The 72089-nt window shown below is 30.3% G+C and overlaps 2 long non-coding RNA genes across 3 annotated transcripts; both read left to right on the forward strand.

Moving 5' to 3' along the window:
- The first annotated feature begins 33941 nt into the window (after nucleotides 1–33941).
- LOC149030430 (uncharacterized) lies at nucleotides 33942–43703 on the forward strand. 2 transcript variants are annotated; one of them, XR_016178749.1, is made up of 3 exons: nucleotides 33942–34018; nucleotides 43299–43388; nucleotides 43485–43703. It is a non-coding gene; the product is annotated as an uncharacterized LOC149030430 (long non-coding RNA). The 2 variants fall into 2 exon arrangements; XR_016178750.1 differs by having other exon boundaries at nucleotides 33965–34018; nucleotides 43309–43388.
- A 329-nt stretch (nucleotides 43704–44032) lies between these two features.
- Nucleotides 44033–44811, forward strand: LOC149030431 (uncharacterized). Its single transcript, XR_016178829.1, has 3 exons — nucleotides 44033–44174; nucleotides 44272–44555; nucleotides 44656–44811. It is a non-coding gene; the product is annotated as an uncharacterized LOC149030431 (long non-coding RNA).
- Nucleotides 44812–72089: the final 27278 nt, after the last annotated feature.

The following is a 72089-nucleotide window of genomic DNA, read 5'->3' on the forward strand; positions in this document are numbered from 1 at the left end:
TGTTTTCTTGTTCATTTTACTAATACAATTAACAATTAATATATATATATATATTATAATAAAATATTTAGTATGATGATAAATGATGAATAAATTTATTGAGAATATCTATTGAAGATTATAAGAATTTTTAATAATTTTTGTATAAATAATAATCAATTGTTAAGAAATTATCTTTCAATATTTATTTACAATAATTCTTACGGAAATAATTAAAAATTAATGATTGTCGATAAAATAAGTATGAGAAATAATTTGACTACGTAATAAAGATTCAAAATTACTAATAAGGTTCTCATAAAAATATATTTACGAATTTCTCGTAAATAAAATCTTTGAAATAAAATTAAATTAAAATAATAATAAAAAAAAACGATAGAAAGTAATTAAAATTAATTATCCTATAAAACTAAAAATATCAAAATATCGATATAGAAAAAAATTAGAAATAAAAAAAAGTCAAAGAAGATGTCTACGATATAAAATATGAAACCCAATGATAATTCTAAAGATAATTCTAAAATTAAATTAATTTAAAAATATTTTTCAATTATCTCTTAAATTCATATAAAATATCAAAAATAATTATATAAAAAAAAACACACCCACGCAAAAATAAAAAAAATATATATATATACAATCGAGTCAATGTTACTTTACTGACAGGGTAGAAAATAATAGTCAAATATAGTCACAGATATCTACGATATAAAATATGAAACACAACAATATATATAAAAAAAAAAAAATACACAAACATCCACCCACCCAAGTAAAAAAAAAAAAAAAAAAAGAAAATATCAATAAAATCAAATCAACATTAATTTTACCCACAAATATTTTGTATAACAATTTCAAATCACCAATTAACAAAATAGAAATAGAAATACCAAGAGAAATAGGAGTAGGAGTTTAATCGTGAATTAAAAGCTAGGTGAAGGTGGTAGGTGGAGTTGTATTAGAAAGAAAACGAAAAATAAAGAAAACCATGGAACCATGGCCTTGTCTTCCAGGGCCAGGTCGAATATGTCAACCATAGGAACGAACTAACGTACGACAAGCAAGCAAGCAAGCAAGCAAGCAGGCAGGCAGGCAGGCAGGCAGGCAGGCAAGGAAACAGGCAAACAGGTAAACAGGTAAACAGGCAGGCAGGATCGTTGCCAACGCCCCGGGACGATGGTTCGAACCACCGGCTTAGAGTATCGTCACACTGGCCCGGAGCCCTGTCGTAAACATTACCCGTGGAAGAGAGTCTGTAAGACTTGTAAATTCAACTCTGGCGTTTTAATGGTCTACAACGCGCGCGTGTATTAGTTTCAGGGGGCATTAATAACGAAGCGGTGAAAGGCTATCGTCGATTAATTAGTCACTTAGCGCGTTCTACGGTCTCTCTTTCTCTCTCTCTCTCTCTCTCTCTCTTTCTCTTTCTCATTTATTTTTTTATTTTTTTATTTATCTCTTTCTTTCTCTTACTTTCTTTAGTACAGGACACGTACACGTATATATATGGGTGCGTGTGTATATATATATACGTGTAGCAAATATTCCTAGGGTTTCTCAGGTACCTTGGATATAGAAACTCCTTTTCTTTCTTCTCGTTAACCCCCCCCCCCAACTCTCCCCCCCTCTTTCTTACCACTTCTTGTTTCTCTTTTTGTTTTTGTTTGTTCTTCTTAGGTCGTATCGTTTGACAGTGTTTTAACCCATTATCCACCTCAATACGAAAATATAAAAAAAATATTAAATTAATTGTATTATATTTATATTATAATTTTTTTTTATTACTACTAAATTATATATATATATATAATTGCAATAATTAATTAATCGTGATAATAAATATAATTTAATAATATAAATAATATATTTATATAATATTTATATATAATTTTATATATATTTTTATTTATTATATATAATATTAAATAAAATACTATTTTTAAATGACATTGTGTATTATTTATAATAAATTTAATTATAATTTAATTGAAATAATTATAATATAATAAATTTCTATTTTATTTATAATATAAAATATCACATTTTTTTTATGTATGATTATTTATATATATATATGATATATAATATTTATTATATATTATAATAAATAAAATATCTTCATCTAATTCCTAAAAATTAAACTACACAATCCCATTTTTTCTACTACTACTATTATTTTTCTTTTTCTATCCTTTTCTTTTCAATTATTTTTTTCTCATTTTTTTTCTTGTTCTTTTTTTGTTTTAGTTTTTGTTTTTATTTTTGTTCTGACAGATAGATGAAACTTGATGTTATAAATGCTTGAAGAACTGACTAGAATTAATAATACTCAGATTATCCAAATTCGTGAGACAGGGGGTTTAACACATACGAACAAAATGCGTATGCACACAGGTGTCTATTGGTTGAAAAGAGAAGGGAAGAGAAGAGTAGGCACAGACGGGTTCCGAACAGAGCCTAATTCGTGTCTTCCTTTTGCAACTTATAATTCAAGCTTCGCAGACTGGAACAGAACCGAAGAGAACTACGCTAACTTGCACAACGGTAATTATACACTTCATCCAGTCACCCTTTCCCACTTCACCCCCTTTCCCCTCTTCTTCAAAACCTCACCCCAAATCCTGCGTGGTGTAAGGCTGCCCTTTGTATATATATATATATATCTCTCTCTTCCTCTTACTATTAACTCTTTCTCTAACGTGCCCCTTAAATTTCACTTTATTTATGTCTTTAACTGCTGCCTTGCTATCTTCCAAAACTAAACGATTTTCTTCCCGTTACGATGTTTACAGAAACTTCTTTTAAGAATCTTAATATATTTATATTTTATTTTTAAACATATCAAAGTATTTAATTTTTGTAATTTTGTTACGATCAGATTTATTATTCATTTATTTTGTAATACGTTTTAATATGTTTAACGTTTGATCATATATTTTAGATTGATTAAGTAAATTATATATGTAATTGTATTTTTTATTTTTTATACACATTTTACATTGACTAAATAAAATATATATTTAATTGTATTTTTTTATTTTTTAAATTTCATTATATTTCATAACACATTCCTTCTATTTTGTATTTTGTTAAACACACTTTACATTGACTAAACAAAACATATATCTTATAACACATTCATTATACTTTTTATTTTTTAAATAATTTATTTAGACACCTTCTAAATAATCCTCCATAGAAAAAAAAACACAACAACACTTAATAATAAATTAACATATTATTTTTTTTTTTTAATTTTTTAATTCAACTTTCAAATAATTCTCATTTTGAATTATCAAACTCATCAGAACTATATTACAAATAAAATTAAAAAATACCATTGATACGAATGCTACATATTTTTCTCTCTCCTTACTCTTGAGTAAGAAACAAAAAACCAAGTTGTATAAACATTACTGTCAGAAATTAGATGCATAATAAATTTGGTCTAGTATATAAGCCGCGAAGACGCGAAACTAGAAAAGGTTATATCCCGGTTGCAAGAGTACAACGAATGGAATCTACAGTGCGGTAAATTAAAGTGCTCTGTTTTAATGCTGTTATAAGAATTACTACTCTCGGACTTGCCTCCTAAATCTTAACCCCACCCTCCCCCTCACCTACTACCCCCCCATCTCTCTATCCCTCTCTCTCTCTTTCTCTATGTCTTTTTCCCACTTTCTGTTTCTCTAAGGGATTAGAAATGAGATAGGTTACCTTTATTCCTACTTCCTTACTGGTCCATGTTCATTCATTTTATTTATCTACGTACCACAATCAACACATATATATATGTATATATATGTGTGTGTGTGTTTTCTATTTAAATTCGTCAAATTGGATTGAGTCAAAAGTTTCCACTGAAATTGATCTTTGAATTGATCAAAACCAACACATATTAAATCATTGAATGCTATTAACGCATATATGCGTTTGATAAAAGTTGACAGTGTGTGATATCAATCGACACATATACATATTTTGCCAATACATAAAATAATGTAATATTTATTAGCTTATTTATTATTCTTTTAACTGTTGTATGTCACACGTTTAAAATTATATTAGAAAAACACATAACTTTAATTATTAAATATAATTAATTAATATCAATTAACAAACAAAACAAAAACAATTTCACTAATAATAAACAATTCCACCTATCTACAAAAAATTTCAATTAAAAATATTCACCACACAAATGAACTTTAATTTGAATTATTTGACGATCAAAATGTTGTTTATCTTACAATTGTGTTCAATGTTACAATTATTTCCTCCCACATTATAAAAATATGATAAAAAAAATATTTTCATGGGATCCCATTAAATGTTAATTTTCATCAAGAAAATTTGAAGAAGAATGAATAAAATAGGGGTGCAAATGGGGGGTGAGTAAAAGACACAAGAGTAAGCTCGTGCGAATCGACAAGGACACGTACATTCTTTTTCACAGTACGTTCAACGATAAATATCCACAACCACCCTCTTCCTCCCCACTCACCTTACTCCTTAATTAGATTTATTCGCCCTTAATTCGGAAAAGGTGAGCAAGATTTAAGGGTCAGTCGCGGTTGATCGCGATCGTAGAACCCGTCGTTATTAAAACAATACACGCGATCTCGTGAAGTCAAGGAAATCTTTTCTATCTCATTCTTTCTCTCTCTCTTTCTCACCTATGAGATATTAACGAATAGGACAGTGAAAAAGAATATATGTATGAATGTGTATATGTGTTTAAGAGAGAGAGAATATGGCTTTCAACTCGATTCCTCGTTGGTTCGTTTCGTGTATGAGTAAACGTCGCGTGTTAACGAGCATTTAGTTCATTCCTGTCACTTTGTCAGCCTGTAGACGTATCTTTTTCGGCCCCCGAAGAGAAAGAGAACTTTGCGTATAGTTCCATTTTAAGCCTCGCACAATACCACTGACTTGTAGTTTTGTTTAAGAGAGAAAAAGAGATAGAAAATGAGAGTGAAAGAAACGAAATTTAGTGTATCTCTGTGACGCTTCTTCTATATTTACGATGAATAACACGTTCAAAGAAGATATCTGATGAATGATATTGTTAATTAATAATTTTTTTTTTTTCTATTTCGTGATTTTTAATTTGAGTATTTTTTTTAGTTTTGGGGAAGGGGAGGGTAGAGATGTATTCGTGTCATCAGATTTTTTGAAAGATTTATTTGAAAGAAACATTGTTTGAATGTGAGGGTTGAATTGATTTATTGGAATTTATATTTAATTTAATTTATATATATATATATATATATATATATATAATTAAATTAGTTATTATATAAAAATTAGATATTATATATTATACAGTATATATGTGTATTTAAATTAATATATGTATTATAACATATATAATTAAATTAATTTACAGAATATACATATATATATATATATATTATATTTAATTTAATAAAACATTATACACACACAATTGAAGTACACAGTAAAATTATAAATAAAATAAAATAATGAAAAAAATACTAACTCACAAAAGTCAAATCATACTTTTTGACACGTAATAAGATCATAACGGATTAACATACTACATTTGTATCCACACATAACGTCTACTTCATTTTCATGACGTTTACAGATCTGAATGTTTAATAAGAATAAAAAGAAGAAAACACAAAAGAAAGAAAGAAAACAAGGAGAAAGAAAGAAAGAAAGAAAGAAAGAAAAAGAAAAAGAAAGATTCGTTCGTATACTTGGACTTCTCGAAGAAGTATTACTATGCGGTACGTACGGTGTAACAGCATAACGGTAAAAGAGTCTCTCATGAACGTTCGCGAACGATCGCGTCGGTGTCGTTGTGCCGGCGCGACAATGCAAGGTTATACATCTTAAATTCTCACGGCGACATCAATCCTATCGTTCGATAGAAATCTCCCCTTCCTTGGAGGCGAGAAAGTAACCAACCAACTATATACACAATCAAATAAATATATATACACATATATACATATATATGCATACATGAACATACAAGTCTTTTCTTAACAGACATAAACCACAAACGTACAACGATCGTACAAAGACGACGACGACGACGACGACGACGACGTGCCTTCGTTAGAAAACTTAGGACTCCGAGAAAAGGGAAGAGAATAAAACAAATAAGAAAAATTCATTACGAGAAGACTCGCATTTGCTTAATACGTGATCAAGCATAAATCAATGCCGATACTTTAGACTCTTAAGTTGATTCTATGTGAATAAATAACACTAACATATACTTTAACATATTCGTTTGTATAAATGTGTAGGAAAGATTAAGGTAATTAATGAGGAATGATATGAAATTTTAATTAACAAGTTTTGTCAATGTTTCTTATACAAATATGAAGATTTAACTATAATAAAAGTGTATATATATAGATGATAGGATGATGAGATCAAACATTGCTGTGATTTTGTTATAAAATGTTGATTTAATATTATTCTAAACTATTTAGTAAATTATAACACCAGGAAAACATATAACAAGTAAGGTTATGTCGTATATAAATTCTATTGAATTGTAATACAACGCTATCTAGTGAAAACTTACAGTACCTAAAGATCTAGATAATCTTTAAATAACAAATGCTTAAATTAACAATAAAAAATAAAAATAATCGCGATTAAAACTATCCTATATTCTAAATTGAAACAAATCACATAAAATAAAAAGAAAAATTCATTACAATTGTTTAAGTAGTATCAAAATTATTCGTGGACAAACATTGTAACACACTACATTTTTTTATATAAAAATGTATAAATATGTATATTTGAAGTACATATTTAAAAGTAATGATCATATTCATGTATTAACACATTCGTTTATATAAATATGTGTAATATTAAAATAACTAATAATGAAAGGTTATAAAATTCTAGTTAACAAGTTTTATCAATGTTTCTTATTACAAGAAATATGAAGATTTAACTATAATAAGAGTATGTATGTATATGTATATAGATATGTATTCGTGTATAGGTATATTTGAAATAGTAGTATGTACTTATCTAAGGGTAATGATCATAGTCTCATATTTCTTCTTACAATCAAGACATTGGTAGGTAATTTGTGGTAGCTAAAGGGGCGGATATACTCCGTAGGAGCTGCTAGCAACGTTAAGGATCTAATATACTCCACTCATAACCATTAATCACTTGAGAGAAATCGCTGGGAGCTTGGCAAGAGTAACTTTGGTCTATTGTTTATCACCTTTCTTTTTTCTATTTTTTTCTTCTTCTCTAAGCTTAAGAACCAACCAACCACCAGCACCACCAGCATCAACACTCTTTCAGTTACAGAAAAATGGACAAAGACTAAACAACGAACCAATGGAATTTTCGAATTCTCTTTCATTGTTAATCTAAAGAAGAAGAAGAAGAAGAAGAAAAGAAAAAGATTGAGGGGTTAAGGGTTGGGGGTGGGAAAACAGTTACACACCACATTCGTTAGTTCATCAAAAAAGTCTTTTAAAGATTTTGTCCCACGATGGAGATAAAAAAAAATGGTAAAATACCTAACAAACGGATATAGGGTTTTTCTTTTTGTTTAGTTCTTGATCTTTACGATACACTTTAAGTGCCTTTCTTACGCATCGCAAAAGTTAAACGTTCTTTTCCACCAATCTTCTTATTCTATTCTTATTTATTTTCAGGTTTTCTCTTACTATATATATATGTATGTATATATGTACGATAAATAGGAAAGGGGAATAGAACTAGAACGTTTCTACACGTATCTACCATACAAACACATATATAGAAACCTATACACATAAGTAAATAGATAAGGTACATAGGACAAACGTTGGTAAGGTATAGTAGTAGCAACAGCAACAGCAACAGCAGCATCAGCATCAGCAGTAGTAGCACCTAGCGTGGAATACACGTTGCCTGCTAACTCAGCTGACCGGTCATTAATAAACCGAACCCATTACCAAGCAACCCCCGAATGTCCATGGTGGTAGTAATAGTATTGGTATTAGTGATGGTTCATGTATGTGTTAGCAACAACTATGTATTAGAGTAGTATACAAGAGGGATGGTGTATGTATCTAAAACCACTATCCTCAGAGTTTCCCTCCTGATTCAGATCCAACCAGAAGAGGAGAATGAACGTGCAAACCAAAATGACTCACAACAGAGAGAAAGAGAGAGAGAGATAGATAGATAAAGAAGTGAGGGTGGGTGTAAGAAGGGTGGGAGTAGTGTGTAAGAGGAGTAAAAAGGGAAGGGTAGTTTCTCTAGCACCCCCGTACGAATACCATGGAATAAGAAGAGGAAGAAGAAGAAGAAGAAGGGGAGGGAAGGTTTCCTCTTTAGCCCCTGGAACAGAGGGCAGAGGCTAAGTCGGGTTATAGTCTGGCGGTTATAGCGTTTGCCCTGCTGGTATGTCATTTATAAATGTCCTCGCGAAATGACCCGTTCGTCCATCTCATCCCTTAAGCACGGTCATTAAAGTCGGCCATAGTTGAGAGCAGTCGACGTTTGGTTATCCTCTTCCTTCCTTGTCTATCTCTTTCTCTAACTCTCTCTTTATCTTTATCTTTCTGTTTCTGTTTCTCTAATGCTTTGGTAAACGCATACCCGTACCTACGGGTTAATGAAATGCTTTATTAACGGTGGAAGGGAGAGAAGATTTTCTCGGTAACAGTCGTTGGAAGTCGTCCAATCCATTTGTATTCCTCAACGATATCCTATTTCTGTCTTTACTTACTTACTTATGGTTCTTTTTCTTATTCTTCTGTTTGTTTTTTTTTTCTTTTTTCTAAGTCTTTATTTTCCTTATTTCTTTTACTTGTTTGATTCTTGGACTGTTCTTTACCATCTTTTCTAGACAACGTTTACTGATTTTTAACTGGATGATCAACTACAAGGTTGAATACTATTAAATAATGTGGGAATTCTTATAATAATTTTATATTTGTTATCAATATTGTAAGATTGTGTTTATGTTGGTCACATGAGACTAACATGCAAATATTTTAGTATATTAAGGAAACACTATCCTAATGTGAAACTTTAAACATTGTATAGAAAGTGTACTTAACGTCAAGTGTAATTGCAATTGAAATTAGGAATGAATTAAATGAGATGTACCTAAAACAATTTGAATGAATGTAATAATATTACAAGACTTGTATTAAGAGATAGGTGTAATAAGTTTTTTGATATTATTTTATATAAAACTGTATATTATTTAATCATATTAACAAAACTTATATGATGAAAGTGGTTGCTAATGATTGCAATTGAAATCAACAAAAAATTTAAATGAGACTTCCCTAAAACAATTTAAATGAATATAATAATATTACACAAAACATGTATTAAAAAATACATATAATAAATATTTTGAAATTATTTTGTAAAACTGTATAACCATATATTGTTTAATAATGTTAACAGAACCTAACCTATATGCTGAAAATGGTTACTAATGACTCAAAAAATATCTACACGACATATTTCATATGTAATATTATAAATTGAAAGAAAAAATATTCGTCTACTGTATTTTTTGACTCCTGAAATGGTTGGAATGCGAGTAAGTGGGTGAGATGGGGTGGAACAATACTAGGGAATAAACAAAAATATAAAAATGTAATATCTTCATCTTTTCTTCCTTCCATTTATTCGTACATTGCTGTCAGACAAGATTTGAGGAAAAAATAATAGCAAATGAGAAAGAAAATTCATTTTATGGGTTTTATACTTTGTATCGTGATGACGATGATTGGCGTGTCCCATTGTCATGAAAACAAGACAGGATTTTCATCTCCATAGAAAATTCATGTATCTTTCCCTTTTTATTATTTTTTTTTTTTTTTTTTTTTTAATTCTTACGTCGTAAATTTTGAGATCGGTCATATCAAAGTGGCCAGTATGAAAATTGTTTGGTGAAATATTTTTTTTTAATAGTTTTTTTTTTTTCTTTGAATCTTAAGGAAATGATCGATAAGCGTTAAACGTAAATGAAAAAAATGAGCTGAGTAGAAAAACTTGTTACATGTCACGAGATGGACTTCTATGACACCTGTTAGACCACGCTTATGTGTTTGATCGATCGACTAAGAAAAAAAAAATATATACCATAGACTATTACTATACTTTCTTTTCTTTAAGAGTCCCATAAGTTTATGGTCTACTCGAAGGGTAAAGAAAAAGGTGGATGATACATAAGAAGAAATAGTATGTTTGATAGAGTAAATATAGTGATAGAAAGAGTAACCATGAGACAAACGGTTATGTCATGGTTATATCATATGGGGAATACTATTCTACGGATCGTAATATAACCTGGCTGATCTGCGAGGTGTATACATGGTTTTCCTCTCAGAATTGACGAGCATCTGCCATACACGACTTACTTTACTACTACATCCTACTATCTTTTATTTATCTTTCGATAACACGTATTTTTCAGAATTTTTATGATCACCGTGTATAAAAAACTTTTCTTTTATTTTTCTTTACAAATGTTTCAATTTTTTTTTTTTAACCAAACCCAAATAAAGAACAAACAATATTCAACAGTATTGTTTGAATGAAGGGTTGAATAATAGGGGAGGAATTAATATTTACATATATTTTTGTTTAAATATTTAATATAAATTTTTAATAAGTCAAATTGGTTTAAATTTGTAAATCTAATGTTAATGCAATTTAATTGGTTGTTTAGAAATTATTGACATTTTATATTTTCATTTATTATTCATTTATTATTACATTTTATATATTCTTATTAAACTTAATCTAATTAAAATTTTATCCAATTAAAAAACTAATTAATATAATATATTATATTATAAAATATAATTCTAAATAATAAAATAAATAAAGTAATTTAAGTTAACACTTAACAAATAATCATTTAAATTTTGAAATAAAATTAATCACAAATGTTAGGGTTGAAGGACAAAATAAAAATTTGATATTTGATATAAACACGTTAAAAAATATTATTTAATAAAATACACAAGACAAACGAGAAAAACCATTTGTAACTAATTTTTTGTTTTTTTATTTCTTTTTTTTATAATCAAACCTTTCGTTTTAATTTTCGCGTGTAAAAAGATCGTAAATAAATACAAAAACAAATCTTACTCATCGTTAATCTTCTTATCACGTTCTTAATTTCATTTTTATTCGATTTAAACTCTATTAAACTCATTTTGAACATTTTTTTTCTATTTCAAAACATATAATTAAACAAATTAATCTCTAAATACGTCTTAGATATTTTATACAGATAAAAATAATCTTTGTATAAAAAAAAATATATATATATATATATATTATCATCGAATAAAACGATCGAATTACACGACACATAAAACAACTACTACAATATACATACTATACGTATACATATTTAAACAAAATACAACTAATACACTTCTAAAACAAAAATACTTTCATTACCTTCACTCAAACAATTTCATTTCCACCATTACCATATTTTACAAATTATTTAACCATCTTAACTTAATCTCGATCACCTTTCTACTTACCCCCCACCCTTTCTAAATAATCTAATCGTCCTTCACCAATTAGCAATTAATTTCAAAACAAGTATAGGTTAGAACCAACCTATCGACCACTTTTTCGTGAACACGAACCCTTCGTTTATATCCACTCTTCCTTCCTTCCTTCCTTCCTTCCTTCCTTCGATTCTTCTATCCGACAAGACACGTCAGAAGAGGCTTTCGATATACGAACACAAAAATCAGCTTTATTCCGACATGTGGATAAAATTGAAAGGGGGTGGATGAGAAGGTGGAAGCAGGAAAGTGGGAGGGGAGTAACACGCGTTGTTTCATAGCTTCATAGTAGTAGATATCCACACAAATACAAATACCCATAAACACAATACACTTTTATCCATCAATATAATTCTAATAAATCGAAAACAATTTGGACGTTTTTACAAAGCAGATTGATCCCGAGGACAATTCAGCAATTAAATCTCCGCGCCGTCAGATCTTTGAAATTAAACAACTCCTCTTTCCCCTACCCCCAGCCCAACCCCTAACTCTCAAAACCTGTCGCCCCTTTCCGCATCTGTCCCTTGGCCACGGCATTTCGACGTATTTAACGCGTAGAAATGAAAGGAAAGGGAAGGGTAGGGAAAAGGTAAAGGGAAAGGGAAAATATCGATCGATCGAATCTGAACTGAAACAGCGTAGATGATTGGCGAGCTTTAAAACCGGTCTATAAATATAACTCACGCATCAATAATTTACAAGAGTGCTATCAATATAACGAACAGCTGGAGAATGATAGAAACACAGAGAATGAAAATGTCTATATACATGTGCGTATGGGTATGTGTATGTGTGAGAAAGATAGAGATATATTCGATGTTATGTATCAAAGTAATGGCGGTCTGCAATTTTGGTGTGTGTGTGTATGTGCGTGTGGCTAGCTAGCTAGCTAGTTGCTTCGATTGAAGGGAAAAGCACAGAGGATACGTTTTTGAAGAAGGGACAGGGACATAGTGGGAGGAGGGGGTTGGGGGTGAAGGGTTGGTTGGTTGGTTGGTGGGAATCGTAGTGGGAATCCATATTGCGGTCGAAATGTTTCATCAAATATTTATAGGATAGCAGCATCGTGCTGTGTTCTATCAGATATACTTGAAAATTCATGCCGTTAGTATCAAAAACCGAAGTTAGAGTGAGATAGTGTGCGTCGATTAAAAAGCTCTTACGATACTCGTCGAAACTACCGGGTATAACTTTATGAACCATAACACACACCCCCACCCCCAGGCCCCATGCCTTTAACATCGACCAGCAAATAGCATCACCGAGGACGACGTTTTCCTATGGACACAGTTTGGGTGGGGGTGATGGGGGGGGGAGTTGTGTGAGAGAGAGACGTCTGCTGGGTATTTCGTATGATCGGTGAATAATTCAAGAAACGACGTGTCTTTGAAGATCTTCGTAATATTTTATCACTTTTAGGATCTTTATTTTGATATATGTTAGGAAGGTTGGTAGGAAATCGGTGAATATCAATATTTCAATCTACCCTAAATATCGTTGTACCATTTTCATTTTTATAATTAATTATTTATTTTTATTATTATTATTATTATATGTGAAATTTCAAATATTTTATATCTTAATCAGTTTAAGAATAAGACACAACGTTAAAAATATTTACAAAATTGTAACCAAAGTTTTAATTTCATTTAAAGGGTAATAGAAGAAATGCAAGAGAATTTCTAACGTAAATAAATTAAATATAAAAATAACTTAACCATCATTAGTATTTTCTTATCAAAGTATGAACATAAATTTAAATAATTTTCATGAATTTCTTGCAGCAATATAAACAAGAAAAATAGTTAATTATATCGATATTAATTAATGAGTAAGAATATAATGCGGGCTTGAAATAATAAATCCCTAATACATACTTGGATAACGATAAGGTATAACCTTCACTACCATCGGTAAGTTGAAGAAAGAAAGGAAACCAATAAGAACAAACAGTAGCCACGAGTCAATAGCATCGAAAAGATCCTCGGAACGTTTAGTTGCTATCGATACGCGGAACGGGTACGATCGAAAGACCGGAGACGATCTGTAGTAGTAGTAGTAGTAGTAGTAGTAGTAGTAGTAGTAGTAGTAGTAGAATGTAACCAGAAGTAGAAGGAAAGAGAAAGGAAAAAGAAAGAATCAAAAAGAAAGAAAGAAGTGAGATGTTAGGTCTTAAGGATTAGAAAGGGATGTGGGAGTCTGATAGGGTGGTGGTGGTTGTAGGAGTGGTGGGGGAGATATCAGGTAGGAAGAAAGAGACAGACAAGTCTCGTCTCTGGTTTGGTGTCGATGATCGCTCGATGGTCAAAGTATGGGTCGTGTGTCTGGGTTTTATCGTATCACGATGTAAAACGTCAATGGTTTATCAGACCAAATTGACTACCCAGAACACGCGTCTTACCTTGGTTAAATATATTGAATTCGAAATTTTGTTAAGATTATCGTTAGGATGAGTTTGATGTTTGTGTGCTCTATTTGTTATACTATCTGAGAGCGAGGCACGTATTATGGCCGATGAGAACCGATGAGCTAGCAGCTTACTTTAACTTAGACTTTTACGTTCGGATATATCTACTGGCTTCTTAAAATATGTCGTTTTATACTGACGTGATGGTACGCGACGAAGTGAGTCGCATATGTAATTCCTACTTAGAGTCACCATTACCGTAATATACGACGCATTAACCAAGTTTTCTACCTACGATACGGGACTCTTTGGACTCGGACTCTCAACTTGTTTTTTCTTTTCTTTACTTTGTTTTTTTTTTCTTCTATCTTTCACCTTTCCCTACTACTACAATTCGATTTGTTCTCGCGAGTCTTATTCTTCTCTTTTTCTTTTTTTTTTTTTTTTCCATCAGGTAGTAGGAAAGAAGCTTCGCGTGTTCGATCCATCAGGTGTGTTTTCAGGCTTCCCACCGGATATGTCGGTGTAAAATGAAAAAGCGTATCCCTGTCATCGTCGGTCGTCCAACTGTAATATCTGACACGCACCTAGCACAAGAAATTCTCGGCTTCCTGTTTGTTCCGGTCTCCTATCTTTCATACCATTTCAATTTCTATGTTCGCTATATAATGATAATCGATTACTTTGAAGTCATTTAGAAAGTATTATCGTTCTTTTTCTTTTTTTCAAGAATACCATTCCCGTAATACGATGTACCATTTAAGTTCGTTAATTACGTTAAATAAGTAACCAATCGATGTTTCATAAGACCAACTCAGGAACGCAAATCGTTAGCATTGGAATGTAACGATATTCCTATTAAGGAAAGTACAACGATATAATACTCGTCGTTTAGATACAAGAAGGCACTGATCCGTTTTCTAACATTCCGCATCTTAACGTACCCAACATATATATATATATATATATATCTTTCTCACTCACTCACTTTAGACTTCTTAGACCCTTCCCCGATTAAGTATACGAGGATAAGTCCTTAGCCTGGATTCAGCTTGGACTTGGAACATTAAGCGTTTACCGCCTTTCCGTAAGTTTGACCCTCTAACGTACCAAGAGCTAGCTAGCCAACCAACCAGTCAGCTACCCAAACCCATCCTGATGCTTCTACGTTACTCTATCTCGTAGTAGCTTTACTATAACCCCACTACCCCCCCTGTCCCTCCCCTTCTCAATCCTTCTGACCTCACCTCTTCACCTCACACTCATTCCCCCAACCAGCTAACTCCTTCCACCTCTTCTTGGTCGTCTCAGCGATGAACGGTCCGCGTCGAAATTCGACTGGTAGTCGAGTCCTCCTTGGACGTTGCAACTAGCCTAGAGTTTTCCCTCGAAGTCTGAACTCACTTCGGATATCCACCTTAGGAGCGTCGGGTGCCAATAAAGGGTCTGCCAGTCTCTTCCTTGCGTTGCTCGAGTGTGTCCGGTGTAACTCGGTGATCTCCAACTATCCCGTTGGATTACCAACTATTCTCGAAGACGGGGGTTGAAGGGAGGAGGAGGAGGGGGGAGGCCATCGGGGATTAGAGCTGCCGGTGGTTGCTACTACTATCCCCTACCTCCCTTCATCGTCGTCCCTTTTCCAAGCGTGCCTTTCCATGACCATCCTACAGTGAGGAAGTCCTTTTCTCTTCCTTCCAACATTTCAGTCTTTCTCTCTCGTTACTTTCACCTAACGATGGATCCTTCAGCTCAGGCTGGCTCTACTCGTCCGAGTAAAGGAAGCTCTTCACTTGCACCACCCCACAATACCCCCCACCATCACCATCTCCTCGCAAACCACCACTACCACTGCCACCATCAGACATCACCATCGATACTTTCACAATCCCACACCCACCAACCCAACCACCCAACTCACTAGTCCAATATCAATTATAAGAGAAGACAAGAGGGTTGCAATCACGAGCACCAGGCTGGCAGAACTTAACGGATCAAAGCTCTCTCTTACAGCTCGCGGGCTCACTGGGATCACCCAGTTTTTAGATAAGAAATACTTCAATTAACCAACCTCTTCTTCTTCTTCTTCTTCTTCCTTATCCTATTCTTACCCCTACTTTTTTCTTACTCTTCTTTTCTCATAGATTCACGTACCTATTTACTATATATACTATTTGCTATTTTGTTACCACCCCTAAGCTATTCTTTTACCCATAGAATGGTATTGCTATGGGATTAGTCGAATATAAATCTCTTCAACAGAAAGCAAAGAACTCTAACTGTAATCCGTAATCCCCCTTCCACCCTCAACTTTGATATCGACTGTCAAACTAATACCTGAGATTGTGTTCGAATTATTATATAGTTTCTTTTTTATTTTAATCTTTCTAAACATTTTATTATTTATTTTAATATGTTTGTTTTATTTATATTATAATTAATTAAACAAATTATATTTATATTAAAGGATCCATGTGTGTTATAATATATTATATTGTTACTATTATATTATATGTTGCTAATTATATAATATAATATAATATATATAATATTATAATTATTTAATATTATAAATAAATAAATAATAATAATAATATAATATATAATATTATTATTTATTTATAATATAATAACATATATAATATAAAATATATAAATAAAATAATAACAATTATTATATTATATATATATATATATATACAATATGATACAAATTTATAAAATAAGTAACACTGTAAGTTAAACTCTAAATATAATAAATAACATAATAATAAAAAATAAATAATTAATACAAAATTGAATGACTAAAATAGCAAATAAATTCAAGTTTTATAAATTTTAATTAATTAAAGTTAAACAATGTTTCGATCTTTTGATCAAATTCATGTTCAATCATCAGATTTATATTCGTGTATTAGATTAAAAATTGATAAAATCGAAGGAAAAAGTTGTTGATTTTAGGTTAGGTATGGAAGATTATCTGTTGTCCTGGACACGTGCACAAAAGCTTCTTCTTCTTCTTCTTCTTCTTCGTAAAACTCCCTAAGGCGAATTTGACGATTCACAAGAGAAGATAAGAATCTATTTTCGAAGTATACTATACATTGTTTTAGCTTACTACACACGAACACGACATTTAACAAAGTTGATAAGTAATCTTTATTTAACTTAGCAATTTATATACATTCGTTAATCGCATAAAAAATAAATAAATGGAGGGGGGTGAGTTTGGGGGAGGTAATAATTCTCATTTTGTTTTCTCAAACAAAATTGTGAAGGTTAAAATAAAACCATGAGAGAAATTATAATTTAAGATCATCGTACGATTTGAAAAGAAAAAAAAAAAAAGGGACCACTCGTTGTATCGACAAATGCTAATGACACACACCCACTCACATACATACTAATTCATATACAAACACATATACAATGGTGAAATAATAAAAAAAGAAGCTTTTTACGTATTGCTTTTTTTCTCTTCCTGTTTTTACGGATGTTCATTCGTTTAGTTGGTATTCCTCGATCCTTGACATTTATACCATAGTCTTGCTTACGATTTTAAGGGAATTTCTTGGAACGACTGGAAATTTCCATGTTTTTATAAAAGGCGCAGTTTAGTCTGCCGGTTTAAAGCATTTCCTGTCATCCGTAACCCCCATAACTACTACATATGTTCGGCAGACGCGCGTGCCATAAGGTGTCGACGCATATCTTCGACATATATATATATGCATAAGTTTAACCGTCAGTCGAATTCTTACCCCAATCTTGTTGCCCTTTAAATTCGTCAAAGACGTTTATGAGAATCTGCCAAACTGATCTTATCGAACTTACACTTACAAAAAAAATATTCAACGTTCCCTTCTTCTTCTTTATTTAGAGTTCTTTTATAATTTTGTATCTAACGATCTATACAGTAGTTTTTGCCGATAACTTTGTTGATTTATTCATGAATAATATCTTTTGTTTATTAAAATTATTTTGCTTTTCAAAAAAATAAAATGTAAGGGTCAGTTAAATCACACACATGGTGTCTTATAATACGGTTTTGTTATTAGATGATTCATAAATTGGAAGTATCTATGTACAATGCTTTGTATTTTTACAGTACTAGATAATATGAGATTTCATTATTATTTTATTATATTTAAAAATCAAATTATTTTAAAATATAATAACGTGAAGGAATAATTAATTCTAAATTTCATTCCAGGAATTTATCTATCGTGTTAATATATAATAAATAATATAATAAATTAAGATAACAAAATAATAATAAATAAGTTAATAATAATTATGTTATTTATGGAGAGTAGTTACCTGTAATTTTATTTTATCGATCTTACATTTATTTAATAAAAAAAAAATTCCACAATAATTTATAAGACATAGAAATAAAAAGAAAAAATACTAAAAAATATATATTTTATTATTATTATTTTAATATAATATTATTATATTATTTATAAACTTTTTACCATTTATACCTTTAATTTATACCTTTAAATTAATATTATAAATTATTAATATTATATAATAATGTAATATATATATGTAATAATATTTTATAATATTAATATTATATTAATTTTATTTTAATTTATAAAATATATTTTATTTTATTATATTAAATATATTATATAGGAATTTATCTACCTTGTTATACAAAGGTTACCTGTAATTTTATTTTATCGATTTTACATCTATTTAAAAAAAAAAAAAATTAATTTCAATAATTCATAAAACATAGAAATAAAAATAAAAAGTAATATAAAATAAATTTGATTTTAATATCATTTAATATAATATTATTAATATTATTTAATTTTTTATTTTATTATATTAAAAAGAATTTGTGTATTATATTATTATTAAAATAAAATATATTTCAATATATAAAATAAATAGAATGCGTATTTTACAACCTGGTTGTATGGGGTTTTTTGTTTTGAAATAAATAAGCAAATAAATGGGGTATTTATGGTGAAAGAGGATAAAAGGGGGTTTAAAGAAAATCTAAAAGTTGAAACAAGTTTGACTCAAGGGACTTAAAAGTAAGTTGGATTTTTTCAATACTTATTTTCCTCACATCCCCCTCCCCCCACCACCACCATCATCCCACTGTTACCAATTCGATAGTTCATAGTTCTCGGCCAATGGAATTTCATAGATAGAAATAGATACTAGTTCACTTTGTTTTCGTTTGTAGAATGACAGAATCGCGTGTAACATATATATGTATAGTAATCTGTGACTCCCAACGGTATACTACCCAGGGTCCACCCACTTCCTCATTAACCAACTGACATTATCGTAAGAGCTCGTTTACGGTATTCCCGTCCGGGTCTGCTGCACGAACTATCTCGATTTCTCTTTTGCAATTAGATCGATGCGAATTTTACAAATTGATCGATAAGACAAGAAACATTTTACTTTATTACTCGAACTCCATAAATTTAGATAAACCCTTTTAAACATTCATATATATTAGATTGCCAACTCAATTTTCATTTAATTTTAACAAAAGAAGATATACATTATTAATTAATTAATTAATTAATTGCATTAATTTATAATTAAAGAAATAAATGTTGAAATTCAGTTATCAATTCAATATCAATTAAATTATATTAATAATAATATTAATGTTATTATTTAATTAAATTTTAAATTAAGTTCGTGAATTTTTAAATTAATATTTTCAAAGTAAATTTTATAATTTTTACATTAATATTTTCAATATTTTATTTATTAATTACCTGTTTTAATTTGTAATTGCAAAAAAAAATTTAGGAACTCAGATGTTAACCCAATATTAGTTCAATTATATTAATATTAATAATATTATTATTATTATTATTTAACTATATTTAAAATTAAGTTCGTTTTATTAATATTTAAATTTAAATTTTATAATTTTTAATTAATATTTTAAATTATTAATTAATTAATTGTTTCTGTTTGTAATTAAAAAAATTAATGTTGAAACTCAGTTGTCAACCAAGTATTAGTTTAATTATATTAATATTAATATATTAATATTATTATTTAATTAAATATAAAATTAAGTTCGTAAATTTTTAAATTAATATTTAAATTTACATTTTATAATTTTTTAATTAATATTTTCAATTATTTATTAATTAATTGTTTTAATTTGTAATTGCAAAAAATAAATTCAGAAACTCAGTTGTCAATCCAATATTAGTTCAATTATATTAATATTAATATTATTATTTAATTAAATTTCAAATTAAGTTCGTGAATTTTTAAATTAATATTTTTTCAATGTAAATTTTCCATTATTTAGTTTTTAGCTTTTGGTTAATTTGGTTAACTCAATATTAGTTAAATTATAATAATAATAATATTATTATTATTATTATTATTTAATTACATTTAAAATTAAGCTTGATTTTAATTAATATTTAAATTTAAATTGTATAATTTTTAAATAAATATTTTTTAAAGTAAATTTTTTATTATTCCACTTTTAAATTTTTAGTTTATCCTAAAATATAAAATTAACAATTTCCTTTAAATTATTTATATTAAACAACATTAAATACCTAATATAAATCTTTTCATTTAACATTACTTCTTATCAAATAAAACCAATCAACAAACAAATATTTAATAAAACTAAAAATAAAACATACTCTGATAAAAAAAAAACTCTTAAGATAAAACGATTTACGTATAATCCACATACGTTTCATCTTCATACACAGCAGCAACACTTCTAAGAAAAAAAAAAAAAGAAGAAAAAACCCTCTATAAAGCAACATCTAACCAATATGGGGGGTGGTGAAGGTGGGGTAGAATCGTTTGGTCTATAAATATTTGAAAAGAACCTGAGCTAGAGAGTTCTCTTTTATATTTTTTTTCCTTATTTTATTTTTTTCTTTTTTACGGGGTGCCCGATAGGATATCTCATGGGGCTTCTACATAGTAATAGTAAAGCATGAACAACAACCACGACTACTATCTCACTTTCTTCTTTCGCGTATTTCTTCTTTTTCTATTATGCCGTGATTTTTTATTGACGAAGTGGACACTGGTCCTAGGTTGGGCAGAGCTGCGAAAGAGGGAGGAAGGGTCCTAGGGACATCTATTACTTTGTTGCTTACTTCTTTCTTTCTCACACACACTCTCTCTCTTTCTCTCTCTCTCTCTCTCTTACTTTTTCCTTCGACACAAAATTCTCTTTCCATTCCAACACATACACACACCCATACCTATTTACTTTCTTGCGTAAGAGCAAAAAGTATCGCGCTAGACCCACCCGTAGGGGGTGAAAAGTTGGTGCAAGAAGGACACTGATACTAAAAAAAAAAAAAAAAAAAAAAAACCAACACATGAACGAGTCCAGTGTGTGTCGGAGGGTTGAACGATCGAGTAGTTGATGATGGTGTTAGTAGTAGAAGCCTTGCTTGGTATATACATATATATATAGGAAAAAGGGAAAGGGAAAGAAGAGAAGGGCGAACAGGTCAGTTTTGTCCCAAGTGTGCAATGCTCGGGGCCATAGATCACGCAATATCAGTTGTCAGGGCCGGGATCGAATGGTGGAGTCTATGGGGTGGACACGGACGCGTTTTGCCCGGGACAACTGGACACTGCTATGTCCCCGAAGTGCGAGTGATGACCCCCATGGGATTTAGCATGGCCCATGCAAAAACTTGCCCTCTTCCTCTTACTCCCCACTACTACTATTCACTCGTTTTCTTTATTTCTTTCTTTCTTTCTTCGTCACCTATATGTTTTTTTATTCACCTACTAACAACACGTCCTTGTTCATCTTTACATATATATATATATGTGTGAGGGTGTCCTTTTTTCTTTCTTTGGTATGGGCCAGCTAACAAACACTTTCACCTCTTCTTTCGTTTATTGCTCAGAACACATAAAAAGGAATATCTAACGAGTACCGATAACTCAAGTTCTACTTTGCTCAGTTTTCTCTTTCTCTTTCTCTTTTTCTATAGGGTGGACTTGTGTCTTCTCCCCCTTTTTTTTCGTATAAACCTATTTCTTCCTTCTTCTTCTTTTTTTTTTTTTTTTTAGTTCGTAGGGAGGAAAAAAGTTGGTTTTTTTTCTTTTCTGTTTTAGGTCGGGTCGACGTTCGGTGTTGTTCATCTTTATTCCACCAATAACAACCACCACCACCACCACTACTACCCCTATCGTATCGTTTGTACGTTCGTTTTATCTAATACTCGGACCTATACGACTTTCAATATGGTTTTTGTTTTTTTTCTTCTTCTTCTTTTTTGACGAGATTACCGCGACCAAACTCACACACACTTCTTTTTCTTTTACTTGTTGGTATACGTTTTTTTTTCTTTCTTATTCTTTTTTTGGGGGGGGGGGGGAGTTAGAGAGAGAGAGAGAGAGAGAAAGAAAGAACATTTTCCGAACAACCCCTCGCGTGTTTTCCCTGCAGACCGTGAATGCGAAATCGCGCGATTTACTCGCCACCGTCCGATTTTCGGTTGTTGACTTATTTATGTGATTGCCTTTCCGCGTGAAACAATGTTCCGTGTCTCAGAAAACAAGAGTGAGAAATAGAAAGAGAAAGAGAGAGATAGAGAGAGAAAGAGAGAGAGAGAGAAAGAGAGAGAGATTGGAATAATTTGAATTATTAGAAAAGTAGATTTGTCTATAAGTTCGTAGATTCTTTCTTTATATACATTATTAAACACTTTTACAAATCGGGAAGCAAACAACTGTTTTGATGACTTGTCTGTTTCATTATATTATTTAAAAAAAATAATAGAAAGAGAAAGGGGAAATATTTTATTGAATACATTACTTTGAAATCCTGAATATTGTGAATAATAATATTTAAAATGTATTATTTAAGATCGTAATAATAATAATCTTACTTCAAAAATTATTAGAAAATTATTACTAAAATAATATTACTAATATCAAAACTCAAATATATTTCTATGCAATCCTGAATAATATAAATAATGATTTAAAATATAAAAAACGTAGATATTACTTTAAATATAAAACTAATATTAAACTATAAGTAAACAATTTATATTAAAAATGAAATTATTTCTTTTGCAAATCCTAAATATTGTAAATAATAATTTGATTTTCTTAATGATTTAAAAAAGAAAAATAATATAATAATATATGAAATAAATAATATAAATATAAAAATATAAGCGTATAATAAAATATTATTAAAAAGGTAAACAATTAATGTCAAAACTACAATTACTTATTTGCAATCTTCAATATCATAAATAATAATTTACAATATAAAACGTAGGTATTATTTAAAGAAATAATTAATATTTATAAAAAAAAGCAAATATTTAACATGTAAAAAAAATTTTTTTATCAATGCTAACTAATTAAACAATAACAAAAATAATTTTTTTACATAACAAGATAATATACAAGTCATAATTACAAATACATTTCTATTACTTTGTGAATTACACTTAAACGTATGATCAATCATAAGTAATTGATTAAAATGACAAATAAAATGACAATTACGTTTTTCATTATAGAAATTATTTTATTAAATAATTCAACACTATTATAAAACATATTTTCTAACAAAAATAAAATCGTCAATAAAACAATGAATAATAAATTAACAAAACAATAATTATTTGAACGTCAATGTATGAAAGAGAAATACTAAAAAAAAAAAAATATCATATGGGCAGATCACACATGTTAGAAGTGAAACCTTTGACAAACTAAGTTTCGAAAGAAAGAGACGACTGCAGAATATCAGAAGTAGGATAATTGTCGGGTTTATTTGTTATAATATTATTATTATATTATTGTTATCACATTCAAAAATTATTATACGTTTTATTGAAAACATATATAAATAGATAACATATTACACAGCAAGCAAGTTCTCAATTCAAAGAAATGAGACGAGTTGCGTCTGGTAACTAAACACCTCTGTTAATGTAGTAAACACCTCTATAGTAAGGTTTTTTTTTATAAGTCCGTAGGGCCTTTCCGATAAATCCGTAGGGTCTTATTATCTCTGTTTATTCTTTTACCCTTCTATCGCTCCTACCTACAAACATTTCGAGTATCGAAAGAATACGTGTCCACGCTTTGTAGTTTGCAGTCGCACTCAAACACACACATATACAACCAGGAGCGATAACTACGAAGCATAGCATAAAGAGGAGACCGAGAATAGGAAAAACTGTATAGCTATATTCCGTCTCATTCCCTCGCAGTCTAAATCCTATGTTTGTCTCTTTTTCTTTTATTATTTAGTATGGCAACCGTTTCATAGCTTCGTTACATAGCTCCGTTTCCGTTTATTTACTTTTCAGATCACTCCCATTCTAAAGAAGTTTTCACTTCAAAAATAGAAACAATTTAAAGATGAATAATCAACAACATGACGAGAGAAAAATCCATAAGAGAGTGAGAGTGAGAGAGAGAGAGATGTAAAGAGTTCGTAAAGCTCGTTCATGATGCAATCACGCAAAAACGTTCCTCCCGTGTTCACGCTCGGTCGGACTATTAATGGCACTGGCTTGCTGCACTTTCGTCGAAAAGTGCACAAGACAAAAATCCGAACGTTTCCTTTCAAGAAAAGGGAAAATAAAAAGAAAAAGAAGAAGAAGAAGAAACGTGATGTCTACTTGTCTTCGAAAAGAGAGTTCTCCTCATGACCTGCTGGACCCTTTCGATTTCAACGCAGATATTTTTTTTTTTTTTATTCATTTCCTTTCTTTTTAACGTCTCGACGACAACGAGAAACGAGAGTGAAACAGATGAGAATGAAAGGAACATAGAAAAAAATAGATACAGAGAGAAAGAGTGTGTGTGAGAGAGAAAGAGAGAGAGAGAGAGAGAGAGAGAGAGTATAGTAAAAAAAAAAAAAAAAAGGAAATGAAAGAATTTATTATAGAAACGAAACCATTTCGAATTTTAGCGATCCACCTATAGGAAAACACGTTGAATAAAAGCTGTGTAGCACACACGTCGTTAAAATTAGCACGGAACAATGCACGTGGCCGGATTCAGACGGAGGTTAAGTGTCTCTCTTTCTCTCTATCTCTTTTTATCTCTTTCTCTCTTTCTCTCTCTCTCTCTCTCTCTTTTTCTCTTACTTTCGTCCCGTTCCTTCCTACCCCTGCTACTCCACTCCTCGTGTCGTACTCGATTTCGTTCTCTCCATCATTTCGACTCCTCCTATCCCTTCCAACCCCTTCTCATTCTTTTTTTTTTTGCTATTTCTTCTCTCGTACGAGAGATTCATGAAGCAAAAAAAAATTAGGAATTAGATATTTTTAAATGAGACTATAATTTATTTTATATTTCATTTTTATTGTTATATCTATTTAAATGGTAAAATAAAATTGATCGTAAATCAATTCTCACACTTGACAATTTTGTAGCTTACAGGGTTGTAATAATAATAATATTAATTAAATAATTAATTTAATCTGATATGTGTTAGTATTACTTTATGGAAAAATGAGTAAATAAATTTCAATGTTTTTTTAGTATTCTTCAAATATTGCAAAATTTTGTTTAGGTTATAATTTGGTTTATTTACTGAAACCTTAGTTACAACCTAGTGAAAAAATTACATGTAAAAACCTATTATGGAGGGTAGAAGTAAGGAGTAACATCTCTTATGGGTGAAAATGTAAAAAAGTGTCCAACGTTTTCTGTCAATAACAGTTCAAAAATCTTCCAGAATGGCGCTGGTGTAGACACTTGGTATGGTATGAATGTAGCAATTGTAAATATATTGTAATTGTTTATTTCTCAATCCTACTCTAATAATATTTGGCGCTTCCTTTAAAATTTACCATGATGGCTAATGTGGCGCCATCTCAATTGATTCGGTTTCGACGGACACTTTTCATATACAGAGATGTTACTCCTTACTTCTACCCTCCACAAAACCTATATATGTATGTGTATATACGTGATTATATTTGAAATAATTGAAAACCATTGGACTGATTAGATTTGGACTCCAAACACACTACTGGATTTTCTATTTTTTAGAAGATTATTTCTAATCATTGACTTTATTCAGGATTAAATATATATGAAAGGATTCATAAAAAAAAAATTAGGGGACCAATACTCGAACCTGGGGGTTTTCAATTTTTCTAATAAAAACTCACCCAATCGTTGAAAACCAATTGCATTTATAAATAATTACTGATTAATACATAAAAATAATTACTGAAGTATATTAAACAATATATAAATATATAAATATATAAAATTAAATTATATTAGAAAATAACCAAACAAAACGTTGAACATAAATATGAATATCATTTAAACAAATTAATATAATTAATAAAAATAAATTACAACAACAACAAAATGTGACGACTAGTGTTGAAAATAAAAAGAATAAAAAAGATGAAAATAGAAAATAAATTGAAAAATAAAAGAACGAAAGGGAATAGAGAATAAATGCATAGTCGTTTTATCGTCTAAAAGAAAGTAGTATAAAAAAGAAAGGAGTGGGGCAGAGAAAAAGAGATAGATAGATAGAGAGAGAGAGAGAGAGAGAGAGAGAGAGATGAGAGGGAAAGTTGAAGAAAGACGAAGAAAACGATTGCCGAGGGCTTCGACATGCGCGATTTCTGAGCCTATCGTGCGTTCCTTTCTCTCTTTCTCTCTCTCTTTCACTCTTTCACTTTCTCATTCTCTCACTCTCTCTATAGATAGCCACAGAGAAGAGAGCATTGGTATGCGTCACTGAGGATGAGCGAAAAAAGAATCGAGTGACTTGAAAGAAAGATCATTTGTATCATTGTTTTTCACCTTACCTCTCATCCCTCTGCCCAAACCCCCCCCCCACCACCACCACCACCACCCAACCAACCCTTATACTTCATTATTTTCATATACATTTTCATTAATAATCTAATTTTGATCAATCGTCAAACTAAATTAACCATATGTGTTTTTATCTCACACGTATTTATACGTTTACGTGTTGTTTATGTTAATCGTATAATTACATTATATATATATATATTACACCACTTCCAAAAAATACGGTCCATATATCATTGATACTTTTCTAATTTCCAATTTCTAAACATCATTGTTCCAAATCGATGATTTTAATGATACAAAAAAGAACAAAAGCAAAAACAAAGTACAATTAATCCAGTCGTCCTTGATGAATACGCATTATGCGTATACGTGTACGTGTACATATATATGTACGTATAATTACAAGAGTAGAAGAAGAAGAAGAAGAAGAAGAGTATGAAAAAGGGGAGGGGGATGGTGGAATGAAGGGTGAGAGAGAGAAGGGTAACAACTAACAGGGCAGGACGATGAAACAAATAGCGTGCCGTGGAAAATGCGAAGCAAATCAGACAATTTCACGGCAGATAATCCAGGGACGGGGGAGATATTCGCTAATATATACACTCATACACCCATAACACACAGACACACACACACATCTATAATATACATATAAATGTAGAGATAAAGAAAGAAAGAAAATACATGGAAGGGAAGATACAACGAGGAGGAGAAATCATTTGGTTGATGTAGAAAGATCGAACATCTTTCGGAGGAGTCTCGTTCGAATCAGGTTCTACTCATTCTGAGAGGGGGAAGGGATTGGAAGGTTCGTTGACGATAGAAGAAGAAGAAAACTGTGAGGGTTGTTAAGGGGTTGGGGTGAAACTGTTGAACCACCCAAAGCTTCGTTTCGAAGTCACGAAGAACTCTGACTGCTGCTACTGCTGCTTCTGTTGCTGTTGTTGATGGTGGTGGTGGTGGTGATGGTGGTGGTGGTGAAGGTGAAGGTGAACAGGGAAAGCTTGTCGACAAGAATGAAAAAGACGGATAAACGTATAGATGGAATAAGAGATAAAAAGAGGGATAAAAGGGGTGGGGGCAGTAGGAGGAGGAGGAGGAGGGGAGGGTACAGATGAAAGTTCGACAATACGGAATCACCGAGCGTTATGATTTGTGCTAGCATAGACTTCAACGTCAATAATTTTACGGCTAATTTAACTTTAAACATTCCGTCAACGTATTTACCCCCTCCCCCGCCCCTTCCACCACACCCTTCGACCCTTCATCCTTCATCTCTCTTATTCCTCTTCCCTTTCTTTACTTCCTACGAATTATCGTTTCTATTGTTTGTTTTTTTTTTTTGCTTTTTTTAAACCTGTTTTTCTCATACAACCATGAATTTTACGTCTGCAAATGAAAGATCTTTTTTCAAGATAGTATAGCATGATTTTGATTTGGTAAATCGTACATATGAAAATTTGCAATTGATTTCTTTTTCTTTTTTTTCTTCTTTTTTTTTTTTTTTTTTTTTTATTTCTTTTTCCTTCATTTTTTTCGATTACTTTCGAACGATGTAACAACAAGGGTCGATGAACGTATTTTAGGTTATGTATTACATTTCTAATTTCATACTACGATACGCACGAACATTTTTATACGTCATAATGGAATATATTAGTTTTCATAAGTTTAAGTTTCTTGGAAAATGTTCTCCAAGCAATTTCATCGATACTTTTATAATACATACATATATACATACATATACAGATACATATATTTTATATATATATAAATGACAATACTTTAACGTTCTGTCGCAAAGTAAAAGTTTCTTTTCAATTCGCGAAGCGAATTCATATCCCGAAGATGGAAACGTAGAAAAATGAGAGAACCCAACCATCAACCACCCCCACCTCCTAACTTCCCCACCCTTGCGAAGTTTCATGCAGATTAAATGGGAAAACTCGGAAGAGAGATGCATTTGCGTTATTCCGATAATAAGAAATAAGTATAAAGATCCGAGAAAGAGATGAACGTTTCTTCTCTATCTCTCTCTCTCTCTCTCTCTATCTCTCTCTTCAACTCTCTCTCTTCATCTATCTCTCTCTCTCTCTTTCTCTTTCTTTCCATCCTTTTTATTATCTCGCAAGACCGTTTCACGAAAGTTATAGCGAACGCGAAAAGTTTTCTACTTATCCAAAGATTTTCTAGAAACGTGTATTAAAAGAAAAAGAATAGAACGAAAGAGAGAGAGAGAAAGAGAGAGAGAGAGAGAGAATGAATGAATGATAGAAATAGAAAACTATTTTTCATTATTTTCTGTTTTATTATACAAAAGTTTAATTTTCGTATAAACGTTGAAAATACAGTTGATGTATTTTTGAGGTTATGTATTTAATTTTTGTATATTATAATTGCTGAAGAAATTCTAATCAAAGAACTTTAATTAAACAACATCGAAACAATATGTTTAAAATTTTTGTTAAGTATCCATCTCCGAGATAGAAAATTTTAATGCAAAAACAAATTAATGGACTCTTTATTTTTCAAAAAAATTAAATTATTCTACAAAAGAACATTGAATCAATATTATACAGGTTTGAAGTGTATACCACCTTTGTTGTGCCTAATCAAAAATAAAAAGAAAATATATTTTGTATTTCGAAGAATTATATATTTTTGAGGTTATTTAATTTTATAGTTGCTAAAGAAACGTTCAACTAATCAAAATAAAATGTTTTGATTTGTTTTCAACTATCCATTTTCCTATAATACAAAGTTTGTTGATGAAGACATTTAAAAAAAAAACCGTCAGTAAATTATTTTTTATTTTTATTTAGACTCAAACGATAATTGTACAAAACGAAAGAAAAAAGAAGACAAAAAAAAATAAGTCTAGAAAAAGAAAAGAACGTGTGTGTGTGTGTGTGTGTGTGTTTGTAAGGTGTGTATGACATTTAAAGAGATGCAGAGAGAAAGAGAGAAAGAAACGACAAAAGAATAAAAAAAAAAAAAAAAGGTTGAAAGGAATCCGACTACCTACGGAGTGTTATCACAAGCTAAACGTTTTACAACCGATGCTGCGCTTTTGCACCATCTCAAATGACTTTTTTATTGGGTCCAAATCGATATTACACCTATTTCTATCTTCTTCTATCTTTTTTTATTCCTTCCTTCTTTCTCTCTCTCCCTCTCTCTCTCTCTCACACTCACTCTCGTTTCCTTCGTTTCTTTCGCAGGTTCAAAACGACATTTGAATGGTTGTCTTCTCGACACCTACGTAATCTCATCGAATGGACAGTGCAGTTCGCAAAGTGCAGTCCGAATGACATTTGTCCGATGATAAGAATAAACATTTTCAAGAAGCCTAACATTGATCGTTTCCTAACCCACCCTTCACCCTAACCCCCGTTATTGCCAATTTCGACCATTTCTTATCCTTCAAACTATTATTTTTCAATATAAATACCATTAACAACGATAACATTCAAACGAAACAAAATAGAAATGTTTATATATTTTTTTTTTTTTAACAATGACGTCAAACAATGAACGAAATTTTGTTAGAAAACCAAATAAATCAATTTGAATAATAATAATAATAATAAAAAAAAAAATGAGGAAGAGAAAGAGAGTATGAAATGGAACAGAAAGACGCGTCATTTTTCTTCCATCTTTCTATTTCACGTAAGTTAATGTCTCATGGGAAAACGACGAAGACGAAGACGACGACTACGAGGTGGGTGAGTGAGTGGGTGGGTGGTGGTGGTGGTAGTGGTGGTGGTGCATGGAAAGAGAACGCGAAGTGCAGAATCACATATCTGAGTAGTGCTCGGCATTATACCTCTACGTGTCACGTGTCTACGAGTGCCTCGTGTCTCTCTTTCGCGGAAAGTAACGTGAGAAGTAGCACCCTACACACATACACACACACACACACACACACACATAAACATATACAGTAAGAAAGAAAGAAAGAAAGTGTAAGAAAATAGGATACCTTAAAAGAGCAAAAGAAAAGAGGTGGTGTCTGAAGATATGGCCGTTGGGTGTGTAGAAAATACGCCCTATGTACCCCCATCCCCCACCCACAATCTTTCTCCCTTTTTGCACTTCATTCTTACTATCCACCATCACACGCGTCGACAATAAACACGCCTCGGTCATATTATTCCTTCCATTTGTTCCTTCTCATAAATCCAACATAAAGAAGCCATTGTCTACGCAACATTATTTTGTTAACTTTTTATCATTTTCTTAAAATTCTAGGATATTTTATTATTGTAAATAATAATTAAGTAATTCACAATAGAAAACGGTAGTGTATTTAATTTATGTGATCTTGATTTGTTTCATATAACAATAATCGTATCTTTTTTATAATAAAAATTCAATGCTACAATGTTTGTCCACTAATAACTCCGAAACTATTAAACTAATATCAATAAGTTTTTCTTTTATTTTGTGTGATTTGTTTTAACTTAGAATATAAGATAGTTTTTGTCGCGTTTATTTTGTAGTTTTTATCGCAAATTTAAAGATTTAATTATATAGAGGTTATCTAGGTCTTTAGGTACTGTAAGTTTTCACTAGATAGCGTTGTATTACAATTCAATTATTTCAGATTTTTTTCAGAGTTAGATATAACATAACTAACCTTCTTTTTTATATTTTTTTGGTGTATAATTTTCTTGTGTACTTTATTATAATTATTGTATTATTTTGTGTGTTGTTATAATTTACTAAATTGTTTAAAATTATATTAATCAACAATTTATAACAAAACCATATCAACACGTGTCTGAAACACCCTTGTATTAAAGTATAATATTATCTACACTGATTTAATATTACATTCCAATTATTAATACTTTTACTTAAATAAAGTTTCCCCCTCCTAGAAAAAAACATTTGACATAAACTATTCCATCCATTCTAATCTTTAGGTTCCTTTATTTTCTCTGTTTTTTTTTTATCTTCTTCTTCTTCTTTCTCACACTGGTGAACTTCTTTCTGAAGGGTTAAAGAGGGCAGGGGGTTTCGGAGGTGTACGAAGAAACGGCAACGGCAACTTCGGTGAGTTTGTAAGGACTAAAAAAAGACAGAAAGAGAAAGACAAAGAAGAAAGGAAGGAAGGAAGGAAAGAAAGAGAAGGTGAATGCTGTGGAGATCGGGACTGTTATTTAGTTAATGACTATTCTCTCGCTCGTAGGCGCTTCCAACCAACCAACCAACCAACCAACAGCTAGCTTGGAATACAAGATCGTGTTTGAGATGCTTGCCGTGCTGTTGCTGTTGGTGGTGTTGCTGTTGCTGCTGCTAACGTTGGAATAATTGTTGGATCCGGGTACGTACCCTGGACTCTTTGGTGGGTTAGAGAAAGAAGGGAAAGAGGTAATGGGGTGGAGGAGTTGCATTTCACTCTAATGTTTCTTTTTATATCTAATATAATGTATTTTAATATAAATGTAAAATATGATGTGGATGATAATTGCATAATCAAAAGAAAAGGATTTAGGGATTGATTTATGTTGAGTTAGTTTAAAAATTCGAATGGATTTAATAATTATTTGTTTAGAAAATATTATTATTGTTGAAATGAATTTATTTAATTTATTAATTGATATTTTGTTTTTTTTTTATAATTAATTTTATATATGTTTAAATGCTTAGGTATTTTTGTTACAAGTAAAAGTGTATAATTGTATAATCAATGATTGATAAATAGTTTGACAAGTTCTGTAAAAATAATTTCAACAATTATTTTAACAGTATCAATTTATATTGCGTCTGACGAGAAAGAAACCATTTTCTAATTGTACCATGTATTACTAGAACACCCTAAATATAGATGCCACCAAATACTTCAGGTACCGAGCATACCAAATACTTTTATCTTACCATTAGTTTCAAAGAATACACACACACACACACACACACATATCAATCACAATACTATTACATCCTGATATAAAAATTTTCTTGATATAAATTTAATTTATAGCAAATCAATTTTCAAATGAGATGAGACTAACAGCATCAACAAACAAAAATAATAATTAAAATAAATAAAAATAAATAAAATACAAAACGATATTTAAATCAGATGAGAAAAACAGCATCAAGAAAAGATTACAAATAAAAATAAATAACAATAAAATAAAATATAAAATACCAACTACACGAAATATAAATACTAGTATTCTTTATATATCTATCTTTTTCTTTAACCCACGAAGATTTAATTTTTATTAAAATAATAAAACAATAATTCGACTAACGAGAGTAACAGCAAAAATCAATTTTCAAATGAGATGAGAACAACAACAAAATAAATAAAAATGAATAAAATAAAATACAAAATATCAACAACACGAAATATAAATACTAGTATTCCCTATCTATCTATCTCTTTCTTTAACCCACGAAGATTTTGTTTTTATCAAAATAACAAACAAACAAATATAATTCGACTAACAAGAGTAACAGCAAATTGATTTTCAAATGAGATAAGAATAACGACAAAATAAATAAAAATAAATTAAATAAAATAAAATACAAAATACCAACTACACGAAGTATAATACTCGTATTCCCAATCTATCTATCTATCTATGTATCTATCTATCTATCTATCTAACACATCTATCTATCTCTTTCTAACCCTCGAAGAAGATTTCTTTCCTCTTTACCAGTCTTCTTCTCATCCTTTTCCTTCGTAGTTGTCGTCGTAGTCTTCGTAGTCGTAGGTTGTCGTTTTCGTAGTCGTCGTGCAAAGTTGCGGGGTACGTTTCGGTAGTGGCCGATCGATCGTCAAGCTTTTTTCTTCCTTGTAATCTATTTATATAAAGGCGCACGGCGTTGGTTACTCCGTGCACGCGGATACTGTAAGGGATTTCTGCGGGGGAGGAATGCTAGCTATACATCTCTCTCTCTTTCTCTCTCTCTCTCTCTCTCTCTCTTTCCCCTTCTTCGAAGTCGAGAGAGTCAGGGGTGGAGATGGTGTGGGGGGAGCGGGAAGGGGACGGGGAGGGGGGACTAATATCGGAACATCGACGGCCGAGTAGTCGACTCGGGATTCGAACGAGCTGGATGTTTAATTAGGAGCCAACGAAGCCCAAGCACAGGGAGAGACTACTCGTGGAGGTGGAATAGGTGGAGGAGGGTGGGAGGAAAGGAGAAGAAAGAGGAGGAGGAGATGGAGGAGACGACTGCCGATGCCGAAGACGCGAACTCTGCGCAGGTATAGAAATATATCCTCTTTTATATGTGTTTGTATTTGTATGTATATATGTGAAAGTGTATAGATAAATACGAATAGATTCGTATGTATGTGTGTGTGTGTGTGTATGTGTGAATACATGTAAGAAGAGTAAAGAGAAACATGGTGGAAAAAAATAAAGAAAGAGGATAGCTCCCGTTTCCTCCCACAGCTTATCCACTTCCATCACCCTTCTTGTGAAAGAAAGAGAAAGAAATAGATGGTATGGGGGTGGAAGAGGGGAGGTGGACGAAGAAATAAAAGAGAGAAAGAGAGAAAGAGAGAGAAAGAAAGAATGAGACAGACTCAACACGCCAAGGAATTGTCTGCGATTTTGTTTTACCTCTCGCGGCCACCTTTCGATCGCGTTCATCGATTTCTCACACTGTAAAAGTGTACGTACGTGTATATGTAGTTTCTTCGTTGGTACTTCTTTACTCTTCTCTTCTCTTCTCTTCTCTTCTCTTCTTACTTTCTTTCTTTATTCTTGTTCCATCGTTTTCTTCTTCTTCTTCTTCTTCTTCTTCTTCTATCTTTTCTTATTCCACCATAGAAGTTCGTCTCGAGAATCTCGTTGAATTCTCGCACGAGAGAAGGTAACACACATAAGACGTTAAAAGTGAAGACAAAAGTAATTTGAAATAATATTATACGATTTTATCTTTTAGGTATTAATATTATTTTTATTTTTTTTTTTTTTTTTTTTATTAGTGTTAGTTATTTTATTGTTTTTTTTTTTTTTTTCTAGTAATTAACGACGATGGTATTTATCAATAATTTTTGCTAATATAATTAATGCATTATATAGATACTTGTATACATATATAAATAAATATAATAATTATGTATTAAATTAATTATTTTTATAAATTATTTTTAATAATAATAAAAAATTAAAAAAAATATATATTCGTTATTTTTTTTTTTTTATATAAAATAATATTCTTAATTGAATTACATTTTTTTTCTATAATTATAACTTAATATTAATAATAATCTAATATTATTAATATTATAAATAATTTTCTACTAATATTATAAATAATTATTAACTAATATTATAAATTTAATTTTCTAAATTAATAATCTAATATTAATAATTTACAACTACGTAGTATATATGATATTTATCAATAATTGTTCCTATAATAATTATTATATTTATTAGAAATATTATTTTACAATATATTATATCACATTTTGTTATATTTATCATTTTTAACAATAACCACAAATAATTACAAATTAAAATTCTTTCAGAAAAAGTATTAGTAAACATTTAATAAAATAATATTCCTAATATTAAATTGAAATCATTTTTGCAAATAACACCGATAAACATTATTTGGATTTTATTTTGTTTATTCGCAAGAATAGACTTTTATTAACAAAAGAAATAATAAATAATAAGCTTAAAGGGCCCCTCTCCCTCCCTCCCTCCCTCCCCTTCAACCCCCTTAGTATTCTTCTTCTTCTTCTATCTCTAGTTAATCCCAAGCAATTCTTCTATCAACGTTATCGTCTCCGTTATTCCATCCTATTCGGATAGGAAAGTCTAAAGCCCCTTTTCCCTTCGCCCTTGCCCTTCTATCGTTCAACGTAGTTCTCTTCTCGTAACTGTGGTCGACAGATAAATGCTTGGAATTAGTTCCACACTTATTGTCACTCTTACGATATATGCGTACTACACATACTACATATATGTTCCCTATTTAGTACTCTCGCCCTTAGCGAGGTACTAAAACGTTTTGTTCGTTTTTCCTTGATTTCTAATTGCAACTAACAATTGACGGATTTATCGTAAATGAATAGAAGAAAAATCAACACAAAAGTATGGATTAATTCAATCTTTTACTTTCAATCGTCAATAATACGAAATTTCTTATACCTAACCTAAAAAAAGAAAAAAATAATAAACTTTTGTTTCAAGTATAGTCTTCTTATTTTCTATTGTTTTTTTCTTTTTATTTCTTCCCTACGTAAATAAGGTTCGTATTTTTGTTTATTACGTAATTTTGTTTATATGTAATCTGTAAAAAAAAGAATGAATTATTTCTAAATGAAGAAGAAAAAAATATAAACTTTCTTTTAGGTTATAATCTACTTCTTTTCTATTTTTTGTTTTTACTTCCACCCTTCGCAAATACGATTCGTATTTTTTTTATATGTAATTTTTAAATAAAACACCAATATTTTGTCAAAGGTATAAATAATAATTATTTAATATTAATAAATATTTTTTATCCAGGTAATTAAAAACACAAAAAAACATTTCTTGTGGATAATCGTTTTTTATGGTTAGGTTTAGGTTAGTTCCAAACGAATTTAACCACGTTACGGTAGATCCATTAATTCATATTCATTAAAAAAAAAAAAAAATAAATAAATAAAACAAAAAAGAATATACCACCAAATTAGAAAAAAACAAAATTTCTATTGTACCCATGGATGACGATGCAAAAATTCAACCATACGTGGGAATAAAAAGATTAAGGAAAGGAACAAAGGTTACGGCGTAGGTTTTACTTAAAAAAAAAAAAAAAACAATAAAGAACAAAAAAAGGGCCAAAGAGTCGATATAAAGGGAACAAGAAAAAGAAGAAGAAAGTATGTAGGAAGGAAAATAAGAAGAAGAAAAATAGGAAAAAAGGGCAGGCTGGAAAATACGCGAAGGGTAGCGACTTACCGGACCACCACCACCACCACCAACACCGCGAACGAGGGTTCGGTTTTGGTGTTTAGGACCCCGTAGCAGCCTGTTTTTTTCATCCTCCAGGAAAATGTATGAATCGTGTAGTAGAAGCTTTTGCGAGTGTGCGGCTAATGGCTGCGGATAACTTCTTTGTCTCTCTCTCTCTCTCTCTCTTTCTCTTTCTCACATATATACATACACATACTAGGACTTTGTCCCTAAATCTAACCCCCGCCCATCTTTTGTATAGAACCGACACGCAAGAACGAACGCATCACATACGTTTTTTCCTCACTTACACTCTTACACTTTTACTCTACAGATTCGTGTAAATCTCAAGCTTTTTATCAATGTGGGTCGTTTACGCAAGTTTTGCACACACCTGTACACTCCCTTGGTATCCAGGAATCGTCATAGTATAGAGAAAAAGTGACTGACTGAATCAATGTATTTATATATATATATATATATATATACCTATATGTGTGTGGAAAAAGAGAAAGAGATAGAGATAGGTGTGTGCGACGGTTCTCGCACTCGTACGTTTCCTAACAGAAATCTCATTTCATGCCAGAAGCCCGAAAAAGGGATTAACGGCGGCCATTTTCCGCGAAGCCGGTTTTAACTTTCTCGATGGACCGCCTATTAAACCGATTACCCACGGCCAAGCAGCCCTGAAAAGGGACTCGTTGCTGCCGGTGTTGCTGCTGCTGTTGCTGCTGCTGCTGCTGCTGCTGATGCTGGTAGTAGTGGTAGTGGTGGTAGTGGTGGTTGCCGACGGCTGCTTCCGCCAACCAACCAACCAACCAACCAACCAACCAACCAACCACCCACCCAACTCACGGAAAAACCCTTACTCTCTTTACGTGTGTGCGAGATAGTGAGATAAAGACAGAGAACTAAAATCAGTGCGAAAAAGAGACTACGTGTGTGTGTGTGTGTGTGTGTTAGAGTGAGTGAGAGAGAAAATGCAACGAATCGGGGCCAAAAGCGTGGACTTTATGAACCCCGTAGCCCAGTCCAAAAGGCCAGAAAACCAGTATACTCTTTATGCACCTCTCGTTCGGTTCTCTCGATTTTTTACGAATCCTCGAAACCCTCCTTTTTTTCCCGCCAACCCCTTCCCCCCTCTTTCGTGAGTCTCATACTACCCTTCGTACCACCATCCGCCACGATTTCATACCCCCTCGAAACGTTTTTTTCACGGGGACTTTAACCTTTTTCGATGCTAACACTGTGTTTTTTTTTATTTTTATTTTTATTTTTTTTTTTGGACAGGGGTAGAGTCGTTTTTCTTTTTTTTTCTTTTTCAACCTTTCAAACTTGATACTGCAAACGATATCCTTTTCGATGAAGGAAACCGATTTTTTATTGCCATCGATCCTTTTTCTATCTCTCTCTTTTCTGGTTTTTTTTATTTATTGTTCGAATTCTTTCATAACCCCCTTTCCCAAAACAAAAATATATGCAGGTTTGTTTAAATGATTGCTGAGGAAAGAAAAAATGTGTTGACCAATATCGAAGAATGAGACTCCTGAAAATAAAAATAAAAATAAAAGAAGATACGAAGTAAACGCGAGAAAAGAGGGGTGGGGATAGATCAGGAGGGGAGGGGATAGACGAGTGAAGAAGGTTTCGTTGGAAGTAAAAGATAAATTTGATTTAAAACGTTGTGGGGTTTTAACTAAAGCCAGTTGTGAAGTTTAAGATTCGAAAAGTGGTTAGAATAATGAAACGATTATACCACAGTTCTGAGATTTCAATGAGAAATTCTCTTTAACGCTTAAAGAGACGTATAATATGATGATGATGATGATCACGATGATGATGATGATCAATTATTAAAAACACGTGGGGGTACGATGGTGTTTGTTCATTCTATTTCTTTCTCTTTTTCTCTTTCTGTGATCTTGCCGTTTATTTTTCCGCGAAATACTCTCGCGAGAATCTTCATTTCTTTTTTATTTTTTTTTTTTTTTTTTTCTTATACCACGAAACTCTCACGAAAATCTTTCGTTCAAAGTATAGTGTTAATAGTTGACCTTGTTATTAGAGTGTTATTTATTATACAGTTTTAAAAGAATTAGTAATTATAATAAATTTAATCCATATTTTGTTTATTTTTTAATAATAAATTTTTTTTAATAAAATTTTAATAATTTTCTTAAATAAAAAATAAAATATAAATTTAAAAGAACTTGTTATTAATTATCTAATTATTATACAATGATTAATAAATTTTATATTATTATAATTATAATAAATTTAATCCTATTTTGTATCTTGGTTATTCTAAATTTAAAAAAATAAAATAAAAATATAAAAGACCTTACAATTAACACTATAATTATTATAAAATTATAAATAGATCAATAATTATAATAAATTTAATCCTATCTTGTTCCTTTCTTATTTTAAGGTTAAAAAAAATAAAATAAAAATATAACATTCGATTTCTTTGATTTACTCGTTTATTCTTTTTACAAATGTAACAATGTCAATAATTATTTTAATTCGTTAAATGAAAAACAAAGAGAAGAAGGGATTGAAATAGAAAGAGAAAGATAAAGATACATAGATAGATAGATAGTAACCTGTTAAATGTTAACATGCCTATACAAAATCAAGGTCGTCTATACTGCAAGCCATGCAACAAACGATCCTACTCTCTCTCTCTCTCTCTCTCTCTTTCTCTCTCACTCACTCACATTCTCTCATTCTTCCCCTTTCGATATGCTGGTGCAGGCAACGAACCGTTACACGATTCGTACGTTTGGCACGTAAACATAAGAGCTTCAACATTTGCGATAGTTATCGTTGCCTGTTCGTGCATCGAATAAAACGAATTCGCGATTTTGCTGAATTATCGTTTGTATTACTGGCCCAAAAGGACCTAAACTTTACTATGTTGCATTCTCTTTCTCTTTCTTTCTCATACACTCACTCACTCACTCACTCACTCACTCATTCTCATTGGATAAAGTACAAGCAAAAAAACCTGAAAAAAAAAGCAGATTATATATTGTGATATACTAAATCTTTCGTTTTGGGTGAATTAATGAAAAAAAAAAAAAAGAAAGAAAAACGATTATCATCGATCTGTATAATAAAAATACGATAAATTTCAAAATAACTGTAGAATTTCTAGAAACGTAGGTTAGTTGCAGTCCGATAGTCGGCCATTAAACGTTACCACTCGTAATGGCGGACTGGACGTCAAATTGAACGTATAATTAATTAATCGATTACATAACGAGTATAAACTGATTTTATAACGATTGATTTATTACTGAAAAAGAAACTACGTATATATAAGCGAAGTTTTGTATAGAAAAAAAAAAAAAAGAAAATGTATGAAGTTATTTATGTGACTTTTACTTATCGTATACTTTTGAATTTTTATTATTTAATCTTGTAAGTATACATTTTTGCAAGACTCGTTTATATTAATGAATGATAATACATAAATAAATATATATATATGTAGATGTAGATAAAAGTATTATAAAAAAAAAAATAAAAAATAAAAAAACAAAACAAAATGTAGTATAGAATTTTGTTCATTGGACAAAATGAATGAGATCGATATCCAGAGGTCTCTGGTTCGTACTCGTATTCCTACTTCGTATGATTCGAACCCGTAATTACTCGCATTGGTTATAAATTAAACCACGATTCTGCATATATTTATATCCCTTTCCTGTATATATTGCGAGTTTACTAGATTTTCCAGGGCTTACAGTTGAAATTTTGCCCGTTCCCGCGCGAATTTGTCGAACGTATAAATTCAATCGAAATTATTCAACGTTAATACATATACATATATATATATACGATGAAAGACCGTATAAGAGAATAATACAATGTTTAACAAATAATAACAATATTATATTCATTAATGAGATATTATAATACTGCAATGTTAAGTGTTGTTGTTGCAATTAGAAACAACAAATAAAAAAAGATAACCTATAAATTAAAACCCATTTGATTATTATGGACACATATATGAGATTTGGTCACAAATTTTTAGCTTGAATGCAAATAAGTTTGTCTATTAATTATTACTATAATTAAAAAAATAAATAAACTAGTGATATATATATATATATATATATTAGTAATTTTTAACTTATTTTAGCTAACTATTATTTATTAATAATTAGTTAACTAGATGTATTAATAGTACTTACTTTATTATTACTTAATAGTAAGCATAATTAGTTAAATTAAATTAGAACATATTACTATTATTTAGTAACTTATATTAGTAATATATAGTTATTATATAATATAATATATATAATATATAATAATAATAACCCTTTGCACTGGAGCGGTGCTGATACGGCGCCCGACAGATTTAAGTGGCAACTCGAGTGGCGCTGATACGGCGCCCGACTGATTTGAAGTTTGCTTATTTACCATGTGTGATAAGATATTTCTTTTAAGATATACTTAAAGATAATACTTAAATTCTCAAGTTGCTGTTTAGCTCAAACGAAAAAGGGCCTCGAGTGCAGAGGGATAATATAATAATAATAATAATAATTCCATCCCTACTAAAACACTTTATTTAAGAATATCCATCACTCATAGAGTTAAAAACAATAAAATTTTCTAACTAACTTCAAAAGTTCCTACGTGTTTTTTTTTTCTATAAATATTTCCAATGTATATTTTACAATAAAAACAATCCAATATGCAATTTATAAAACAATTTCAAAAACACAATAAACCTACGAACTTTTGGTTCATACACACACGCAAATATCTGATTTACAAATAACAAATTTGATTACACGTGTTATATCAAAGATCGATCTAAAATAATATTCAATTAACGAATGAAAAAAAAAAAATATCTCATCTATTAGATTAAATCTTTCAAAGTAGTACGAATGAAAAGAAATGATAGATAGAGGTGTGAAAATAAAAGTAGTCGAGTGTTTCGTGCCATATGCGTAGTTCTAAACTTCAGCAATAACGGTAATTGCGTTATTAAGTGCGTTCTTAGATAGAAGGTAGAAAGGAAAGAAGGGTCGTCGAAATTTCGTTCGAATCGATTGCATTAAGGGTCAGCGAACGGAACGGATCCGCTTGACCCCTTGAAAAGAGAAGACTACTACTACTACTACTACTACTACTACAATTAATACAACTACTACTAACAACTAGACTATGTTAACGAAAAGAATGAAAGTAGTAAGAATAAAAGAAAATAGTATGATAAAAGAAGATGGAAAGAAAAAAAGAAAAAGAAGTAGAAGAAGAAGAAGAAGAAGAAGAACGCGTTATACGTCATTAGACCTCTCCCGTTAGGGAGGGGAGGGTTTCGATGAACCCGTCAGTGGGAGTTAGGGAATCGCCAGATGGTCTTCCGCTGCCAAACAGCCAACGGTGCTCGCTCGGGGAATAAAATGCTTTCCAGGCTCTTGGCCCTTCTTTCTCTCGTCTTCTTCTTCTTCATCGTTCGCGATACTATGCTGTGCTATGAGAAAAAGAGAGATAGATATAGAGATAACTATATACTTATATATAGTAACGTAATGTGATAGAAAGAGATAGAGAAAATGATAAAGAAAGAAAGAGATAGAATACTACTTACCAATGGAATTTACCAAACGTAGAAGTTGTTTCCAAATGGTCACTATGGAACGTGGAAATGTTGGATAAATCCTGCGTTAACCGGAATGGGGCACACGCGGATATATCTCCTGTTAAGTCTTTAAGCGGTCTTCGGACATTTCGAATTAACGCGAGCAGGACGTTGAAACGCCCCCGTGGTTTTGCATAATCAGGTTTAGATTGAAGCGACGAAAACGACCATTCGAACGACATACATATATATCTGTATCTATCTACTATTATATATATATATATATATATACATATGTGGAGCGTTCCACGTCAAATCGACCTATTTCGAAATTTAAATAAAAATAAGAAATGAAAACACTCGAAACATAGGCTGTTATAAATGTGTATTTATATTTGCAAGTATTTCTCGAGTCGACGACAAAACGTAAACAGAAGATAACACAGATATAATATCCGAGTATTCGACACTCCCGAGGTCTCCTCTAACAAGGTTACGTAGTAACGTACCTCGTATTCATCTTCTATCTTTCAACAAGACAACATTAACGAAACTGAGGCATATTAAATTATTTAATAATTTTATTTCTAACGTTATCGTTTTGATTTTAATAGTTTAACAAGTTTTTCATTGCATAGAATAATTTAAAAACGGGTTTATTTTTTATGTTACTCTTTAATGAGTTTGTTGATACAATTACTGTTTTATTTAGACAACTTTAATGATTTTTAATTAATATTTTTACTAACATTGCATACTTGGTATGTAATTAACCAAGCAGATAGTTGCATACTTTGATAGATTTTACAAATATTTATTAACTTTAACTTTTGATTATGTCAATTCTCATAGATTATTAAATTATTTCTTTATATTTAACATTGAATATTTTATGAAAAATATTCAATGGTTTTAATATGTGCTCTGCCTTCAGAAATGATTTACAGGAAATATTGTAATATAATCTTTAGTATGTTTCAGATTTTTTATTTAATTTTATTTTATACATCGTCATCCTAAGGGTAGGATACCCATCCTGCAATCATCAATGAAGATTAAAAGTAAGTATATTTTTGTATCATACATTTCTATGATAATTTCAATGGGTTTTTATTACGACGATGACATTAATTGTTCTTTTTCTTTTTCTGTTTCAGAAGATCATTGCAATCGTGCGTGTAGGCAATGAAATACTCGTGTGTTGTATCGCGTTAAAATAAAATCGAAAAAAGTCGACAAGTAGATTCAGTGTTGATCGTCGCATGTTAGTTTCGTTTGCTCGGTTAAGAAACTCGCAAGTTTCTTTTATTCGATTTAAACGTGTGCTCATCGTCATCCTAAGGGTAGGAGACCTATCGTGCATTCATCAATGAAAAATAAACGTAAGTCAATTTTTGTATTAAACATTTTCTCAATAATTATAGTAATTTTTATATAACAACGATTTATATAATCTCGTTTTTATTTGTGTTTCAGATCATCGTTGGAATAGTATTCACATTTGTTAATTAAATTCATTTAGAAATTCGTTTAACACTAGATTTGCTCACTATTGTTTTGTTCACTATTTTTTAAAAATTTACAAACATTGTTTGAATGAAAAAGTGCATAGAAGAGAGGAATTATTATTTACGTGTATTTCATTATAGCATTAAGAATTAACATATATTCAAAATTAAAGTAATATTTGTATTTTATAAATATATATGTAGCAAAAAAGTTTGAAATGAATCTAGTGTTAATTGAATTAACTGCATGTAATGCAGTTTTGCAGTCATTGTTTGTGCATAGTCATCGTCATCCTAAGGGTAGGAGACCCATCGTGCATTCATCGTGCATTCATCAAAGTGAGTATATTTTTATATTAAATAATTCCTCAAAAATTTTAATACTTTTCTGTAATACTAATGATATTAATAGTATTGTTTTTTATTTCTGTTTCAGATTGCAATGGTCCATATGTGATAACCAAAGTAGTGATTATAGTGGTATCATCAAACTGCGTGCAATGCAGTTGTTGAATTAGTTGTAGAATCAGTGATCGGGCGAGTAATAAGTTAAAATCAAACGTGAATTAGAGTCAGTGTTGTTCGTCGTATAATAAAATGTCGGTTTCGCGATAAGAAACTCATCTATAGTTTCTTATTTTCGTTTATATTGCGTTATTAAATTCACGCGAGGTGTGCATCACCATGATGCCATTGAGCTGCATCCCATTGGAATGCGTTGTAAGTATTCATTTTTATTTATCTCTTATTCGATTTTATTTGATATGATTTTGGATAATATTACAGATAACTTATCATTTTGTTCTATTTTATTTTACAGATATAACCATGGATTCTCTTCCTTTCAAAGATGTTGGATGAATTCTTCGATGGATCTTCGATGGATCTTCTTCAATTGCAAATCGAGTATCATCTTCCATCGTCAGACTACAATACTTGCAGCTAAGAAGGAATGTTTTGGAGCCATCGCAGAACTTCTTAAGCCGTGAGTTTTTATTTAAAGTTCCTCCAGTGCTCAATCATGCTGAGAATGAAAGATCCTAATCGGCACGAGTAACTGGTTGTAATTATTTAAATAAATTTTTGGAACAATTACTTTATAGTTTGAATAAATAATTGATTATTCAATATAAAATAAATAATAGATAAATATATTTAAAGTGTAAAAAATAAGAATAATATTACTGGAATATGTGTGTGTGTAAGAGAAGATCAATCAAACACAAAGCATCATCATCCTTTGGTATCGTTCTCCCTATCGTTGAGAAAGGAGCACCTTCGACGTTTCATCGGTAGCAAAAAGGGGTGACTCCAGTCCCGTGCCATTGGAAGTGGCTGCGGGGGTGAGTTTAACCCTTCGGACATCGTGATTAAACTGTAGAAACAGCCGTTTCGGGCTGTTCGAACGAGACGAATTGGCCGTAGTGGCGCGTAGAACGTTGAACAAGTGAGAAAGAGAGAAAAAGATAGCAAACCAAAAGAGAGAGAGAGAGTGAGAGAGAGAAAGAAAGAGAAAGAGAATAACAGTGAAAGAGCAAAAAGGAAGAACTAGATAGTTGGAAGGGTGGGTGGTTAAAGGCAATGCGTATGATGGTCAGCAGTAACAGCAGCAGCACATCCGGAATATCGCAGATCGTTGATGATGATTGCAAACCCACATGTTCGGACACACGCTAAACTCAATCGGGGTTGAAGAAAACGAAGGGGTCTCTTCTTCCTCTTCCTCCTCTTTTCGTTAAGAAGAGAGGAAAGATGAGAAAATTCCCAAGGGTTCGAATAGAAATACTTTTTCAACTTCTATTTGTTCTATTGTTTAATTTCTTTCAATGTTCATAAACCTGTTCTAATCTCAAAATATAGAATATCTTATAGATAATATAATTAATAATTTATTATTTTTTTATTTTAATTATATTTATTAAACATATAATTCGTATTTAATAATGGTATATTTATTATATAACAGATATTTAAAACTTATATACTTAATATTATACTTAATTTATATATATATATATATATATTTGGTTATTTTTAATAATAATAGACAACACGTAAGATTATAAATTATAATATTTTAAATATTATATATTATATTTGTTAAATAAAAAAATATATATAATTAATTTAGTTAAAATTTTCATATTTTAAAATAGACGTCCTAAATACTATCATTGCATTTTCTATTTTAAATATTAGATATAATATTTTATATATTTTTTAATTTTATAAAATATATTATAACAAATATATATATATAAGTAATAGAAAATAAAAAAAAAGGATTAATTTTCGTATAAATAATTATATTAGATAGAAATTCAACAAGAGTTGGAAAATTAATCGACAGACACGAGTTGTGAGTAAGTACACGCGTATCTAAATACCCCACCACCACTACCACCCCCTCCTGTCCAACATTCAACGAGTTCCCTAGGGATGGTGCTCGATTTTGAAGTCCTCTTAGTGGACCATTTCTCTCTCTCTCTCTCTCTCTCTCTCTTTCTTTCTCACCTTCTCTTTTCAACCCCTCATGCTTGGAAGACCCATAGAGGAGCTTCGGGACGACCCTTCGATACACTCTGTCCGCTACTCTTCATCCCCACCTTCTTTCCCACCCCATTTTCCTCCCTTTTCACTCTCTCTCTCTCTCTCTCTCTCTCTCTTTCTCTCTCTCTCTTAGTCTCTTTTCTGACAAATCAATTCGGACATAACGTTGTAAACACGAGGCGCAAAGACGAGGGAGTTTACACAGTCGGCAATGGCACTTTGGAACGAACGTTACTTTCTCTCTCTCTCTCTCTCTCTCTCTTTCTTTCTCTCTCACTCGTTTTCTCTTTTTCTCTCTTGAAGTGAATCGTAGGATTCGAACGAATGAACGAAGAACTCGTTCCTGAACCTCGTCCTGACAACGACGACAACGAAGACGACGACCTCTTCCACATCGGGTACGTTCCACTGGGTTGACTGTGGATACCTTTTGACCATTGGACAAAATTCCCAATAGATAATAATATATTGAAATGGTTTTTGTTAACATAAAATTTCTTATAACTATTTGAATTAATTTATTTGTTACTTAAAGAAATATTAAATATTCGTGACAATGAATTGTTTAGTTTTATTTTTTATGTTTTTTTTTTGTATTATTTTTCTTTTATTATTCACTTATTTTTATTTTATTATACACTTAAATAAAATAATATTAAAATTTTTAATTTAAAATTTCCTTTACCTATTGTAATAAATTGATTTTTTCTTCAGTGGTCAACATGGATGACAATGAATTTTTCGAATTTCTAAAAACCCATCTAATAATAATAATAACAATAATAAAATAATTCTAATAATATTTACGATTAAAAATTCATTAATTAATAATGTTCTTTATTTTATAATTACTTCCACAATTTAAACAAAGGTTAAATTTATTTGACTAACATTAAAAAAAAAAATATTGTATAATATCTTAGAAAAATATGGGAGTAAGTTGAGAAAAAAAAAAACAAAAAAAAAAAAATAAAATTGTAAAGATTTCTAGGATTGGAATAAAAAGAAAAAGAAAAAAAAGAAGGGGGAGAAATCTGTCGTCTGGAATCGAATATCTACGCGTTTGCGGGTAAATCGAAGGGGTGGTTTATAAAATATGCAAGCAACGATGTCCGGATGTGTAACAGGATTTCGTAGGAACGAACGAACGAACGAACGAACGAACGATATACCGTCGATTTCCAAAGCGAAAGAAGAAACGGTGATCATCGTTGGTGTATAGAAAGTAGGAGGAGGAGGAGGATGAGAATGAGGATGAGGAGGATGAGGAGTATGAGGATGATGGTGTACGTGCTCAGAACCATGTCCGAGTAACAGCGGGATCCTCTTCTATCGAGAACGAGGAGGGTCCCTTCATCCATTCCACCCCCTTCCCCCTCCCAATGCTTCTGTCAACTATCGGGATAAATAATTCACACCGACAAGATGGCCGATTGCTCGAACCCTCTGAAAATTTCCATCCTTTGGATTATACACCTGTCGTCGTCTGTGATATCGTCTCTCTCTCTCTCTCTCTCTCTCTCTCTTTCTCTCTCTCGCTTTGTATATTTTAAAAACGATTTATATTATTATCTTTGATATTTTTTATGATTTGTATTTTTTATTTTGTTTTGTTTGGCCTGTTTGATATCTTCTACGGTTTTTTTTTCTCAAAATTTCTTTGATATCTTCTACTTTTGGTTACTTTTTTTTAATTTTTTATTTTTTTATTTTTGTGTTTACGCTGATTTTATCTATTTTTTTTTGTCCATAGAAAAAAAAAAAGTATTAATATATACATATGAGATGTCAACGTTATCATTTTACATAATTTAAAAAATTATAACAAAATTAAATAAATACGCAACGAAGAACGATTAAACAATATAATTAATAATAGAATTATTATGATTATTATGATAATTAATTGGCATTAATTAAGTGTTCCTAATTAATAATAGAATGGAAACATAAATTGGAAAAAATAAAAAGGATGAATTTATATAATAAATAAATATATTTAAATATTTTATTTTTTTTACAGAAAATATAAATTAGACGTCAAGGTAAATTAAAATTGTCTTATATTCTTATTTTTTTTTTTTATCTAAAAATTATAATTAAATAAATATAGAACGAATCATTATACAATACGATCTATGATAAAATGGAAAATAAATGAGAGAAAATATGAAATGAAAATGAAATAAAAATGAAAAAAAAAAAAAACAAATGAACTTAAACAATAAATAAATATATTAAAATTTTTTTTTATACAATATAAATAAAACTTTAACACAATTTTTGACCAGTTAGTCATCGATACATAATTTAAAAATTCCTTTATTTCTATATTTTTATTTCTATACCTAAAAATTATAATTAAAATAAACACACAACGAATGATTATACAATATATATATATGATTATACAAGGAATAAAAAAAAATGTATACAATAAATAAAATAATATATCATATGTTAAATTGTATCGTTAACTATCTCAGTGACTTATTCAAAAAAATAAACACACAATACAAATTGTAAGAATAATCTATTATTCTCCATCATCTTCAACTTATTCTTTTACTTTCGATTAAAAGCAAAAGAGATAAATGAGATACACGTTTCGATCGACGCGTAATCGGTCTAATCAAGAATACTTTGGATTCTCAGCGTGCTTCCGTGCACGTATTCGTCTATCCGGACACGCGTAATCTTCGTAAATTAAATCCCAGCGTATAGCATTAGCATACGAGCACGAGCTCGTTGGACCTCGTCGTATTACGAATCAGTAAACGAATCATTCTCAACTCAATACGAGAGAGACAAAGATAGATAGACAGTGAGAACCATAGAAAGACAGACAGAGAGAGAGAGAGAGAGAGAGACAGAGATAGAAATAGAGATACTCTTCGATAATTCAAACTCATCGAATCACTTGGAGGAGGCCTTTCATGTGAATGACTGTGTGCCACGCGAGTCGTGTTCCTCGAAGCATGTGCCTACGTGAAATTTTATCTACGAATGTGGAGAGCCCACTTGAAGCAAGGGTAAGGGAGAGGGAGGGAAAAGCTTTCTCGAGAGAATAATTGAAATGGTACTTGAACTATCGGCCATTGTTAAAAAGCGTTTTATTTGAGAATACGATCTACGTAAAGGGGATGAAAACTCCTTTTTCGTTATCTTTGATTTTTATTATCATTTTAATCTATGTTAGTAATTTGTGAGATATTTTATATTGTAATTGATTTTATTTAAAATTATTCGGTTTAATATAGGACACATTTTGTCTATTTGTATTTGTTGTAATAATATTTCGATGCAATTGTTGTATTTGTTTTTCTGAAATATTTTATTAGATTATTGTTGGTATTATCTTAAATATATAAAATTTGATTAAGTATAAAATTTAGATTTGAGAATACGAACTAGGTAGGGAGATGCATTTTTTAATTAATTTTGATTTCTAATATCACTTTCGTTAATTTATATTTTTTATTCGCAAGATATTTTATATTATTATAAATTTTATTTAAAATTATACGATCAAAAGTAGAGCACATTTTGTCTATTTTTTTTTTTTTTTTTTTTTTTTTTTTAATAATATTTCGATGCAATTATTGTACTATTTTTTTTGGGGGGGGGGGGTAATATCTTATTCAATTATTATTTTACAATTAGATATAAAATTGGATTGAGTATAAAATCGTTGTATCAGATCAGATTTTTGTTTCGTGATTCGTTTGTTTTTTTAATTTATTTTTTTTCAGTTTCAGTTTCAGTTTTTTCAGTCAATTCAGAATCAGTTTCTTTTTTTGTAATACTTATTTGATTTTTTATTTTATTTTTCTCAACTTATGGAATATAATTATAACGATTATTCGTATTACGATCAACATCTCGTGTCACGGTTAGATAATTATCTTGAACAATTTCTATCCAATCCTGGAAATACGGAATTGCAATTTCCCAGGAAACAATGTAGGTAGTAGGATGGTATTAGATAGGTTATATCGACCGCTGGTACACGCCTAAGCTCTAAACGTAACCAGGTACTACTAGATGATGTTTTGCGTATACCCAACTGTCACGAGAATATTACGTTCATTTGTAAATGAGTAAAATATAAACAGGAATGGAATGGAAAAAGGGCCTAATCAGGTCACATAATTTTATACAATAATAAATGAATTATCCAATAAAAATACCATAATTATCCTAACCAACAAAAAAAAAAAACATGAAAAAAAAAATTAATAAAAAATTCTAACAATTTCGATATACCAATCAATCGAAAAAATAAAAGAAAGAAAGAAAAGGTGGAGGGGATAAAAAATAAAAAAATAAAATGACACTAACCTAACAGATAATAGATAAATAGATTCCAATTAGATGATCTAAAATGATCGCCTAAAATGTGGACCAGAAAATGATGAAGGACTAAGGATGGAGGAGGAGGAGAAGGAGGAGGAGGAGGGTAACAGAAGCAAAAGCAACGCTTTGGCCAACCAACCAACCAACCAACCACCCGGCCGACCGATAGGTTGGTTCATGGAGGTAGAGATTGAAACAAACGCGAAACGCCAGAATGGGTAGGATGGGGGTTGGGGTGGTATAGTATAGGTGGGTGGTGGTAGGTTGGGATTCGTTCGATCACGCACTAGATCCTCTTGACGACACGATCTCGAATCCACGGTTATACCAGTGGGATTAGATGGCCTGGCGTAGGTGGGGTAGGGTGAGGGGGATAGGGGGGGGGAGAGTATCGACCGTTCGTAACACGCGAAACAGAAACGTCCGGCATGTAACCGTATACCTAGTCCCCCGTATTGATCTATACGTCAATGCGTGTAATTTCGAGGCGTGCCCGTTGACGGAATCGGCAGGATAGAGGCATAGGAGTAGTAGTTGAAGGGAAACGCGGCTAGATAGAAGAGGCATCATCTAGTAGTCTACCTAGTCTATCCTGGTAGACCTGGTTCTAGTTATCGATAGGAGGACAACAACAACAACAACAACAACAGTAACAGTAACAACAGTAACAGTAGCAACAAGACAACAACGGGTACAACAACGTTCCTACACAACGGGACCTAGCTTGAACGATAGTAGTAGGCTAGGAATAGGAATAGGATAGGAAATAAAGGGGGTCCAGAGGTAGTGGATAGGGGGGGTGAGGAGACTGGGGTGAGGGAAATGATAGAAGTGGTGGTTGGAGGTAAAGGCAAGGGCAACTCACTCACTATCGTAACGTGGATGTCGCTTGGATCGTACGCGATGTTGTATACGCACGGCTGACGGGCTTTCCTAGGGGTTTGTGGAAGAGAGGAGGAGGAGGAGGAGGAGGAGGTGGTGGTGGAGAGGGACTCCTAGTTTCCCCGGGAGCCGCGGGACTATAGAGCCTTCCCGGATGGATACAGAGGCCAGGATTAGCGGTGATTGGTCCGGCCTCGTCGTGATTAGAGATGTTATCAGCCCGGTTACGGTGTTCAGCGTCCCGTTTCGCTCTGATCTGTTTGCTGCTTCTCTTCCAATACTCGTCCTGCCACCCGTTCACATACTCTAAGAGTATCTATCATGCTCTCATTCTCTTTCTATTTCTATTTCTCTTTCTCTTTCCCTTTCTCTTTAGTTTCTGCTTATAATCGTGTTTTAGTCCTAACATTTATATCAGGGTTTTATTTGTAAGGATATTTTATCTAATTGTTTGGTTTTTTTTTTTTGGATTAATTGGGGCTTAAGTTTATTTTAGGTTCGTGGGTTTTTTTTTAATTAATATTTTAGTTGCATATAAAGTTGTTTTATTGAGTTAGAAATATTGTTATTTATCTGAAATAATAGAATAAACTCACGAACTTTTGGTTCATATTAATTTATAATATTTAATCAAATTTATAATTTCACTCAATGCATTTTATTTGTTATACAATATTATATAATTTGTTAACGTATTATATTTGTTACTAATTTAAATTTCAAATAATAGACGAATTTTACGAGGTTTAATCAATAGTTACAATTTTTTATATGTATATAAATATTATTAATATTATAATATAATAATAAAAATAATTATATATATATATATATATATATATATATATATATATATATATATATATATTTATAATATTTTAACAAAAAGTAGTATTATATAATTGTTAAAAAAAAAAAATATGAATTCGAAACTATTGCAAGTGAAAAGATTTTGTCAAAAGTAAAATTATAAAGAATTTGTTTAATAAAAAAAAGAAAGTTAGTTGAGTTAATAAACGTAGCCAACAACGAATATCCGATGTTAAGCATTCGTCATCGGTGCGACGTTTGTAAAGCGTCGTTTCGCGTCCCGACGCTCATTAGCGTCTGACGGGAGGCACGCGTTCTCTCTTCTTCATCTTTCATCCTACACTCCTCTTACGACGGATATGTTTCAGAAACAGTAAGTGTATCTATCTATATATGTATGTATGTATATATGTGTTAGAAAGAGAGACAGGACCCCTTAAGGTCGAGTCATAAATATAACTTACGGGCGAGTACCTATGAAAAATTTGTCGCGGCTTAAACCCAGCCAGACAGATTGCCCGACACGATGCGTGTGGCTACCACGTATGCTCTTAATTTCGTTTCCTCGTTTCTAAATTAGTGACGGTGTAATGCTTGTGTTCTCTCCATACCCCCTTCTCGTTTCACTCTCTTTCCTTTTAGGAAGAAACACCATGAAAAAAAGGAAAGAATAAAAACATAACCTCACTTTTCAATTGAGAGATAAAATCCCCCTCAACTCTTTTTCTTTTGGTATAGGATTTATTTTGTTCTTTATTCTTCTGTTTGTGGTTTTGTTTTATAAATTTGTTTAAATAAAAACACATTTTGGTATTTGCATTTAAAATTGATTAATAATAGATCTTTTAATTGGTGAATTTGAGTGAGTTATAATGGCGATGAATATACTTGTAGGATGATACAAAGCAAATAAGATTATTAAGAATTTAATTTACAAAGTTAATATTGTCGTAAGTTGTCATTTTTAATTAATAATTATTCTTATTATATAATTTAACAATTGCCACACAAACAAAATATTATAATAATTGTACTTACGTAAAAAAACAAATACTCAAATTTTTCTTTTATAAATTACATAATAGTTTTATTGACAACATAAAAGGAATCATATAACAAATTTGTATTTATTATTGTATAATAAATAATCAATTTGTTATTAACAAATTTGTTTTTATTACTGTAAAATAAATAATTATTTTGTTACTGCACGTTTTAACATATCGAAATAAAATTTTCAAAATAAATTAAATCCTAATTTTCATTTATTGGTGTAGCCACTGTATGTTCAGAAAAAAAAATAGAATCAAATAGAAAAAAATTAATTTACATCATTATCATGTTACACGTTCGATAAAACACATTTCGTGTATCCCATAATAATCATATAAATAAAACACGCGTATATAAAATAACAATAAAAAAAATACAAATATTCCTATAAATTAGTTATACGTAATAAAATGTAGAGTCACGTTTTCCTTTAATATATACATATATACGATTAGAACGACGTTCGTTGTTCTTTTGGAAGGTATAAAAAAAAAAAAAACCATAAAAAATAAAATAAGAAAATATCTAACACACATCAGTGACTTTGGGAAATCAATATGAAACTGGTTGGCGCTAAAACGTAGAACAAACAGTCGCGCCTAGGGTGTCGAGAACAAAAATTTACTACCGTTCTCCACTTTCTCATGAGGGTGGTGGTGGGGGGTGGGGTTTATGCGTTAAATAATTTTCTTTCTCTTTTTCTATCACCTTCTATATTGGTCTATCTGTCTCTATATTTTCACGGATCGTTAGATTATTATACGAGTTTATGGCGAGACACGGATCGATGGATGGATGGATGGATGGATGGATGGACAAACGGACGGATGGATGGTTGAACATATATCGGAAGGGTCGACGGCGCCGTCGTCTCGACTCCCAATTAGCAGCTTATCGCTTATTGGTTTTCGATATTTGTTTTCCTTTCCTACGACCTCGTCAAGAGAGAGAGAGAGAGAGAGAGAGAGAGAGAATACATCCACGTCTAACGGAATAACTCGTCTAAATAGTTTTTTTCTTTTTTTCTTACTTCTAACCAATATCCTAGACGATATTCTTTATTTTCTTTTCAATCATCTATAATTTGTGGAAGTTTTGGTTATCATTCATTATATGAAATTTCTTTAAAAAAATAAATTTTTAAAAGATTCAAAAATTTGAAGTAAGAAAAGTAGGGTTCACAATGTAGATAAATTTCTTACCAATGATAACATGATTTATGAAATAATAGTTGAAAGATATATAGGTTAGGATTGATATGATGAAAAAGTAAACTGAATGTTTCTTAAAAAACATTCAAAAGATTCAAAAATTGTAACCTACAAAAACTGGATTCACACAATGTAGCTAAATTTCTATGATTTATGAAATAATAGTTGAAAGATATAGGTTAGGATTGATATGATTGAAAAGTAAACGGAATGTTTTCTTAAAAACATTTTAAATATTCAAACATTTTAATGAACAAAAACTGGGTTCACAATGTTGATAAATTTCTTACCAATGGTATCATGATTTATGAAATAATAAATGAAAAATATCGGTTAGGATTAATATGCTGGAAAAGTAAACTAAATGTTTCTTAAAAAACATTCAAAAGATTCAAAAATTGTAACCTACAAAAACTGGGTTCACACAATGTAGCTAAATTTCTATGATTTCTGAAATAATAGTTGAAAGATATAGGTTAGGATGGATATGCTAGATAAGTAAACTGAATATTTCTTAAAAAGACATTGTGGAAAGATTTACAAATTTTAACCAACAATAACTGGGTTCACAATGTAGATAATTTCCTTACCAATGATAACCTGATTTACGAAACAATAGTTGAAAGATATAGGTTAGGATGAATATGGTGGAAAATTAAATGTTTCTTCAAAAATATTGGGAAGATTTTAAAATTTTAACTAACAAAAATGAGGTTCACAATGTAGATAAATTTCTAACCAATAATAACATGATTTATGAAATAATAGTTCAAAGATGTAGGTTAAGATGATTATGCTGAAAAAGTAAACTGCATGTTTCTTAAAAAATATTCGAAATATTCAAAAATTTGATTAACAAAAACTGGGTTCACAATGTAGATAAATTTCTAATCAATGATAACACGATCTATGAAATAATAGTTGAAGGATATAGGTTAGGATTGATATAACGAAAAAGTAAAAGGAAAAAACAAATATTTAACCAACAAAAACGAGGCTCACAATGTTGATAAATTTTTTATCCACGATGCAACATAATGTACAAAATAATAATTAAATAATATAGGTTAGGATAGATATACTGACAAAGTAAATGTTTCTGAAAAAAAAACATTTGAAACATTGAAAAATTTTAAACCAACAAAAACTGAATTCACAATGTTGATAAATTTCTTACCAATAAACACATGATTTACAAAATAATATAGTTCAAAGATATATGATAGGATGAATATGGTGGAAAAGTAAAAGCAAAAAAGAAAGAAAAGAAATGAAGAAATCGATCTCATAGTTTGTATCACGTTAAGGGGTTGCAAAGAGAAAACACACACAGAGAAAGGGAAAGATGGAAGAGTGGAAAAGAGGACGAGAGTTTTGGTGTTCGTCTATTTTCCTTTTCTTTTCTCCCTTTTTGTATTTTTCCCCACGTACCACGACTCGTCAGAGTGTGAGAAAGAGAAAAAAGGGTACTAGTCGGGGTAAGGGTGGTGGGGGGTTAGGCTAATATATATCAGCATGTAAAACAAAAGCCCTCGGACAAACAGCCGTGCTCTTCTGGATGGTGGTGATGCGTCTACCTCAAGCTCAAGGTGAAAGAGAAAGATAAAAAGAATGGATAAAAGAAAAAGATAGAAAAAGAGAAAGAGGAGGAAGAAGAAGAAAGAGGAGGAGGAGGAGGAGGAGAAGGGAAATAAAAATAGAAAGGCAAGAGGGAAGATGGAGTGGAATGAAGGGTGTGAGGTGGGGTTAGGTGAGGGGGAGTTAGATAGGTCGAATTGGTGGGGGTTTAGGAGAAGGGAAAAAGAGAAAGAGAGGGTTGCCAGAGTGAGATATATGGGGAGGCTTTTAGTTTCGTTAATGGGTATCTCGCAGACCGATAAGTGCCGAGATCTGTCTACCTCTGGTTGCTTTACACCTTTCTCGGTTCCATGAACGGCACGATATGCCGCCGGTTCTGGTCGTCGGCTGGTTGCAACCACGATGCTAGGATAAAAGGTAGAGAAGATAGGCTACCTAGGTTGGCTAGTTGGTTGGTTGGTTGGATTGTTGGATAGCTAGCTAGCTAGCTGTTTGGTTGTTTGGGATGAGAATCTCAGTCGCGAAATGGCCAATCGTGCTGCGATCTTCAACGACTAGAACTATTTTTCTTTACCACCTACACGTACACACCACCATCACTGAGATTTTACATCACGAATAAAGATTCATTTGCATAGATTTACAAATTTAAATTTAAATTGCTTATCCATTTATTATCTTGCCTGATTTTTTTCTTTTTCTTTATTTGTATTTTGCCTTTCATTTAAAATCGTTTTTGTTCGATCATTTTTGTATACCATTATTGTTATTATTGTTATTATTTTTATTGTTTGAAAGGTTTACTACCCCATTCTCGTAGTAGAATCGTTCTTAATCGTTCCTGTCACTCATCCTGGCTACTCGTCGCAATAAAGCTCCATTATTCGACCCAATGGCCGAACACGAGTTCCCCAAACGAGCGAGCGGACCCTCCAAAACGCAAGACACTCGATCGACGTCATTCACTTTTCCTCGAACAAGCCTAATCGAGTGCCTTTACGTTATCACGGAAAGAAAAAAAAAAATAAAATAAAATAAAAACTATTTCCTACCCCCTAGAGAAAGAATTAATAAAATCAATATAACGATGTTAAGTTCCTTTTTATACTAAATAACCAAAAAAAAAATAATTAAATACGTGACAATCTTGTTGATAAAAATTAATTATTTGGAATGCTAAATAATATCAATTTTTAATTAAAAAAAAGAAATTACCAATTTAGAGAGTTTATCAGTTATTTTATACACACATTATTTTAAATTAAACAAATTCAATATTAAATATAAATAAATATTATTATTAATAAATATAAATTCGTAAGATAATATTTATTATTTCAATATTATCTATATTAAGTTGGTAAGTAAATGATTGCGAATTTTGTCGATAAGTGGCTTTTTAAAATCACCAATGACACAATTGCCAACCCAACAGAATTCATTTAGTATTCAAATATTAGTCCTAATATAATCTTTTTGTTGTTCAAATGTTAATCTAACAAATAAGAGATATATAATTTAGAACACTTTGATAATTATGACAACAAATATCATTTAATCATTGTCTTCCAAATTATCGAAAAGAATCGAAATAATTATTTCCTAAACACACATCCCTACAAACACACAAACACACAGACACGGACACACAAACGAATGGTTAACAATCTATTTTAAAATAGATGAATACCAGAGAATTCTCCTAATGCGTTCTCATAGAGAATATCAAAGGGTCGATTGTCGTTATGCAAAGAGGAGCCCAAAGTTGGTTTTGTCTCGCAAACGATGAAAGCTTCGTTCCTATCATCTATGTATTATCTATCCACGTGTATAAGTGTATGTTTGGTAAATGGTATCTATATTTGTGTATGTATATATGTGTGTATGTATATATATATATGTATCCTACTACGTGGTAGCACAAGCAGCGCGCGTACGAGACGAATCAAACGCAATCAGGCAAGTCGGGCGGTATCGAATAACGTCAACAATTGGCAATCTAATCAGAATCGACTACTACAATTTGACGGTACCGATTGATCGCGCTCTCGCACTCCCAGCTATCGTTTACAAAGCTTGCAACCGCGTGCTTTGCCAGTGGTTCCTCTCACCACTCTCTCTCTCTCTCTCTCTCTCTCTCTCTTTCTCTTTCTCTTTCTCTCTCTCTCTCTCTCTCTCTGTACATCTATTTCTATCTCTATCTAACTCTCCTATACCTTCCCATGTTTCTACGTTAAGTCCCTACATTGTACGTACTCGCATACTCACATATACATACCTATCACACACGTAGGCAGATATCACGTACAAGTATATCAAAGTTAGAATTTGATAATAAATTCAAAGGTTATGGGATTGTACCTTTCCGTTTCGTTCCGTTGGAATGATTCTATTTTTGTTAATTATTTTTTTTTCTTAATTGATTTATCTGTTATTTTGATTATTATTATTACTTTTTTAATTTTATTATCTTTTTTACATAAAAATTCGGAATCACCAATGTTTGTTCACGAATAATTTCAAAACTACTCAACCAATATTGATGAATTTTTGTTTGATTTTGTGTGATTTGTTTCAATTTAGAATATAGGATAGTTTTTATCGCGATTAATTTTATTTTTTATTATTAATTTAAGGATTTATTATTTAAAGATTATAGAGATCTTTAGGTATTGTATGTTTTCACTAGATGGCGTTGTATTATAATTCAATATAATTTACATACGACCTAACCTTACTTTTTCTATTTTTTGGTGTATTATTTTATTTATTGTTATAATTTACTAAATAGTTTAGAATTATATTAAATTAACATTTAATATAACAAAGCATCCTAGTATATATATATATTAGGTATTTTAATTTGTGTTGTAATAAAAAGAGAAGTACTGAATGCATCTAATTTATTTTGAAACAGATTTTCACCAACAAAATCCACATATACATATAATTTAATTAAATAAATATTAAATAAATGAAATATTGGAATAGAAAAGATGATGAATAACAAAAAGTAATAATGGGTGTTAAATTTTTGACAAGTTTGAATTTGTGTTATAATAAAAAGAAAATTATTGAATGCATCTAATTTATTTGGAATCAGATTTTCATCAACAAAATTCATATATGTATAATTATGAATAAATAAATATTAAATAAATGAAATATTGCAATAGAAGATAAAGAAATTGAAAGATGAATAAAAGATGTTAGAGATTTTCGAGAAGTTTTAATAGGTTAGATAAAATGATGCGGCGAGTTGGTTGGAAAACGCTCTTTTGGTATTGTCGGAACATCAACGTTCTCGAAAATGCAAGCTTGCCCACGTTAACGGGCAAGCTCGTAGACTCGGACAAACGGATTTTGTGCCCCCGTAGCAACGTGAGCGTTTGCATGTTCCACGTGCTAACAATTCGGTCGCGGTTACGATGCTATTTAACTGCTTCACCGCTCTGATTACTCCCCCGTGCACCCTGGGTAGGCAGGCACCGCCCGAATCGGGATTTAACGCGATGATCAGTCCTCGAAATGATCGTTCGCGCGCATCGATCTCAAAACCAACCACTGTTATACAGGGATTCGGGATAACCGACGCGTTTGTCCTTTGGTGAACACACTTCCCAAGCTCTTGTTTCTATCTCTATTTATCTCATTCTCTTTCTCTCATTCTATCTCACGCAACATACATACATTCACACACGTACACACAGATTCTTTCTCTTTCATTTTTCTTATTTTTATGTTAATTATTGAACGTATTAATCTCATCGTTGGATTATTTTATTATTTTTTTGTTTTAGGAATAATATTATTCATCGTGAATTATTAATCTTTTTGTGTGTATATTTTTTTGTTTATGTAATACATGAGTGGTCTGAAAAGTTTTGAACCTGATGTGGAAACAATTTTGGTTTTTTTTTTTTTCGTAGCATTTATTGCATTATTTTATTTTTTAGATATAATATTATTCCTGAGATTAATTAACCTATTTTAAATTGTATATTACTAGATAAGACATAGTTAATTAAAAAACAAATTTATTTTTGTAGATATTTGTTTAATTTTTGAATATACTTGAACGATGTAGTGTACCATACCATGATACGAATATAAATTAGTTTATAGAATTTAAATAGATTAATAATTATTTTAAATAAAATTAATATTTTAAAAATTAAAATATATTTAAAATGAATTTCGAAATTTGTATTAAATATAAATTAAATAATATTAATTATTTTTTAAATAATCAAATAACAAGAAATAACATATTAAAATAATATTGAATTGAGTTGAATTAATTTTGGGGGAATTTTATAATTTATATTTTATATTTTATATATATATATAAATTTGTATTAAATATAAATATAAATTAAATAATATTAATCATTTGTTAAATAATTAAATGACAAAAAAATATAATGTATTAAATAATATTGTATTGAAATTAATTACTATTGGAGGGATTTAAATTTTATATTTTTATATTTTTATTTTTTTTTTGGAAGGACGAATTAATAACAGAAGTTTCTTTAACTAAGCACTCACGATTCTTTTGTAATCGTTGGAAAGGATTTATTCTCAGGTGGCACGAAACGAAGGTTCTTTTCTACCACCACCACCACCACCACCACCACCACCACCACCCCCTCATGGCATGAACACGTCCGAGTAAAGAAATAGAAGGAGATCGCGAAGCGTAGAGAAGCGGCAATAAAGGCAAGTGTGTTTGTTTAGGCCCTTCACTTCGTTCACTCTTTTACTACTACTACTACTACTACTAGTATTACTATTACTACTACTAGTATTACTATTCCACACCTCTATATCTGCCTTTTGCTATCCACCTTCTCAAACTGCCACCGTCCTCTGCCAACTTTTCTCTACTTGTTAGACCCCTCACCCCTCCCCTTTATCCCCCCTCTTCACCCTTTCTATTTGCCACCTTCCACGTGTGAAAATGAATGGATACTTCGGGGGTTAGGGGTTAGGGGTAAGGGGTTGGGTGACAAAATTTATTACACTATGAGAAAACCTTTTTTGTGTATCGATTTAAATCAATTAAATATTCTCACTTCTTGTATTTTAAGTTAACAATATATGTTTGTATTTTAATTTTGTTTTTTTGTTTTTTTATTTAGAATGATGTGCAAAATAAAACTTGTATTTAATATTGAATATTAATTATGTTAAAATTTGAAACGATTAAAATTTGTGATTAGTTAAATTAATTTTTATTTTTTAACATAAGTTTGACTACTTATGAATTTATTTATGAATAATTTTTAATTATTTATTATACGTATTTTAAATTTATTTTATGAGTAATAATTATTATAATAATTAGTAATATTAATAATATAAAAATTAAATATTAATACTTATGTAAATTTATGAAGAAATAATTTTTAATTATTTAATACATGTATTTCAAATTTATTTTATGAATAATAATTGTTATAATAATTAGTAATATTAATAATATAATATATAATTATTAATAATATACTTAATAATAAACACGTTGCTAATTAATACAATATATTAAATTAATAATCATAAATAAATATTAATTATTTCAATTAGGAATAATAATAATAAAAAATACAAAACATATTGATATTAAATTTCCTCGGTCATTGGTCCTCGTCAGGGTTGCGTACGGGTTGCGTCAGGGTTTAGGTCATAAAAAAAAATAATAAAAATAATAATAATAATAATAATAATAATAATAATGTATAAACATTTGCAAATATATAATATATTCATAAGATAAAATTAATTGTGAATTTGATTTGAAGATACGAATGGAACGAGTGTAAAAAATTACAAAGTTAAATTTTGTAGTTTCCGTCTATATCGAGGAAGTCGAAGGCCCCCATTGATGGTTTGGGGTGGATTGGGGAAGTAGAGGGAGTGAGACGGGATTAGTGAGAACCAGCTGACGTCATTTCCGTGACGAGTTCACGCATAACTGGCCGTGACGTGATTTGCTTATTGGCTCGCGTGTTATAAATGAGGATTCGGTGAAAAGCGCGAAGACCACGGCGAATTTGTAGGCCGAAGGTCTTCCTTTCGTTTTTTTTTTTTCTTTTCCTTTTTATTTTATTTTTTTTTTTTTTTCACTACCCTTCCAACAAATTCCCACATCGAGAAAGACGGATGAAACATTTCGTTGTTGTCGTCATCGTTGTTGGTAATCGTTGAAAAACTTATCGAGGGAATTGATCCGAGAAAAAGGTTCCAATCCAGGGAATTCCATCTTCGTTCATTGAAGTCAACTATCCAAGCGTTGCACAATTTAAACAAAAAACAAAATAAAAAATAATAATAATAATAATAATAAATAAATAAAATGTCTCAAATGTAAGCACTTAATCTCGTTTATAAAGAACATTCAATTATGTCTAAAGAAATTGTTTAAAATAGAATCAGATAAATTATTTTTAATAGACTATTATATAATTATAAAAATATAATTATATAAATAAAGTAAATTATATTATTATTAATTAATTGTAACATTAATATTTATATTATTATAAATTATTATAATTAATAATCATCATTTTAATATATTACAATTATTTTTAGATAAAATTAATTTAATTATATTATTTTTATAATTTTTTAATTTTTTTGTAATTTTTAATTTATATTATTTTATTAATATTATATTTAATTTTTATATAAATTTAAAATATTAAAATTATTATAATTTAGAATAACACAAATATATATAAATTATGTATGTATATATATATATACACCTAAATTACATTAATTTTTGTTAATATTTATTACTAACTTTGAAATACACCTAAACTACATTTATATTTATTTAATTTCGAATATATGATAATTAAATGTAAATTAATTTTACATTTATAATAAAATTATCATATATTTAATAAAACAAACTATACTATATATATAAATTATATTTGTTTATAATTTTTGTATAATATTATTTTGGAAATGATTTAAGAAAGGAAATAGTATTCATAATTGTAAATGAAATATAAGCGTGAACATTTTGTTCACTTAATAATATAAAGAAGTTTCCACAATGGTTATTACACGAAATGGTTTCGGTTGTTGGATTCTAGCAATGTGGTGACTCATTGTAAGTTATATAGTACCATCAAACCATTCAATAATTTCGTATAGTGTAAAAACGTTCGAGACGTATCGATTTACGTTGCAGGTTACTTTTCTAAGGTTTTTATTATTATTCTTTTTTTTCTTCTCTTTCTCTTTCTCTCTCTCTCTCTCTCTCTCTCTCTCTCTTTCTCCTAAAAAGTGGCAACAAAATCTTTCTACTACTCTACTTCACGTTGCTTCCTTTTCCATTCGTGAAAGTATTCTTTCTCTCTTCTCTTTTTCTTGTTTTTTTTTTTTTTTTTAATTTTATTTTTCTTACCAAACGTTTATCGTTTTCGTTTCTATTTCCTTTCGATATTACCTCACCTACTTATCTATATATATATATATATATATATATTGTTTTTATTATTATTCTTCTCATATACACTTCGGGGGTTTAAAAAGAGCTTTTGCTTAAAGCTTTGCCAATCGTAGGTACCTATACTCGAATTTAAATGTGATACCAACCAAATCGGAAATAATACTTGAAACTTTAGTTAATAGAATCGATATATAATTTATCGTTTTTCTCTCCATCTCTCTCTCTCTCTTTTACGAAATTGCCAATTAATATCAATGACTCTTGGAAGTAATTAAAAAAAATAAAAAATAAAACGAAAAAACGAAAAAACAACTACCATATAGAAATGTTTGTCCTTCAAAGTGTTATTTTTCAAATATCACTTTTTACGAAATACGTTTGATCACACTCGTTGTAATAATTAATTTAATTGTTTTGTTAGATCAATTAAAGTGTTAATAATCCTTATTATTATTATTAATATTATTATTATAAATAAAAAAAATATTCAACAATGTTTTAACATATATATACAATATTAATTAATTATATAATATTAATTATATAATTAATTAAATAATATATAATCTTAATATATATAAATTGCGTATCACGTTGTTTGTCCGCAATGGACTCCTAAACTACTGAACCGATTTTAATCAAATTTTACACACTGTGTGCAGTTTCATGCAACTTGAAAGATAGGATAGTTTATATCTCAATTTATAATCGCAATATTATTTTATTGCGAATTATTTGTTAATTAACAAGGAGTCATGATTATCTCTGTTAGTTCGATAAGATTCTAACAGACGGCGGTATAAGGTAATTCGTTGACTTAAAGACGTGTGTATCGGACTGATTGTGAGCCACAGCAAAGCGTGGCGGGGCACCCCTAGTAATATATATATATGTGACGTCAATATAGAATAATATGCATGTATATAAAAAAATAAATATCACACACGTGTTAATAAATAATTTAAATAGTAAAATAAATATTTCATAATAAATTCTTGTATATAATACTTTTTATATAAATAATTAAATACAAATAAATACGTTTAATCTCGTTAACGTGTAATAAATTAAATACGAAAAAAAGGATTGCCATAATTCGATGTTAAATCAAATATAAAGTAGATTATTATCGAACCAGACATTTATCGATTTCTAAAAAAAAAATTGTTTGGTAATACGATCATCCAATAATACATCATCATCTTTCTTTATGTTCCTTTTTCATATTATTTTTGTTGTTGTTGTTGTTGTTGTATTTTCTATATATCAAGTTGAAATCGAAGCGTATTATTACTACATAATCGAAAGAACGAAGATCATCATCATTTCACAACTGAGAAACACCGAATCTCATTTTCCAGTGAGAGCCCTGACCCCCCTGCCCTCATCCCCCTGCCCTCGTCCCCCTGCCCTCACCTCACCCCACCCAACCCCCGGATGATATAAGTCACGGTACGTTTTAGCATTCATTCCACCGATAGTTTATTCTTATATTTCTTGCTCCCGGAATTTGAACACCTCTATGGGGTCTTCTTCTTCTTCTTCTTTTTCGTTTTCTTTTTCTTTTTTTTTTGGGGTACACACCTCTCTCCTCTATGGGGTCCGAAATTTCTACACGAATCTTTCCCCTACTCTCTTCACCTTCCTCATTCATCGTAGGATGCCGCAGCACACTTATGTATCCGCGGGGCCCGTTCGATCATCGGAGAATATAAGATTTAATTTAGTAGAAATAACTCGTGTGTATGTGTGTGGTATGGAATAGAGGAAGGGGTTTTGGAAGTCACTTCGCATAAAACAGTGATTCTCAAATAATATTTATATATTTCATTTAATAATTTCAAAAGATATTTGATAACTAACTAAGAAACATTTGGCAATTGTTTCATTAAAAATTCATTTTGTTTTGTTTGTTTTGTAACAAATACAATAACACGATTAGAAAATAATTACTAAAATAATTAGAAAATAATTTTAATGACAATAATAATTATTAATGTGATATACCTATATTGATAGTAAAATAATTAAACAATATTCATGTTAAATTGAAACCGAATAATATTCTCACGGATTAGTCATACTAATCGTTTACAGTCATTCGTAATCATTTGCTAGACCCCTTTTTTGAATATAGAAGATGAGTCTCTCTCTCTCTCTCTCTCAGCAATCATTCTATTAAAACCGATTACAACGAACGACCAACCAAAGTCGGATCCAGCTAATAAAAGTGAATAATAATACAACGTGGAGAATGAGATCGTTATCCTCTTCCATATACGCAAATGATAATTATTATCCATCCGTTCTGTAATATTGTTAAATAGAACACATACACATACATACATACATACATACATATGTATATGAACCATTTATTTTGAAAATGATCTAACCATAAGTCCATTGAAAACAACATTTTTTGTCATTATCGTTGACCATAATAAAATCTACAAATGGAAGTTTAGTTTCATAAAGAAAAAAAACATTTCGTTGAAAAAAAAAATAAATTATTTAGTTAATTCAGTATAAAAAAATACAATAAATTTATATATTAAAATTGTATAACATTGAAGAGAACCCCTGAGAATATAATACTCATATTATCAGTAGTATGCATCTTCGAGGACGTGTTTTCTTAGGGCCGCCGTTTAAAACCGCCAAAAGCGGAATCCAAAACCGACCTGAAAACACATCACAAGAAATATTACGATTAATGTGACGACCCCATAAAAAAAAGAAAAAGAAGAAAAAGAATAAGAAACTGCAACAGATTATTTCTTTTTTTTATATATTTATATATAAAAATTCAGTATCACAATAGTTGGTTTCCAATGAAGTTCGAAATTATTGAACGGATCTTCATGAAATTTTTGTTATTTTGTGTGATTTTATTCAATTTAGAATATAAGGTGGGTTTCTAACGCGTTTATTTTGTATTTTTTATCGCTAATTTAAAGATTTAATTATTTATAGGTTATGTAGGTCTGTACGTACTGTAAGTTTGCTGTAATAGATGGTGCAGTATTACAATTCAATTATTTTGACATATTCACCTCCTATGTTTTTTCAGAGTTGCATTGACATAATTAACCTTTCATTTTATATTTTTTGGTGTATTATTATTTTATATTCTTTATTATAATTACTGTATTATTTTGCGTGTTTTATTTCAACTTTGTACATTGGATAGTTTTTATCGCGTTTATTTAGTATTTTTTATCGCTAATTTAAAGATTTAATTATTTATAGGTTATGTAGGTCTGTAGGTACTGTAAGTTTGCTGTAATAGATGGTGCAGTATTACAATTCAATTATTTTGACATATTCACCTCCTATGTTTTTTCAGAGTTGCATTGACATAATTAACCTTTCATTTTATATTTTTTGGTGTATTATTATTTTATATTCTTTATTATAATTACTGTATTATTTTGCGTGTTTTATTTCAACTTTGTACATTGGATAGTTTTTATCGCGTTTATTTAGTATTTTTTATCGCTAATTTAAAAATTTAATTATGTAGAGGTTATCTAAATCTCTAAGTACTGTAATTTTTTTTTAATAGATGGCGTTGTATCACAATTTAATTATTTCAGGTTTTTTTCAGAGTTAGATATGACATAATTATCCTTCCTTTTTATATTTTTCCTTGTATTATTATTTTATGTATTTTATTATAATTACTGTATTATTTTGTGTGTTGTTATTTATATTTTATGTATATATTATATATATTAAAAATTTTATTTTACTTTATGCCTTATTTGAAGTCTGAATTACTAAATATTGATTTGACTGCATTAAATAGTTTAGAATTATATTAAATTGACGTTCAATAGATGGCGCTGTATTAAAGTTCAATTAATTTGATATATTCACGTCATACATATTTTTCAGAGTTCTATTGACATAACTAACCTTACTTTTTATATTTTTTGCTGTATTATTTTTTTATTCATTCCATTATAATTGAGATATTATTTTGTGTGTTGTTAGAATTTACTAAACAATTTAGAATTATATTAAATCATCATTTTATCAATACATGGCTCGAACATCCTAGTATATATATATATAATATATAATATGTTATATATATGTTTGTATGTATATGTAATATATATTTAAAACTTTACAATGTTCCTTAACCAAAAGTAGGTGTTTAACGATCAGTATAAGTTTGAAAACGTGACCATTTGTTTATGAGACATCTATTGCCGTAGAGTAGTTTTCTTTACTACGAATGGACAGCAAAGTAAAAAAGAGAAAAAAGTTAGAAAGAGAAAGAGAAAGAGAGAGGGAGAGGGGAATGGGTCGATGAGACACCGATGGCAGACAGGAACTCATAAATCCCTCCGGTTCACGAATGTAATTCGACGTGACAAATGGCAGATATATCGATAGCACTAACCCGTCAACGGACTTTCAAATATATTACATGCCCGACTAAAGTCATCTTTCATTAAAATAGAACGATGAGAGAGAAAATAAATAAAAAAAAAAAAAAAAACACGAACTTGTCTTTTATATGTATTCATACATATATATATGTTTTATATAGGTATGTGTATGTTTATATATGTATAGTAGGAACGTATGGGTACCCAAAGTATCCTTTTATTTCTTTCAAGATAAAACGTGTCTCGATATATGGTGATATATACCTAGAACACGATAGTTTTCCTTCAACGATAGACAAAACAGGAATTTTTATCGTTCGATCGGGTTCAGCACTTGTACGCGATCCTCCTCCTCCTCCTCCTTCTTTTTCTTCTTCATCTTCTTCTTCTTTTTTCCTCTTATGTTTTTTTTCTACTTCTTCTATTTCGTCTTTACTTCTCTTTCGCGCCTTTCTCAAAGTTAGACGACTTCTCTTTCGAAGAGTGGGGAGGAAGTTAAGGGGGTGAGTTTTACAATTAATTGCTACGTCACGCTGTGCCAGACTCGTAACACTTTGTTGCTGCTGTTGTTGTTGTTGTTGTTGTTGTTATTGTTGCTACTTGTTAGTGTTGGAATGAATTTAACCATGTTGAGAAACAACAATCTTTCGGCACCAAAAACGAAAGCTAACCTAAAAGTATAAGAAATAAAGTAAATTGTCTTTGGAATAATTCGAAGATTGGAAATTTATCAAGGTAAAGAATGAAAAGATGAAATGAGATAGTTAGAAAGTTGAATAAGAGTAGTTAAATTGTGTAATAGTAGAGTAGTATTAGTATTAGTGGTTGAAGATCATGGTATACAGAGTTTTGACACGAATATGGGAGTCTTTTTTCGCGATTTCGATCCGCTCGTTACATCGACCGAGTTGCTTGGATTATCCGTGACCAACACCTGGTGGAATTCGCCTTCTCCTTTTCAAGGACGCCGAACAACGGATATAAGCGTAGTCATCATCCTCCTCCTCCTCCTCCTCTTCCCTGTCTCCCCATCCCCATTTCCTTTCTCTTTCTCTCACTCTTTCTTTCTTTTTCTTCCTTTTTTTCTTTTTTTTTTATTCTTTCACTAAGTTTGCTTCTGTTTTCGTCTTGTTTTCTTACAACATTTGGAGAGTTAGTAGTAGTAGTAGTAGTAGTAGTAGTAGTTTCTTCTCATCGTGATATCCTCATGCAGTTAAAAGTCAGCACGAAAACCGATTGGACACACACCATAACCATCCCTCCCTCCCTCCCTCCTCCCTACAATTCGATTCTCGAATCGTTCGAATATTTCTTCTACTATCTTCGAAAACAGGTTGGTTCAAAGAATTGGAGCACACTCTTCTCTGGTGTTGTATTGTCAGAAAGAAATTAAATGGGTATTTAAAAATCGATCGCGAATGAATATGTCTACTTTCGTTCATTCTTTTTTTTTTTTTTTTTATTCTATCCCATAACCACCCCTTCTTTTTCTACAGGTTCGAAAGTCATTAAATTTTATTTCAATGATAATCGAGTTTTTTTTTTTTAGCATACATTTTCTAATACTAGGAATATCGAATCTTTGAAATCGTCATTTTGTATCGTAGATTTAAAATATCTTTTTTATAATATATTTAATTGTAAATGTTTTATTTTATATATTTATTATTTAAATATAATTAATGTTTGATGGAAATTAGTATAATTCGATGTTAAATGAACTGACATCGAAAATAATTGTAAAAAGTAATATGTTATAAAAGAAATTAATATTTGTTGTTATTTTGATAAAAATTTAATATTATTTTGAGGTTAGGTAATACTATCATTGAATTTATTTTATATTTATATTTATTTTATATTAATTTTTTCTTTTATTTAATATTTTATATTAAATATAATTAATGTTTAATGGAAACTAGTATAATTCGATAATAACCGTAACAAAATCACAAATAATTGTAAAAAGGGATTTGTTATAAAAGAAATAAATATTTTTTGTTATTTTAATAAAAATTTAATATCATTTTAATGTTAAATAATACTATTATTTAATATGTTTTATATTTATATTTATTTTATATTAATATTTCTTTTATTTAATATTTTTTATTAGATATAACCAAAGTTCGATATAAATTCGTATTATTTAATATTAAATTAATCAAAATAGCAAAATAATATAATAAACAATATGTTATACAAAAAAATAAACATTTTTTACTTATTTTGATAAAAATTTAATATCATTTTACATTAAATAATGCAATCATTAAATATACGTTTACATTTCGTTTGATAATTTGATTATACACCTGATACAATTTATAATTTAACCTACATTCCTATCATCTGATGTTAAAAACACAATTTATTATTAAAAAAAAAGGTTTGTTTTTTTTTATATAACCTTATCGAAAAAATAAAATAATATTATTCGAAGTATAAAAGATCATTTTAAGTGTTAACTGGTCGATATCAGGGAATGAACAAACGAATGAACGTTTGCCACACGCGTTTACCCTTAGGAAGTTGATTGTTCATTCAGTAGTACGTCAAGTACGAGAGATCGGATAATTCCAATAGTAATTGAAGAGGAACACGACCGTCGTTTCGTCCTCTCTTAAGTCCATTCGTTTGAGAATTAAGAGAAATCAATTGGAATAACTTGAAAATTTGATGCTCTTCAGAATCCCTAAGTGTTTCATCTTCTTTTTCGTTTACGTAATATCATTCTATTCGTTCTATCTATCCCATTAGTTGTTTCTTTTTTTCTGCTAAAAATAACCATTACGAAATTCCCTATGTCATAATTAAATCTATCTAATAGGATTTCTTTTTTTATGACATCTTGATAATCCTCGTTCTAATTTATTACATATTTCGAAACAAAATATTCTCTATCTTAATTGGCAATATTTTTGTATAATTCAATGTATATACATATTAATATTTTTTTTTTTTTTATGGTTTTATATCATAGCAATGTATATTGCGTTTGTATTAGATATATTTTTTGCATAAATCAATGTATACACATATATATAAATTTTATTACACATATTAGAAATTTTATACTTTTTTTTCTTTTTTTTACTGTTGCCAATAAGAAAAACAACTTTATTTCTCTTTTTTTTTTTTTTTTTTTGAACATCCAAGGTATAGAAACTTTCGATTTTTAACCCAAAAAAAAAAACAAGAAGAAATTGATTAGAAAGTATTATAATATTTTACGAAAAAAATATAAATTTGAGTATAAATCATAAATAGCAAAATAAATTGACCAATTCGAATAACCTTAATTTCAAATAAATAAATAATATCAAATTCTACATATTTTCATAGAACGTATAATACAAATATAAAATAGAAAAGAAATTAGTATACTTCTTTAAGGTTCTAAATTCATTATAATAATAACAACATGATCTTTACAAACGAATCCATTCATTAATAATAATAATAATACTAGGAATAATAATTCACGAAAATTCGAATACTAAATTGTTTGCTGTTTGCTACCGGGCAAGGTGTGTAAAAAGAAACTACCCCCCTCAAAAAAAAATAAAAAACCAAATTTAGATTTGCGTTGTGCGAAACGTTATGCTCATGTTGTACAAAAAAAGAAAATGAAATAAAAAAAAATTAGAAAGGGTCAGAGAAAGAGAAGAGAAGAGAAGAGAAGGAAAGTAAGGGAAGGGAAGGAAGGAAAGAACGAATGAAAGAAAGAAATAAATAAAGAAGGAAGATCGGTAGAGGGTCGAACAACACAATGCGAGACAATTGGTCGCTGGCACCTGGAGCACGACGATGGTAACGTTGATGCGTATCGGAGTCGCATTAACATCATAATGGCGACGGCTGGTGCCGGTGGCAGGTACCCGTCATTATTAAAATATTATTAACTTTCTTAGAACTTCTTGCTAGAGATACTTTTTTT

Source organism: Polistes dominula, unplaced genomic scaffold (assembly GCF_049000335.1).
Source record: "Polistes dominula isolate Pdom_NZ unplaced genomic scaffold, Pdom_raw_medaka contig_37, whole genome shotgun sequence".
Taxonomy (NCBI): Eukaryota; Metazoa; Arthropoda; class Insecta; order Hymenoptera; family Vespidae; genus Polistes; species Polistes dominula.